We start from the raw sequence: 64,923 nt of genomic DNA on the forward strand, positions 1-64,923 counted from the left end.
TATAAGGGGTTACAATAGCGCATCTAAAACGCACGGCCAAACGGGGACTGAGTGCACCGTTCTGTATCAGCCTGTGAAAGGCTAAGATCTTTCTACTGAATGAAGATGCAAATTGACCTGCATTCAAAATTCCCTGAAGTTGTAAATATCTAAATATTGGGATATCAATCACCTCCCTGCCAATTTAGCCTTAATAAGTTCATGGCTGGAGAGAAATTGAAAGCCAAGTCCATACAGGCATTGGAAATTGCTTTTAGGAAGATGCTGTTGTTATGCCCAGAACTGGGATCTGATGGGCTGGGAAACCTGAAACTGGAACAAAATAAGCATCACAAGGTCTCCAAAACCCAAATGGCTTTAAGCACTCCGCAGTGTTTTACAAATTAAAATAAGATTTCTACATTAATGCCCTTCTCCATCAACATATGTAACACAGGCAACTCAACTCCATCTCCTTGTATATTATTTTAGCCTTTACTAATCTTGTCTATTTTTTCCCTCTTCTCCCAGTTCATCTTCTGCATGATAGTTCCAGTTATTGTTATATATATTGCACTCCTGTTTAAATGCAAACCAGCATGATGTGATTGTCTCATGAATGCCGGTATAGAAAAACCCTAAATAAATAAATAAATACATATCACTGAGCCTTTAAATCTCCAAGAGGCTCATCCTACATAAATATCTTAATTCTTTCTTAACAAACTACTGAAAATTCTACTGAATTGTTTGACTGGAGATGTTGTGGACATCAGCAGAGCGGGCAAACATGATGAAGGGTAAAGTTACAGCCTCCGCTGACCATTTTATTTAGCCTGATAAACGTCCACGTAACCCAGCTGGGCTCCTGTGCTGCAGGGCCGTGCTCCTGAATACGCCCGGCTATGGAAACGTTATCCGGATAGGTTTATCTCCAGCAGTGCTAATGTTATCTAATTATGTTTAGGGTGGTCAGCTTAATGGGATATTTAAATTCTGCTGATGGTCTGGCTAAGTGCCAAAGCTAGCCAGATAAATGCACTGAGTACTGGCCTCAAAGAGATCCTGAAGTCATTGGCCCTAACCCACCCTGAACTCTTCACCAGCCGTGAACTTTCACAATTCATCAGAGGCTGGACCTGTGTTGCAGGTTCTGCGTTTTTTCTAGCTATCATCATTTTGGGTTTCACCTTCAAAGAGAACCTCCCTGCGTGTTTATCTTTGTAAGGTAATTATGCAGAAAGCACCCTCATACTTTCTACCTGCTGGGGGTGGAGGGGGCAGTTATTTACCTGTACAAATGGTTTGGAAATGACCCCTCCCTCTCTGTGCTCCAGCACCATCCTCCGAGCCAAGCAGTGCTAGCCCAGATTATTCCGAGCTAGCCCAGGCTGTGCAGGGATTCACGCTGCTAAATGAGGAATAAAACGTACATAACAAATCAATTCAGAATGGATTCTAAGTGAATACAGCTCCTGGTATCCAGATATCGCTACATTTATTTTATTACTGGACCTAAAATCCTGATCCTCTACCCAGATATTTCCTGGTTTATTTAGTACAACCTCCCCCTGGCAGGTCTCCCTCTGTCTCTCCTCATTCACCTAACCTCTGCACGCTCCTGCCAGAATGACCTCAGGTTTCAGACGCTTCACCTCTGCTTCCTCCCCTGGATCCCAATCTCTGCCTGAGTTAATTTCCAACTTCTCACACCCCCTTCAAAGCCCCGCACTCATCCTTCTGCTTAATCCTTCTGTGCTCATCTATTCCTGGTCTTCTGCTCACAGCACAGTCACCACAATATCTTCCCTCTCTGACTCCTCAATGCTCTCTCCTTGCTCCTCGATCGCTTGCTCCCTCTCTCCTCACCAATAACCTCTCCCTCCACCTCCAGATCCTGTCTCACTTACCTACCTGCTTTGGAAATGTTATCAAGTAAAACCCCCGATTCCTCTTCTCTGCATCCATCACTCATTGCTTCTCTTCTCAGGTGACTCCCCCTTAGTCGCTGGTATCTTCCATCCACTTGTAAGCTCTTAGGGGTAGGGACCCCCAGACTCATTCTGCTGCTGCTCTTTCCTCACTTCTTGCTGCCTTTGTGTAACTCCTGAGTCCTGCTTTGCTCTCTCTCTCTCTCTTGGATACTGACAGTGCATCACATGCGATGCTAACAATACTAAGGTTTATAATAATGGCACACTCAGGAGTCCTTACCTTCAGGGCACGGGGTGGGAGTGCACTTCCTCTGATCTGCTGATCCTCAGCTCTCAGAAGTGTTTATAGTCACTGCAGAGCCATCTGGGACAGGATCCCTGAGGCAGACGATGAGAAATCACAGCTCACACCGCAGAGATTCAAGGAAACTTTGGTTTGGAACTTCAGCTGCCCAAAGTGTGTGTTACCCACTCCACCCCTGGTACTGCCTCATGGTGTCACCTTGGTCTTATTATTCACACATGTTTATGTCTTTTACATTATACCCGTCTCCAGTTAATGTCATTTGTCCCTTTACAACCACCTCGCCTGTAAGTGGCAGCTTTCAGTGGGGAGAAATGATAAACTCTAAATCCTGCCACAGAGGCTCCCCATGAGTTTCCCAGTAATGCATCCCCAACTCCACTACAGGCGACCTTCATAGAGCAGCAAGGTCAGCAAGCAGGCGTTGAATCTGGATAGGGTTAAGATAGTTTCATTGTATAGATTCATTTTGCATCTATATAAAAGAAGGCTGCACATATTTATCATCATTAAAATTCAGTTCATCTGTTCATTTTCCTTCAGAATTATCTAAGAACGAACATTCACACACATAATCTGCAGGTTAAAGCGCAGTTTTCTGTTTCAGAGAAGTTTTCAACACGGTGCGGACTTTCCACATTTGAGAATCAGATGGGATTAAATCCTCCTGAAGCAGGCTGGTTCAAAGTCGATGGACATAAGCTAAGTATCGCTTCTTTCTTTGCTTCTACTCACCATCATTTGTTTAGGATGACGTCAATGTGGGTCCTATCTGGATTATTACATAGTATTAGAGATAACAATTTTATATGCATCTATATTAAAACTACTAAAACATGTTTAACTTTAGCCGGATAACTTGTCCACTTACTGCTCCACTGAACAAGACCCCCAATCGAACCAAAATGTACTCACTCAGTCCTAGTACATTTTCAAAATGGCCAATTTAGGAGCCTAACTCCAAAATAAACCCTTTGAAAATTGACTCCATTTTAAATAATGGCACATAAAGACAAAAATGGCCCATCTGCTCTGGGCAGCTGAGATTCATCCTTATGATAGATGTGAATATAGAAACCCTAAATGCCTCCCAACATCAACACCCCTGCTTGGGTTTTCCAGCCTATCTCTCAACCCAGAGTTCACAAATGCAAGCCAATATCAACGTCTTCTTAGGGTCTTCCACCCAATCTCTCCATCCTCCTCTCACATCTGTCCCAAGCATGGTCAAGTCCATGATAATCAATGATCATGACATTGCTGGGCTCCCCATGCCTTCTTTGATCCCTGATGAAGTCCAATCACTGCTGTCTTGGGTAATAACTGCTGCTCCTGCAGTTTATTCCCCTTGCAACTCTACCAATAATACATCAACTCTCCACTGCAAGGCGACCTTCATAGAACAGCAAAGTTAGGAAGCAGATTCTGAGTCAGGGCAGTGTTAAGATACTTTATTCATATTGCCTTTCTATATTGGAAGGTTAAATGGAATTATTATTAAAAAATCTCAGTTCATCTTTTCATTGGCATGCAGAATTAACAAGGAAGGGACATTGACACTACACAATCTTCACGCTAAAGCACAGAAAATGTTCTCTTTACTTTGGTGTATATCACACTAGGATTCAGAAGAAAGTAATCTGGGAATGATCTAGCAACTTGAGGTCCAAGGGGAGATGAGTATGTACAAGGAGGGTCATACCCATAAGGGGTAGGCAGTAGCCCGGTGTTACATTGAGGAGAGCCTGCAGGAGATTCCATGAGAAGAGCGGTGAGGAGTAGCTGTGGTCTGTGCTTTGGTTGGGCTCCCAGGAGAGAGTGGGTTGGTTACCTCTCTCTTCCATTGTCAAAGTGGAGCTCTGTTCTGTGGGAATCCAGTAGTGTCCAGACCTGAGAAGAGGTCCTGATTCGGTTGTTCTCTGGAATGTTTTCTATATTTTAGTTCAGTCTTTCAGTAAAATAATTTCTGTTTTGGGACACACAAGTTCTGTATGGATTGTTTTCATTTTTGAGAGTGATCTTCTTTCAGATCCTGCAGGTTAAGCCTCTCCCCATCACAGAACCCATGTACCAGATGCAGCATCGAATTGCCAGTGCACTGAGGTGTGACCCCCTCTGGAGAGGAAGGTGTTATATTAGAAAAAATGTTTTCTATTAAAATTAAAAACTCTTCTCAGGGCTTTTTTTACCTCTTGGTTTTTCAGGCTATAAATCATGGGGTTAAACATGGGGATTAAAACACTATTCAACATAGCAAAATACTTGTTTTGATTCACTGACATCATGGACGCTGGTCTCATATACAAACAGATCAGAGTCCCATAGAAGAGAATAACGACTGTGAGGTGGGAGGAGCAGGTGGAGAAAGCTTTGCGTCTCCCCTCTGCAGATCGTATCCTCAGGATAGCAGAGATGATATAGATATAAGATGCAAGGGTTAAGATAAAGCAAGGTAGGTCTATTAGTGCACCCCAAAAATAAGTCATACTATCAATTGCAAATGTGCTGGAGCAGATGAGCTGCAACAATGCCGAGGAGTCACAGAAGAAATGCTTAATCTCATTGGATCCACAATAAGATGCATGATAGAAAAGGACAGTGTGTGCCACAGGGATCAGAAACCCAAAGATGAAAATCCCTGTGGTACTCAGCACACAAAATCTCCAATTCATAATCACAGTGTAGCGCAGGGGGTGACAGACGGCCACATAGCGGTCATAGCCCATGACTGTGAGCAGAAGAAATTCTACAAGTGCCCAATATATGAAAAAATACACCTGAGCAAAGCACCCAACTGCAGAAATATGTTGCCTCTTTCTTAAGAGGATGTCCAGCAGTTTGGGGAGGGTGATAGAGGTGGAAGAGATATCGAGGAAGGACAAGTTACAGAGGAAAAAGTACATGGGGGTGTGCAGGTGAGGGTCCAGGCACGTCAGGGCTATAATAGTGAGGTTCCCCATCAGGATGATCAGGTAACTCAGTAAGAATAGAAGGAAAAGGGGGATTTGGAGATCTGGATATTCAGGAAACCCCAGAATGATGAATTCTGTCACTGAGGTGAGATTTTCCTCTTCCATGGCTACACCCTCCAAGGACACTGACTTCCTCCTTCCTCTGCTGAATAAATTTAATCAGAAAAGCTGGCCAGCGGCACCCGTAGCTGAATCATCACAGATTGACCCTTATTGTGCCCTCATCTGATGCTAGCAATGAAGTTCACAGCTGAAATGGGACATTGTGCTCAGATGTTATTGAGATGGACGGCTCTGTGGAAGGAGAAAGATGCGGCATTAGAATGAGAATCCCCTTCCGGATGAGGTGGTGAGGAGTAAATCAGTGAAATATTTCAAAGGGGCATGGGATAAACACTGTCAATCCCTAAAGCTTAGAGGATGGATATGAAGAAAAGAGTGCATGGGGGTAACTTGCTGATGCAGCTGTTTCTACCCTTAACCAGTAAGTCTTCATACTGTTGATACAACTCCAGCATTGCTCTCTGCTTCAATGTCAAGAGGGAATGGGAAATTGGACTCAGACAATAACCAGCAAGAGCCTTGATTTTGAAGGTTTTAGAAACTAAATATGGGGGTGACCTGTAAATATGGGGGTGACCTGAAAATATGGGGGTGACCTGTAAATATGGGGGTGACCTGAAAATATGGGGGTGACCTTTATGGCACGGCAGATGCTACCATAAGCTTGCTGGGCAGACTGGATGGACAGGTTGGTCATTTTCTGCTTCATTGTCTATGTTTCTATATTTCTAAATTGTAATAGATCTGAGGAGATGGGAGGAGGAGCATTTTCAATGTCCTAATGATCTAAGTCCCTAAGTGCCTGATATCTCTGGGAAGACCAGAGATATCAGGCACTTAGGGGCTAATATTCAGTAAACGATGAGCTCTCACTGGTTTAAGACTAACTTGGACTCCTAAATTGATCCCTGCGCTTCAGATGCCACGACGTCGGCCCCTATGTTAGGAGTCTGTTGCTGAAAATCAGAGCTAAGCTGCTATCTTTCCCCACAGTTGGACTAACAATTTCTCAATTTCTCAATTTCTCAAGAAAATAATTTTGTGTGCACCACTAAGACTCTTAGTGGTGCACACAAAATTATTTCCTTGAGAGGAGCATAGAAGGCCCAATGTTTTGCTTAGTGTCAAAATTATGCCTTGGACAAAACATGCACAATTTCAACATTTTGCAAGAGAACAATATTTGCCAGCAATCCTCAGGTTACAATGAGATGAAACCTGATTTCTGAGATTTCAGATTCTTATTATGCCCAAAACAGTAATCTGATGGGCTGGGACTCCTGAAAAGAAACCAAAATAAGAATAAAACAATGTTTTAATGCCTTAGCAATCAGGTCATGAGTCCGTACTTCAGATCTCTGACATCCTTTAGCCTTGGTTCAATGTAAGCACCACAAGGTTTTCAAATTCAAGTTTTCTCCAGAAAAAAATGGCTTTGAGAACCCCAGGGTGTTTTTACAAATTAAAATAAGATTTCTACATATCACTGAGCCTTTAAATCTCCAAGAGGCTCATCCTACATAAATATCTTAATTCATTTTATTTTTAGTTTTAAACAGGCTTTTTTGTAATAATGAAAGGCAATGCAGTAAGAAGTTAAACAGGAGCAAAAACATACCAGCGAAAATGTGAATGATATTGTTCAGCAAAGAAAGGCAGAATATACATAACTTATTATGCTATCACAATCCCTCGCCACCCTGATTTTTTCTTTACCTGCAAGTTTCAAAAATGGATTCCAGTTTGTAATGTAAAAGCTAATAAACAAACAAATAAATAAATAAATAAATGTATCACATACAAAATCTATTAATTCCATAGAAAATACAGACCAACATGCTTGGATCTACTTTTAAAAAAAGGGTTAACTGGTGACTTCCAAAATCTATGAACCGCACAGCTCACCGCATCAATCAGATGTATCAGTAAAGGAATGTCCCCAGTGATGGAAGAGCTAATAATATTATTCCTGGATCACTCGGCAATTGTATGCTCGTTGCCTCCCGAATCCATGTAGGACTTCCTCCCAAAATACAGAGATCCAGCACGTATGAAAAAAGGATCTCACTTCTCCACAATCCCTCCAGCACCTGCCTGAGTCACTCAGATTCATTCTGTGCAACTGCACCAGATTTAAGTAGCGATGATAAAACATTTAGCCTTTCTCCTTTTTCCCCCACTGACTCTCCATACTCCTCATCAACCTCCCTCCCTAAATCTTTCATCCAAAGATCTTACATCTCACTATTGGGCAGACGCGGCTGTCAGTGGGACCAACACCCGACGCTCAGTTTTGCTGGCAACTGTTTTTCTAACCCGTGGTTGTCAGCAGGTGCCTGTCACGTAATATGGCTGGGATAGTAAGTCAGAAGGCGTACAGTAGTACAGTATTTTCTGCTTTGCTGTACACTTCTCAGGGTCGCTTAGAATTTAACGCCTGCCCTTGGCCGCACATTTTACTTTCAGTATTCTGGGGGAATAAGTAATAGGCTCATCAACCTGCATTTGCATGTGAGGAGCGCTATTAGTTTCTGGGGGGGGCTGAGCATTTTCCACGTACTATCACCCCTTACAGTATAAGGGGTTACAATAGCGCATCTAAAATGCACATCCAAACAGAGACTGTAACTGTATCAGCCTGTCAAAGACTAAGATCTTTCTACTGAATGAAGATGCAAATTGACCTGCATTCAAAATTCCCTGAAGTTGTAAATATCTAAATATTGGGCTATCAATCACCTCCCCGCCAATTTAGCCCTAAGTTCTTGGCTGGAGAGAAATTGAAAGCCAAGTCCATACAGGCATTGGAAATTGCTTTCAGGAAGATGCTGTTATTATGCCCAGAACTGGGATCTGATGGGCTGGGACCCCTGAAACTGGAACAAAATAAGCATCACAAGGTCTCCAAAACCCAAATGCCTGTAAGCACTCCGCAGTGTTTTACAAATTAAAATAAGATTTCTACATATCACTGAGCCTTTAAATCTCCAAGAGGCTCATCCTACATAAATATCTTAATTCTTTCTTAAGAAACCATTGAAAATTCTACTGAATTGTTTGACTGGAGATGTTGTGGACATCAGCACAGCAGGCAAACATGATGAAGGGTAAAGTTACAGCCACCGCTGACCATTATATTTAGCCTGATAAACGTCCAGGTAACACAGCTGGGCTCCTGTGCTGCAGGGCCGTGCCCCTGAATACGCCTGGCGATGGAAACGTTATCCGGATAGGTTTATCTCCAGCAGTCCTAAACGTATCTAGTTATGTTAAGGGTGGTCAGCTTAGTGGGATATTTAAATTCTGCTGATGGTCTGGCTAAGTGCCAAAGCTAGCCGGACAAATGCACTGAGTACTGGCCTCAAAGAGATCCTGAAGTCATTAGCCCTAACCCACCCTGAACTCTTCACCAGCCATAAACTTTCACAATTCATCAGAGGCTGGACCTGTGTTGCAGGTTCTGCGTTTTTTCTAGCTAACATTATTTTGGGTTTCACCTTCAAAGAGAACCTCCCTGCGTGTTTATCTTTGTAAGGTAATTATGCAGAAAGCACCCTCATACTTTCTACCTGCTGGGGGTGGAGGGGGCAGTTATTTACCTGTACAAATGGTTTGGAAATGACCCCTCCCTCTCTGTGCTCCAGCACCATCCTCCGAGCCAAGCAGTGCTAGCCCAGATTATTCCGAGCTAGCCCAGGGTGTGCAGGGATTCACGTTGCTAAATTAGGAATAAAACGTACATAACAAATCAATTCAGAATGGATTCTAAGTGAATACAGCTCCTGGTATCCAGATATCGCTATATTTATTTATTACTGGACCTAAAATCCTGATCCTCTACCCAGATATTTCCTGGTTTATTTAGTACAACCTCCCCCTGGCAGGTCTTCCTCTGTCTCTCCTCATTCACCTAACCTCTGCACGCTGCTGCCAGAATGACCTCAGATTTCAGACGCTTCACCTCTGCTTCCTCCCCTGGATCCCAATCTCTGCCTGAGTTAATTTCCAACTTCTCACACCCCCTTCAAAGCCCCGCACTCATCTTCCTGATTAATCCTTCTGTGCTCATCTATTCCTGGTCTTCTGCTCACAGCACAGTCACCATAATATCTTCCCTCTCTGACTCCTCAATGCTCTCTCCTTGCCCTGGATCTCTTGCTCCCTCTCTCCTTACCAATAACCTCTCCCCCCACCTCCAGATCCTGTCTCACTTACCTACCTGCTTTGGAAATGTTATCAAGTAAAACCCCCGATTCCTCTTCTCTGCATCCATCACTCATTGCTTCTCTTCTCAGGTGACTCCCCCTTAGCCGCTGGTATCTTCCATCCACTTGTAAGCTCTTAGGGGTAGGGACCCCCAGACTCATTCTGCTGCTGCTCTTTCCTCACTTCTTGCTGCCTTTGTGTAACTCCTGAGTCCTGCTTTGCTCTCTCTCTCTCTCTCTTGGATACTGACAGTGCATCACATGCGATGCTAACAATACTAAGGTTTATAATAATGGCACACTCAGGAGTCCTTACCTTCAGGGTATGGGGTGGGAGTGCACTTCCTCTGATCTGGTGATCCTCAGCTCTCAGAAGTGTTTATAGTCACTGCAGAGCCATCTGGGACAGGATCCCTGAGGCAGACGATGAGAAATCACAGCTCACACCGCAGAGATTCAGGTAAACGATGTTTGTGCATTTGCTACATGTTGTCATGGGATTAGCTGGAGTGATGGGTGTAAATTATGCACAGCACATGAGAGAGTGCCCCAAATCTCCACACTGTGGAGAAAGTGGAGGAATCCTCTGCCTGGTCTCCGGGACAGATCCTGAGCAGACCGGATGGATCAGGGTCTTTATCTGCCATCAACTGCTCTGTTACTAGGATGAGGAGGAGAGCAAATCAATACTTCTCACACCACAGTACCCTGGTCTGATCACCAATTAATAAAGGCAGAAATCACCCTCCTCAAACAAACTCATAATACTACAAATGTAATCATACTTTTACTTTCAGAAAAAAGATAGAACTGGATGTACTTGTAGAATCAATAGAAAATAAGCTTCTCAAACCAAATCAAGCCAATGCCTCCGCAGCATTTGACTCCTGCGATCGTATTATCAATGACATAGCTGAAAGCCTTAGTCCTGTCCAGACAAAAACTATTAACAAACAAAGGGATACCTCTAAACTTAAGAAGCCCTGGTGCAGTGATGATTTGAGACGCACTAAACAGAACCCTGGAAAATTAGAGAAAAAATGGGGAATTCCCTAGGAAAATATAAATCTCTCCTAACAAAATACCACGCACTAACCAATAAAGCAAAAAAGGATTACTATGCTAAACAGATTCATGGGCTGATATTCAATTCTAAATTGCTCCATGATGCTGTTAAACTTCTAATTAAGGACCTGTCTTCCTCCATCCCGAGAAGCTATAACGTCTCCAAGACTGCTTGCAAGATCCTTCTTAAGTCAAAATCAATAGATTAAAAGCTCAGTTCCCTATCTGTTCCTCCATAAAAGCACCTGGAGATACACACAGCCTGATGAAGTGGTTCATATTCAACAGAGTCAAATCCTTGCTAAAATTAATCCTGCTATTCACCCAAGTGACCCAATCCCAGCCAGTTCCTTGAAATAAGTGCACAGGGTTATCACTCCAGCAATCGCATCCTTAATTAATCTCTCTCTCTCTCTCTGAAGGAATCGTACCACCCAGATTAAAGCAAGATGTGATAAATTCAGTTCTGAAAAACAAACCAGCAGAACTGATGACTGGGATAACTACAGACCCATATCCAACATCTTTTCTTTCAAAAGTTCTGGAAAAAGCTGTATTATCTCAACTTCAAACAAGCCTTCCCAGACCACATCTGAATCACAACCATCTATTCAAGGAATGTAGCCACTCCGGTTCTGTAAATAAGTATTAATTTATGAGGTTTATGTATTAATAAGTATTAATACATAAACCTGTTTTTTCTCGTTTTTTCTCGTGTCCCAGTTCCAGTACCCCTGTTTCATTGTAACTGCAACTCCTCTGCACTAAATTCAGTTTTGTATTTTTTGCACACCTTGTTCGAATGTAAACCGGCATGATGTGATTTTTTCACGAATGCCGGTATTTAAGAAACGTAAATAAATAAATAAATAAATAAATAAATAAATAAAATTGAGATTCATTTGGAAGACCAAGATATTCTTTTCCCCAATCAATTTGGATGTAGGAAACATCGCTCAACTGAGACTTTACTCCTTTCCTTAATGGACTCTGATCTTCGAGGGTTTGATTCTGATGAATCCTATTTCCTTGTGCTAATCGATTTTACAGCCACCTTTGACACAGTGGACCACTGCGTGCTGTGCCATCAGCTGAGCAATATTGGGATCAACGGTAGTGTTTACAGATGGTTCTCTTCCCTCTTATCCAACGTAATCACATAGCTGATACTTTCCAGATTGATACAGGTGTCCCTCAAGGCTCAACCCTCTCGGCAACACTATTCAATATTTATATGCTCCCAATATGCAAATTACTGACAAATCTAGGAATAACTTTCTTATATGCTGATGACATACAGATCTACATTCCATTCTCCAAATCATTGGAAAATACAGTATCAACACTTTCAACCTAGATGAAAGCAATACAGCAGGAGCTATTGCAACTCAAACTAACATTAAACCCAAAAAAGACTGAAGTCATCTGGTTAAGTTGAAACTCTTCAACAGTTAAACCACTGGCTCTAGACCTGGGTAATTTTCTAATTACTCCCTCAAATCAAATAATGGATTGTTATGCCCGTCGGTCGCAGACGGCTGCGACCTGTCATGCTCAACCTCTTTCTTCAGTTCTCTGACTCCATTGGGGAGAGTTACAGCCTCTGCCAGCTACCGCCATGCCTCCTGGCATTCCCAGGTTGGCGTGGGCACTGCCGACCGCCATCTTGCCTCCGGAATCACATAGGCATGCGTGCGCGCATGCACAGGACAGTCTTAAGCCTTGCCTGGTGGGAATCTGGAGAGCATTCCCGTGATGACATCTACAACCCCGAATACTTAAGCTGAGTGCACCTGACCACTGACAACTTGGTAACGAGTTCCCTCATTGGTGATTCTGCACCGTATTCCATGGACTACCATTCCAGACACCTTGGACTTCTCCTCACTGGGTGCCCACTCCTCAGGAGCCCTTACTTGCTTTTAGCTATCCGCTCCTCGGAGGGCCTTCATCCTGGGATCTACGCTTCTCCTAGTTCCCTGGTGCATTGCTGGAACGCTTCCTCTGCGAGTACCTTGCTTCTCCAAGTCTCCATTGCATTCTGGTGTACCCCATGCTGCAGGCCACTACCGAGTTCTACTTCTGGATCTCCACAGTCTACACCTCACACTGAGGACCCACTCTACCAATCTCCATGGGAATCAGGCCACTACCATCTCTGCTTCAACTGAGGACCTTGCTGGCGTACCCTGTGTTACAGGCCACTACCAGACCTTCACTACGTGAGTACCCTGCGCTGCAGGCCACTACCATCTCATCTCTAAGGAAGGATCCTGTCGGTGTACCCGGTGCTACAGGCCACTACTGCTCCATCTCCTAGTGAGGATTCTCTCTACCAGATACCTGCGCTGCAGGCCATTGTCAAGCTGCTGCTTCCAGAGCCCTCTGCGGTGTACTCCACTCTGCGGACCACTACCGGATTGCTACTGCTGGGTGTACCCCATCATTCAGACTCTCTGTCTTTTCTGCATTATCCACTCCTTGGGTAACTTTCTCTCTCTCCATAATAAAGACTCTGTTCCACAGCTGTGTCTGACATCAGCCTAGACCTTGCCTCCCGATGGTGAGTCTCACAGGGCTCCTCCCTTGGGCGGTTCCACCTCTCCCGTCGGCCGAGGGGTTCACAAGCTTACAAACCATAACAGGGATTTAGAGATCCAGCTAGATGAGAACCTGAATATGAGAAAGCATCAATAAATTAATTAATTCAGATTACACCAAGCTGCGAATATTACATTGGTTAAAACCTTTATTAACCTTTGAGGACTTCTATACTGTATTGCAAACCTTAATTTTCTGAAACCTAGATTACTGTAACTCCTTATTACTTGGTCTTCCTGGAAGTTTCCTAAAACCATTACAATTATTACAAAATGCCTCCGCAAGACTTCTGCTAGGAACAAAGAAATTTGATCACATTCTACCCTTGCTGATTTCTCTGCACTGGTTATTAGTACAATCCCAAATGTATTATAAAGTATTACGTTAATATTCAAAACCAGTCATTCCAGTAACGCAGGCCTGATAAGCGTGACACTACAATGTATACACACCTCAGCGAACACTAAGATCTGAAAACAAAGGACTATTGGCTGTGCATACTATACAGAGTAAGAGATCATGCATTTTCCATTGCGGGTCCTAAACTTTGGAATGCTCTACCCAAGACGTTACGTTTGGTACCAGATAGAAAGAGATTTAAGTGCGAGCTAAAATCATGGCTATTCAAAAATGCATATAACCTAACTTAAAAATATCAGAATGTAGAGAATTTCAATAATAAGAAATATAAGTGATATTAATTGAAGCACGAGGAATACATGTAACAAGCGAATGTAAGAACCTCAACACAACATACTGACTAACATGCAAAATTTGTTATATTATTATAAGTTCTATACTTCTCACCTTATGTCCTAGATCTTTAGTTAATATGTAATGAAATATTTTGATTAATAGATGCTAAAGCCTAATTATGAATACTACCTCTGTTACCCATCTTTATTTGTTGATTTATAGCTATGAATGTTACTTTTGCAAACCATTGCGATCTTTACATGGATCAATGGTATATAAAATGTCTAAATAAATAAATAATGACAGGTGACCCATTTTTAAACTGTTGCATTTTAATTGTTCTTCCTCAAAGCAAATTGGCCAGTAAATTGAGTCCATTGCATCATTTTAATTCAGAATTATCTCAGAAGGGAACATTCACACATATAATCTGCAGATTAAAGCACAGAAAGTTTTTTTTCACTTCAGAAAAATTGTTTTCGATTTAAATTAAAAACTCTTCTCATAGCTTCTTTCACCTCTCTGTTTTTCAGGCTATAAATCATTGGATTAACCATAGGAATTAAAACATTATAGAGCAGAGCAAAGAGCTTGTTCTGATCCAGTGACTGCATGGATGCTGGTCTCATATACAAACACATCAGAGTCCCATAGTAGAGAATAACGACTGTGAGATGGGAGGAGCAGGTGGAGAAGGCTTTGTGTCTCCCCTCCGTGGATCGGATCCTCAGGATGGTGGAGATGATGTAGACATAAGATGTCAGGATTAAGAAGAAGCAGGGCAGGCCAATGAATGCACCAAATATGTAAGTCAAATGATCAATGGTGGAGGTGCTGGTGCAAGAGAGTTTCAGCACTGCTGAGAGGTCGCAGAAAAAATGGTTAATCTCATTAAACCTACAATAAGAGAGATGAGAGAGAAGGACAGTATGCGTCATGGGTTCCAGAAATCCAAAGATCCAGGATCCTAAGGCCATGAGAACACAGAGTTTCTGATTCATAATCTCAGGGTAGCGCAGGGGGTGACATATTGCAATATAGCGATCATAAGCCATGACCGTAAGCAGAAGAAATTCTTCACATGCTAAAAATATGAAAAAATATGCCTGTGTAAAACACCCAACTGCAGAAATATGTTGCCCCTTCCTTAAGAAGATGTCCAGGAGTTTGGGAAGAGTGACTGAGGTGTAAGAGATATCGAGGAAGGACAAGTTACAGATGAAAAAGTACATGGGGGTGTGCAGGTGAGGGTCCAGGCACGTCAGGGCTATAATAGTGAGGTTCCCCATCAGGATGATCAGGTAAATCAGTAAGAACAGAAGGAAAAGGGGGATTTGCAGGTCTGGATATTCAGGAAAGCCCAGAATGATGAATTCTGTCACTGTGGTGAGATTTTCAGCTTCCATTGGATTCTGGGAGAAGAAAAGATGGAAAGAATGAATTTATGAGACACTGTGCTCAGTCTATGAACATATATGTTATTGGTATCAAATATGCTACGCAGTGAGGCATCTTTGTTACATAATTGGTTACACTGAAAGGATACATTGGGCCTTGAAGTTAAGCCTCCTTCATACAACCCACATGATATAATTATTTGCTTAGTGCATGGTTTACATGGAGACATGTTCACCAAAGCGTACCAACTCACCCAATGAACAAACTCAACGCCAATATCCTCTGGTCTATCCTGAAGAAAACTGAAACTCAACACAAGTATGGATTATAACAAAGAAGAGAAACGTAAAAAACTGATCAGCAACTGACTTGTATATGATATCCCTATGTTAACAATCTTTTGAACCTTTTTGAAACCCTTGTTATCCTCCTTAACCTTATAACCTTTGTATTTTTGTAAACCGTTATGATGGTGAAACCTAATGACAGCATATAAAACTCAGTAAATAAAATAAATAAATAAAATAAGACATCCCAGAAGCTACACCATGCTAGGACTGATAACAATGCCCATGGTTGCTGAATTAATAGAATTAATGAAAGATCTGTAGAGTTGGCCACTGGCCTCGAAAGTTGAAGCTTTACAACTTGTACCTCAGGTTGACCATCTTTTTCTTCTCTAAGTTCTCTTCCGATACTAAAGATGAAATACAGACGTGTGAGAGGCTGTTATGTGTTTTGACGTTATTGAATGTTTCTGGATTGAGATGGTTAGCTCTATGGAAGGAGAGAGATGTTTGGTTAGGAATTGTTATAGATTTGAAGATATAGGAGGAAAAACATTGTGTAAGTGTTTGTAGGTCCCTAAAATCTCATCTGTTTCTAACTACTTTGTTCTTGTTCCTTTAACAGAGTTTGGGCCAGATTTATGGACTGGATAAAAATCTGGCAGTACTATTTGTGCATCTTTTACTGGGAACTATTGGGTTTGCCCAAGCTTTTCCTCACAATCAAATTTATGCCTTGGGCAAAGCATGCAGTGTTTCAAAACATTTGTAACAGAATGATATCTGTCATTTACTAAAATGTATTTATTTATTTATTTATATTTTGATTGCCAGCAAATCTCAGATTACAATGAAATGAAACCTGATTTTTTGAGGTTTCAAACTCTTATTATGCCAAGCACAGGAATCTGATGGGCTGGGACACCTGAAATCATTGAGCCTTTAAAAGTGCAAAAGTAAAAAACAGGAGTGTTCATTGTACATAAATTGTTGTATTTATGGCGTTTGTAATTCACCCAGAAGTTAAGATGGAGTGAGAAATATTTTTGAATTTTACTTATCTAGTTCTTTGTGAAGGATCTGACCCTAATGAATGACCTAGGATACTGTTCTTATTCCCCTTATGTATGTATGAATGTATGTATGCATGTATGTATGTATGCATGTATGTATATATGTATGAATGTATGTATGCATGTATGTATGAATGTATTTATGCATGTATGTATGTATGCATGTATGTATGAATGTATGTATGCATGTATGTATGTATGAATGTATGTATGCATGTATGTATGAATGTATTTATGCATGTATGTATGTATGTATGCATGTATGTATGTATGAATGTATTTATGCATGTATGTATGTATGTATGCATGTATGTATGTTCCTAAGGTACCATCATCTGACCCTGTCCTGATTCTGAATTATGTACCTTCTTTCCATACCTTCATCTATTTCTATTCATATTGTACCCGCTCTGAACGTAGGAAGAGCGGGTAATAAATCCTTTTTAAATAAATAAAACGTGATTACATTACTTGACTAAAGTATAAAATTTGGATGAAGGAAAACGAGATGGAGAGATGAGGAAGATCTCGGTCCTCTTTAGCAGCCATCAACTCTCACAAGTTACTAAGATGCAGGAGTTGAATCTTCTCTGGCTCCTCGTGTTGGAGTCCTCTATCCTTTCCTGAGGTTTGTGAGAAGTGGGACGGAGAGGAGAGGAACAAGATCTCTCTCTCTGCTCGGAGAGGAGCCACCTTCTAACCCCGCTGGTGCTGACCGAGCCCACTTTGTGCTGTTGGACCTGGCTGGGGGGAGTCTGATTCCCGGGACCTGTGTGGCCTTTTCTCCGGACTATGAGAATGAATGCGACAGGTCTCGCCTCTCTTCTGGCATAGTTCATAGTTTAATTTATTCGTAATCACCGCCTGGTAAAAGATGAGGGGGAAGGTTCAGTGGTGACTTTTTCTAAATGTTTTCTGCAGCTCCTTTCTGAGGTAGTGGGGTAATCTCGGTGCATATCTGCAGAAACGTTTACTTTGCTGGAATGCCCCCGGTTTTTCTGACTTTCCCGGGTGGGTGGCGAGAGAGATTTATTTTGCCCGGTCCTTGAATCTGGCTCTAGTGCTGCCATCTGCAAATAACTGCATTACTGGAAAGCACTCGGGGACTGGTAAGCTGGGCACGTCAAAGAGGACCTGGCTGCATGGTCTATCTTAGAAAAATACATTGGACGAGCCAGAAACAGCCTCCTGCTTTGCACCCGCTGAGGGTGGGAGTTTGTTTTTATGCGCGCAAATGGTTTTTGAATCGACTCCCTCCCTCTGGGCGCTGAGTTCAGGAAAAGCAGGGAGTGCTCTGCTCTCTCCCATCCTCCCAGCTCAGCGGTGCTCGTCCTGCCCTGCATCCCAATCTCTTTCACACTTCTCACACTCATCCCCCTGCCTTATCCTTCTGTTCCTGGGTCTTCTGCTTTCTCTCCTTTCTCCATACCCCTGCATCTCTTTCTCCCTCTCTCCTCACTAATCTCCTCTCCCACCTCCAGATCCTCTCTCATTTGCCACTTTATTTCGGAAATTCTTTACCACGTAAAGCCCCCGATCCCTATTCCCTGCATCTGTCACACGCTGCTCCTCTCCCTATGTGACCTCCTTCTGTCACTGGCATCTTCCATCCATTTGTAAGCTCTTAGGAGTAGGGACCCACAGACTCATTCTTCAGCTGCTCTTTCCTCACTTCTTGCTGCTTTGTGTAACTCCTGAGTTCAGTTTTACTCTCTCTCTCTCTTGTGTACAGCATAATGTATACAGATAGTACAGCAAAAATGCTAACACTAGTAAGGCAGCTTGTAATTAATGGTTTATTTAAAGTCCTTACCTTCAGCATACGGGATGGTTCTGGTCTGGCTCTGATCTGGTAATCCTCAGCTCTTAGAAATATTTAAAATCCCTGCAGGTTCCTCTGGGAAGGGATCCCTGAGCTGGATATTGTCAAATCACAGATCACACCAGCTTTGCCTTGTGCATTTGGTTAGACTACGTGATTATCATGTGATCAAGACTAATGAGTTTAAATTATTCACAGAACCTGCGCCACCCATCCCATTAGTGCTGAAGCAGATTACCCCAAGGTGATAAGTGTCCATGATAAAAGCAGTCCAGAGCTGCTGATATTCTCTGGTTTCCTGATTAATTAATAAATATTGTGAACCTTTGTGTCCCCCGAAATACATTGCACTTTCTTAATTGAATTTCAATTTCCCCTTTATGAGCATCTCTCTCAACTTATTCAGCACTCCCCACAACCCTTCAAAATATTTGTCCAACACTGATCTAAGGGCATCTGTGAAAATATCTTTGTAACCTGTTAATATCTTTGTAATTTTATTATAATGCATGTATTTTATCAATGCTTAACTTTATTAATATGACTTAATATTGTATGTGTGCTAAGTATGTTGTAATGCGGAGAATCTTTCAGCAGTTCACTAAGTGTTCAGAGGGATCCTAAAGCCTGTTGTCTGTTTACATTCCCATGGCCCCCACAGACTTTACTCCAGTGAATCCAGTGCTTCTCATTGACATTCAGCATTTATCAAAGAAGGAACATTCATACACAATCTACAGATTCCACACTGAAAATGTTCTTCTGAATTTAGGAAAATTGTTTCCTTTGAAAACTAAACATTTCTCCCAAGGCTCCTTTCACTTCTCGGTTTTTCAAGCTGTAGATCATGGGGTTAAGCATGGGAATTAAAACATTATAAAGCAAAGCCAAAAACTTGTTTTGATCCACTGACATCATGGATGTTGGTCTGAGATACAAACATATCAGAGTCCCATAGAAGAGAATAACGACCGTGAGGTGGGAGGAGCAGGTGGAGAAGGCTTTGCGTCTTCCCTCTCTGGAACGGATCCTCAGGATGGCGGAGATGATGTAGACGTAAGATGTGAGAGTTAAGACAAAGCATGGCAGGTCTATAAAGGCACCTAAAATATAAGTCATATGATCAATGATGGAGGTGCTGGAGCAGGTGAGTTTTAGCAATGCTGAGGGGTCACAGAAGAAATGATTAATCTCATTGGATCCACAATAGGAGAGATAGGAGAGCAGGACAGAGTGTGTCAGAGGGCCCAAAGACCCAGATATCCAGGCCCCTGTGACCATGAGTACACAGAGCCTCTGATTTATAATTACAATATAATTCAGAGGGTGACAGATCGCAACATAGCGGTCAAATGCCATGAACGTAAGCAGGAGAAATTCTACACATACTGAAAACATGAAAAAATATGCCTGTGTGAAACAGCCAACTGCAGAAATACGCTGCCTCTTTCTTAATAAAATATCCAGCAGTCTGGGAAGAGTGACGGAGGTGTAAGAGACATCGAGGAAGGACAAGTTACAGAGGAAAAAGTACATGGGGGTGTGCAGGTGAGGGTCCAGGCACGTCAGGGCTATAATAGTGAGGTTCCCCATCAGGATGATCAGGTAAATCAGTAAGAACAGAAGGAAAAGGGGGATTTGGAGATCTGGATATTCAGGAAACCCCAGAATGATGAATTCTGTCACTGTGGTGAGATTTGACGTTTCCATGGGTTCTAGGCAAAGAAGGGATGCAAAGTTATAAGACAGAGAACTAAGTCAATAAATATTTTATCCACCAAGACATAGAGAGCATCTTTGTTAGATTATTAGTTTTGCTGAAAGAACACATTGAGCTAGGAAGCTTAGCCTTTCTCAGACAATGCACAGTTGTTTAATGCATGAATTGCACAGATCTTGGGACGTCTTCGCAAATGTCCACATTATCCTGAGACTAGTGACACTTGTCTTCCTGCCGAATACAGATTTAGTGCATCAGCGCAATAAAGCTCACTATTTGTCTGTAAGTTTGGCCAGTGGTGCTCAATGATGAATCCTTCCAACTTGCAGTGCAGCTTGATCTTCTCCTCTAGGCTCTCTTCATCATTCTAGAAATGTAGAGAGATGGATGGGTCTTAGATTTAGTTTAATGTAATTAACATATTTACATTCCACCTTTTGAGCTCTGGATCACCCCTTCAAAGTGACTCACAGCAAACAGCTCAATAAAGACATGAAACAGAAATAAAAACACATTCACTCTTCTCTAGAGATGGGAGGATGAACATTGCAGAACAATTGTTAGACCTCCTGTAGGTCCAATCTCTATCCAGCTGCTTTGTTCTCTTTCTGTTAACAGATTTTGGGCAGATTTAAGGACTAGGTAAGAATCTCGCACTGCTTATTGTGCTCCTGTCACAGGGTACAGTTGTTTTTCCCTACGTTTTTGCTTAACTTGAAATATATACAGCTACAAACTCTGCAGTGTGTTCACCCAGCATAATAATATCTGTAAATATTGTGGCATCTTTCAATTTACAACAAAAAAAGAGGAGATCCTATCCAATGTAAATACCTAGTTCTCCATGAACAAACTTTCCGTGGCGCGACTAAATTATTTGACTAAACCAGACAGTTCTTGAGACATAATTTGTCAGGGATGATGGAAATTAACATGACGTGGCCATTAAGTCATGGGTCCTAACCAACACAAACTCTGTAACTCAGTTCTTTACTAGCCATAAACATCCACACGCTCTCTTGGCATTTTCAATGTAAACATTATGAATGGAACGAGCAAATTCAAAAAAAGGATTCAAAATTGCCAAGCAGAGTTGAAGCTTGTTCTGTTTCTGCTTTTCCACAATTAGAGAATTTGAATTCAATGAGCTCAGAGTCAGGGATAATACTGAAGGTCTCAGATGCTGGGCAGGCTGTTTCTCCCTTTAGAAGAGCAGCTAAGTGAGCTGGGTCAAAAGCCAAATCCTCCCAAGAATCTACGTTAATCCAACATTTACACAGTTTCAGTGGCTGGCGCCCTCCTCTAATCCTTCTTGTTCAGGAATCCTTTCTAACTCTTCTGTGCGAATTCCATCGCTCCTTTGGGGAAGGATCCTGAAGTCAATTTTACTCTGCAGATCTTAAAAACCCCTTTGGAGAGTGCTGGAGTAAGAGAATTTTAAGTGCAGTGAGCTCTTTACCAAAGGGCACTTAAACGCTACAGATAAGATCTTTCACATAATTTGTTCTGACTTTCCCGGGTTTCTTTTCTGACTGAGCTGCGCTGGGCCAGGCTGTTCTGGGTCTAACAGTGCTACACCTCAATGGAATATGCATGGAAATAAAACTACAACTTACATTTATTAGTCTGAATGAGCAGTTCATAATTTCCAAAGTATCCCTAAAATTCATTCTTTTATGAATATCACCAGCCCTTAAATTCTCAACCATTAGTCCAGGTATCTCCTGTTTTAAAGCTGTTTTACATCTCCCTCTTGTGCACGGCACTGTGGATGCTGAAGGTTGAAGGTGCATCAGATCTGATGCTAACATTAGGAATTCAGTCCTAGCGGTAAATGGTGCACCCGGAGTCCTTACCTTCAGGATAAAGGGATGGGACTGCACAAGCTCTGATGTGATAACCCTCAGCTCTAAGAAGTGTTTATAATCATTGCAGGGTCCTCTGGGAAAGGATCCCTGAGGCTGATGATGAACAATCGCAGGTCAGACGGTAGAGATTCAAGTGAAGTTTCGTGCACGCTGCTAGAATGTGTGATAACATTTTATGATGGATCTAAATTATCTGCAGAGTGCGCCAAACCTCCAAAATGTGCAGAAACAGTCTGCCATGGGTGATAACACACACAAAGTGTCCATTATAAAAACACGGAGTTCCCCAAAGTGTGCGTTACCCTTCTGCTCTCCTAAAGTTCTCGGGTGGAGTCACATTATTTTTAGGATGTTGGGTAATTGTTTTGAAACTTTAAATAGGAGAGCAACCGTGCAGCCTTCATAAGAGCACTGAATGAAATAGCTCAGTCCGGTCCATGCGTTCCCAGGGGAAATGGTTTTTAAGGTTCCCCCTATAAAGAATTATAAGTTAAAATGAACACGATCAAGCTCATTGTCTTATGCAGCCGTCACAGCAAGGAACAAGTTGCCAGATGAGACAGGAGAGGTACAGGAGCAGAAGGTATTCAGAATACTCCTTAATACATTATTTTTAAAGGTATGGTTTTATTATTTTATTGCAAATGTTTTATTATAATTGTTTAAAATTAGGAAGCTGAATGTATATTAATATTTTATGTGAAATGTGTTTACATTGCTTTGAATGTATGTAATACGCGCTGGACGATATTACTGGAAGCAGTGGATCACTACATCTCTTCCTGAATTATTAATAAATATTGTGGCCTCCAAGTACTTTACAGTTGTCTTCATTTAATCTCATCTGCCTGTTTACAACCACCTCCCTCAATTTATCCAAATCTCTGTTTCTCATCTCCCCCAGGCTGCCTTTCAAAATCCGATGGAATATTTGTCTACTGCTAATCTGGTTATCTGTGAAAATGACTACGTTACTTATTACAGGCCTCCTCCTTGGCCTCCCTTTCAGGCTAACAGAGGGTTCAGGCGATGCACAATTTCTCAGAAAAACTGATTTGAGGGTGTCCTCTGATTTGTACAATTCTTCTATACTTTTGTACAGAAACATGTTTCTATCACTACGGTGTACATAATAACTAAAACCAAACAAAAACATAAAAGTAACAGTAGAATAAAATTACATAAAACATCATAATATAAATAAATAGGACTAAAATAAAATTACGCTCATTACTAAAAATCAGTAAGAAAATAAAACAGAGAGAAAATAGTGAGTCAACAACCTCTTAGTCATTGCCTTGTGGATTAACCTTAAACGCCTGCTGGAAACACCATGTTTTTAACCCCTTCCTGAATTTTTTCAAGTCAGGTTGTAATCTTAAATTTTGCGGTAGAGTATTCCAGAGTTTGGGACCTGTGATTGATATGGCTCGGTCCCTCACCTCACCATTTGCCACGTCTTTTGCATTGCTTCCCTATAATTTGCAGAGCTCAGTTTAAAATGCTCTCCTTTTGCATGCTGAGAGGCATTGGTCCATATTACCTGAAAGACACATCTCTCTGGCATGCAGTGACCAGACTGCTACATTCCTCCCAGACTTCCAACTTGTAAGACTGCCAGAAAAGCAAAGTTGAGATGCAGGGTATTTTCAGGGGGGGGGGGGGCACCTTAACTTTGCAATAAACTTCCTTTGGACATTGGAATAGTAACATAGTAATGATGGCAGAAAAAGACCAAAATGCTCCATCAAGTCTGCCCAGCAAGCTTCCCAAGGTAGAATGAAGTGTGTGACTTTTAGGACACGATTCAAAACCTGGCTTTATCCACTGCATGGCTAATAGGGACGGTTTATGAATTTACCCAGTTCCTGTCTCGGTATATTCATTTTGTTGGTTTTAATTTAATAGATAATTGTAATTTAATGGTTTTTGTCTTGGTATATTTGTATTGGTTTTAATTTAACAGTACTTTCCACCTCTTTGGGCGTCGTTTGTTAACTGGTGGCCAGTAAAGAGATATTTTAAATGTGAGTTGAAAAGTGCTCTCTATACGTTTAAAGACTCCTCAGCCGAAGAATAGGGTGTCTGGGGGTTCGTCCGGGATATGAACCCGGGACCTCTTGGTTTCAAACATATCACAAGGTTTCGGGCCTTTTCTCTGGAAAATTAGGAGAACTGAAAGGAAACTCTCCCGGTCCCTTGCTTTTATGCAAGCAGGAACAAAGCAATGCAACAGAACAGCCTCTAGTGGGGGCGCTGTGGGTGGGGCAATTCTCTACTCCATACTGCCCTGACCCTAACAACTAGGCCATTAGTAGGGATTCCAATGGGGCCCTGCACTCAGGGGCGCTTCTATAATGAGGCAGGGTGAGGCGGCCCCTTCAGGCGGCAGAATTTCCAAGCGGCAAAATGTACCCCTTCAAAATTCTGCCCAGGTCCTGTCTCAACCTGCCTCCCTCCCATTGCACCACCTTCCTGAACCCCCCCCCCCCCCCGCCCAGGACTTACCAAAACCCCTGGTCCTCCAGCCGGAGGCCCAGGACTGATCTGCTGCTCCCGGGCCATTGGGTGCCATTAACCCAAATTGATTCTGGTGGCCTTTAGCTCTTACCATGTGACAGGAGCTACCGGTGCCATCAGCCGACCTGAAGAATAATGTGGTATATCATAAAGGAATGGGGCTGGTATAATCAGTTAATTCTCATTATCTTTCTCTAATAACATTTTAATAGAAGTTACTGGCTAGAAAGTTCCTACACACTGAGCTGCTGATTATGAAACTGTTGGTGGTCACTTGTTTCCAACTCAGCTGTCAGTGCCCCGGCTGTGTAAATCAGTGGTGTCCTTATTGTAAGGGGGAAGAATGACCTCTGAATGTAATGAGTTCCACAGTCCTGCAGGAGAGAGGCCCAGTGTTTGTCTATGGGATAAAACATAGTACGTCAGGCCCTGAGAATGTGCAGGGTTGCAATAGTTTATTCATTATGACCCGGATTTTTAAAAGGCCCGGCCACGCGCGATTGTCCCAGGGCTTCGGAAAAGGGGTGGGGGAGGGGCGGGATCAGAGTCTCCCGGCACAGCAGCCATTTGCCTCTGTGCCGAGGGATCGCGTGCCGGCAGGCTGCCGGTGCATGCAACCTGCTCCTGCCCAGAGGCAGGCACAAAGGGTAAGATAAAGGTCAGGGGGGTTTTAGGATTGGGCTAGGGGGCGGGAAGGGGTAGGAAAGTTAGATTAGGGGGTTGGGAACAGGGGAAGACCACAGGCGTTGGCGCGTGCAAGTTGCACTATTGTGCACCCCCTTGTGCACGCTGACCCCCGATTTTATACATGCGCGCACTGGCGTGCACATGTTATAAAATTGGGCATCCATGTGTGCATGCCAGGTAGCGCACGCACATGGACACCCGCACATACCTTTTGAAATCCACCCCTATGCCTCTAACCGTTAACAAGGTCACATTTTTATTGGACTAACTCAAAACATCTGTGATGAACCTTCCAGAGCTCTGCTTCATCTATCAGGTCAGTAACAGACTAATACACACAATCAGCAGATTAAAGCAAAGGAAATTTGCATCTGACTTTAATGACGACAATAAGGTAACAATATTTATTTCTTAGATATGACATAAATAAAAATAAATCACTCTATACCCATTCATTATGTTCCTATTAAAGAGATGTCCTTAATATACAGGGCTTTTTTTCTTACATGTATGTGCAACAGAAAATCTTTAAGAATTGGGCCAAGGAATGCGCTATAACGTTTCAGTTTATTTCTTGGTTGAACACCATGTTTAACTTTCATTAACGTAGAATGTTTCCTTCTGAAAGACATGGAAACATAGACACGTGATTGCAGAATAATACCGTATGGACTATCTAGTCTTCCCATCCATTCCCTCAGAGATCCCCTGTGCTTGCCCCATACTTTCTTGAGTTCAGATAATGTCCTTGTCTCCACCATCTCCATGGGGATGCTCTTCCATGCATCCACCACCTTCTCCATTAAGAACTATTTCTTTAGATTACTCCTGAGTCTACCCCCTTCCATCATCCCATGACCTCTCATTCTAGAATCTCCTTTCCATTTAAAGATGCCTGCCTCCTATGCATGGAAACCATGGAGATATTTAAATCTATCTATCTATTATATCTCCAGTTTCTCGCCTTTCCTCTAGGGTATACATGTTTAGATCTTTATATCTGAACCCATATGTTTTTAAGGAAGACCATTGACCACTTTAGTAGCCTCCCACTGGACCATCTCCATCCTGTTTATATCTTTTGAAGGTGGGGTCTCCAGAATTGTACTCAGTAATATCACCTCCCTTTTTCTGCTGACCAGCCCTCTCCCTATGCAGCTAGGCATCTTTCTGGCTTTTACTGTTATTTCATCCACCTGTTTGGCCACCTTGAGGTCATCAACCTTCTCCTCTGCGTCTCACAATGCCACTTGTGTACCTCCTCCTATCACAAACATATAAAAACCCTCTTTTACCATATTTGCGCTTTTTCTTCCATTTGACTGTTTGCATTCTTGACTACTTCCCAAGCTTCTCTTAACCTTTTCTGTATTCCTCTATCTGCGATCCCTTGTAGTTTATGAATGCGAACCTTTTCTCCCTTATGTTTTCCGCTGCTTCTTTAGAAAACCATAGCGGCCTCTTTTTCCTTTTCCCTTTATTTACTTTCCTAACAAAAAGATAAATTGCCCTTATGATATTTCCTTTTAGTTTTGCCCACTGCCCTTCTGTTTGCCCACTGCCCTAGATATTTCCATCCCTTGTCGTGCTTCCCCATTTTAACACAATTAAAATGTCTATAACCCTCACCTTTGAATATCCTATGTTGTAATACTGAACCACACCATCCGGTGATGATCACTGTATCAGTACTACAGCAGAAACACTCTCTTCCTTGCTAAGCACCAGGTCCGGTATCGCCCACACCCATGTAAGTTCTGTTTCCGGTTGACAGAGCAGTTCTCCTTGCAGAGAACATAAGAACATGTCATACTAGGTCAGACCAAGGTCCATCAAGCCCAGCATCCTGTTTCCAACAGTGGCCAATCCAGGCCATAAGAACCTGGCAAGAACCCAAAAACTACGTCTATCCCATGCTACTGATGCAATTAATAGCAGAGGCTATTTTCTATGTCAACTTAATTAATAGCAGGTAATGGACTTCTCTTCCAAGCACTTATCCAATCATCTTTTAAACCCAGCTACACTAACTGCACTAACCACATCCTCTGGCAACAAATTCCAGAGTTTAATTGTGCACTGGGTGAAAAAGAACTTTCTCTGATTAGTTTTAAATATGCTACTTGCTAACTTCATGGAGTGCCCCCTAGTCTTTCTACTATCCGAAAGAGTAAATAACCGATTCACATCTACCCGTTCTAGACCTCTCATGATCTTAAAGACCTCTATCGTATCCCCCCTCAGATGTCTCTTCTCTAAGCTGAAAAGTCCTAACCTCTTCAGTCTTTCCTCATAGGGGAGATGTTCCATTCCCTTTATCATTTTGGTCGCCCTTCTCTGTACCTTCTCCACTGCAACTATATCTTTTTTGAGATACAGCGACCAGAATCCAGGATCTTCCTGCTTTTAGAAGACCCCACAGCCGGAATGTCCCAATAACATCTGTCAGATTGAAATCCCATAGCAACAGCACCTCCCCTTTCAGAGCAGCCTTGTGAATATTCTCCATTAATTCTCTATCCATTTCTTCTGCCTGTGAAGTGGTTCTGCGTTTCACACCAGTATAGATGGATGTTCCATTCCCTCTTTCCAGATTAATCCACAGTCCCTCTCACTTATAATCCCTTCAGGTCCGTTGCTTTAATATTATTTTTATTTAGAATAGTGCCACAGGTTGTCCCATCCTTCCTGAATAGATTACAGCTTGGTATAAATATATTCCAGAAGTGGTTTTCCATGTACCTTGTCTGTGTTAAAGCCACTACATCCAAGTCAGCTTGTTTAATGACTGCTTCTAGATCTGGCACTTTATTTTCCTTACTATTCTATACACAGCTTTCCAGAAGTTGCCCTTTTTCCCATTTCTGTACAAGGGTTTAATGTTTTACATATGTGAGGGTTTATACTTCTCTGAGGGATTTTTTCATCTCTCTGGCTATCCTAGGTAATTGCTTTCTTATGGCTTCTTTTACCTGCTTATTTTTCAGGGTGTAAATGATTGGGTTAAACAGGGGGATTATAACATTATACATCAGAGCAAAAAGCTTGTTTTGTTCCATTGACTGCATGGATATTGGTCTCACATATAAAAATGTCAGAGTCCCATAGAGGAGGAGAACGACTATGAGGTGGGAGGAGCAGGTGGAGAAAGCTTTGCGTCTTCCCTCTGCAGAACGGATCTTCAGGATGGTGGAGATGATGTAGACATAAGATGTCAGAGTGAACAGAAAGGTGGGCACCATGACAAGCCCAGACATAATGTAATTCAGATGATCCATGTTGGAGGTGCTGGTGCAGGAGAGTTTTAGCAGTGCTGAGGTGTCACAAAAGAAATGGTTAATCTCATTGGACCCACAGTAAGAGAAATGAGAGAGAAGGATAGTGTGTGTCACAGGCTCCAAAAATCCCAACATCCATGACCCTATGGCCAGGAGTAGGCAGAGTCTCTGGTTCATAATCACATTATAGTGCAGGGGATGACATACTGCCACGTAGCGGTCATAACCCATGACTGAAATAATAAAAAATTCTTCAACTGTTAAACACACAAAAAAATACACCTGTGTAAAACATCCACCAGCAGAAATACGTTGCCCATTCCTTAAGAGGATGTCCAGCAGTTTGGGGAGGGTGACTGAGGTGGAGGAGATATCAAGGAAGGACAAGTTACAGAGGAAAAAGTACATGGGGGTGTGCAGGTGAGGGTCCAGGCACGTCAGGGCTATAATAGTGAGGTTCCCCATCAAAACAATTAGGTAAATAAGTAAAATCAGAAGAAAAAGAGGAATTTGCAGGTCTGGATATTCAGGAAACCCCAGAATGATGAATTCTGTCACTGTGGTGAGATTTTCCTCTTCCATTGGATTCTGGGGAGAGAAAGGCTGCAAAGACTGAATGAATGTTACGAGACACAGGACTCATTCTAACACAAGTGACATCGGTATGAAATATTTGCTCCACCTAGACAGACAGAAGATCTTTCTTATACAGTAAAGTTAACCTGATTGCCAATTGTGCAGGAGGTAAATATGGTCTAAAGCGATGATGAGAGGTGGCTCAGGGCATTTCAGTTCTTGGAGTGGAAGGGGTGGGTGGGTTTTCCATGTAGAGATGGGGCAGGTGGGGATAGAATGATGGGGAGTGGAGAACAAGTATTGAAGGCAATTTCCTAAATAGACTGTGAGGACAAAATTATTTATTTATTTATTTTAAATATCACAAATAATCGAGGCTGAATGGCTGTCATAAAGTGGATCAGGTAACCCTATTCCTAGCAAGTCCTCATTGGTTACCTCCTTATCTCATTCCATACTTCAGAACGCTCACCTCTGTCTTTCATGCCCTTCACAATCTATCACTGTTGTCCAGGAAGGAGCTGATCTGTCCTTACATTCTGGCTAGGGAATGAAGATTGCCTAATGATGTCCTTCTTGCTTTACCATCTCGCAGAGATTAGATTAGTTGGAGAGAGGCAAAGAGATTTTTTTGTATGCGGGTCCTGATGCTTGGAATCATTTACTGGTTTCCTTGCATAAAAATGATGACTCTCTGGTCTTTAGGATACTGATTAAAGCTGATTGCCTTAATTTAGCCTTTGTGACTGGTTCTGCTTAGTGACTGGAAGTTACAATGCTATGCTAGTGATTTCTGATGTAGACTTTTATTACATTATTTATTTTATGCAATCATTATAATCTTATATTTGTATTTATCCTATGATGTTATGTTACTGATTTATTATGCATACTTTTATTACATTTTTTGATTTAGGTATTTATATATTCTTATACTTGTATTTTATCTTATGCATGTTGTTCTTGCTTCTCCGCTGTGCGACATGATATTCCAACCCTAAGCTGAATTCCCACTCTGGCACACTAGTAAAAGTGAGGTCCCTGGAAGACTTCAGGAAATCTTGCTGTGACTAAGGTCCTCTTGCCAGCCTGTGAGTTAGCTGCCCAATAAGCAAGCAGAGGGCTGTAGCCTAAAATTGTTCTTATTTGCATTAAAAAGGAACCATGAGTTCTCATACAGGTCAGACATTGAAAATATATCTACAGTTAAAAAAATCAAAATATTAACATCTGAAAAACTAGAAACACCCCACCCTAAATAAGTGATTCTACCTTTTAGAAGTCACAATTACTGCCCAGTCTCCATCTGAGCTGGAAATCAGAGTCATCAATGGAAGTTAATAGTTGGCGTGTCCACTCCAGCCTCAGACGCGCATTATATCCTCTCTCCTCCTCCTGCTGCTCTGGTTTCAGTGGTAGGAAAAGCAGTCTGAAGCTGGGGGATGCCTTTCACCCCAGTACTTCCATCACACATTTATTAAAGATTTTGGCTAGCTCTGATTGATTTCAGGAGAATTAGCAAAACATTTCAGCCTGACATTCCAATAGGATTCTCCTGGTTTTCTCAATGAGCTTTTTACAGGAAACTCTCAAACTGTGAATTTTGGTGCAAACTTTGCATGTACTTTATATCTGTGTATTTAGCCCCAGTTCTCAAGAAAAAGGAGTCCATACTTTAGATACAAACAGGCCAATACAGAAAGAAATGCAGGAGACCGGGTGCTCTGTGTTGGCCGCACATTTTACTTTCAGTATCCCGGGGACTAACTAATAGCCTCATCAATATGCATTTGCATTTGATGAGCGCTATTAGTTTCAGGAGGGTTGGTCGTGCGTTTCTGACATGCTAAACCCCTTATTTTAAAAGGGGTAATTAATGCGCTTAAAAAATGAGCGGCCAATCGCATGCTAAACAGTGCGCTCGACTGAGGCACTGTACTTTATGAACCTGAAAGTATGTGCAGACACTTCACCTGCTTCCCGTGCAAGTAAAATGTTTTCTGCAAAATGACATGGATTGATCCAAAAATACACAATCCACATGTGCTGCTTCTCAGTCCTTCCTAAAATATGACCCACAGAAACAACCCTCCTAAAGGTGGCTGAGAGCACCTGTGCAGTGAGTGTATGTGCGAGCTTTTAGCCATGGTTACAGGGACTCCCAGCTCTCTTTCTGGTTCCCAGGGTTTATTAGGAGTGTTAGGAAAATGGATGAAGCATGGGATCTCCTCTACTTTCTACTCAGTCAAGGCATGGGATCTCCTCTACCTTCTTTTCAGATGAGGCATGGGATCTCCTCTATCACCTTCTCAGACAAGGCATGGGATCTCTGTTACCTTCACCTGAGACGAGGTATGGGAATCTCCTCTACCTTCTTCTCAGATGAGGCATGGGATTTCCTCTAGCACCTTCTCAGACAAGGCATGGGATCTCTGTTACCTTCACCTGAGATGAGGTATGGGAAACTCCTCTACCTTCTTCTCAGATGAGGCATGGGTTCTTCTCTATCACCTTCTCAGACAAGGCATGGGATCTCTGCTACTTTCACCTGAGATGAGGTATGGGAATCTCCTCTACCTTCTTTTCAGTTGAGGCATGGGATCTCCTCTACCTTAGTTTTAGATAAGGCATGGGAATCTCCTCTACCTTCTTCTCAGATGAGTCATGGGATCTCCTCTACCTTAGTTTTAGATAAGGCATGGGAATCTCCTCTACCTTCTTCTCAGATGAGTCATGGGACTTCCTCTACCTTAGTTTTAGATGAGGCATGGGAATCTCCTCTACCTTCTTCTCAGATGAGTCATGGGAATCTCCTCTACCTTCTTCTCAGACGAGGCATGGGATCTCCGCTACCTTCACTTCAGATGAGGGTTGGGATCTCCTGTACCTTAGTCTCTGCTTTGGTCAGTGACACACAGAGAGTCTTCATCACCTTCAATAGGGGATTTACCTTTCAGTAACATGCATGCAGAAATCTTAGCCTGATGGAGTAGATTATATGCTATGGGATCTGAATACAGGTGTCTGATTCCTGAGATCATTTTCTAGAGTGCCTAGGTGTGGGTTTTGGAGAGAGGGAAGGATTTTTAGGAGAACAGGTATTGGTCCCACACCCAGACTATGAGCATCACTGGAATTCCCTGTTGCCTTTTATCTTGTTTTAATCCATTCTTAATTACAAGTTATCTTTATTCTGCCAGGTCAAAATACAGAAGAGAGGAATCACAGCAGATAATTTTGGTGGTGATTTTTGTTTTTTTCTGTAGAAGTACAGAAATGTGTGTGGAGTTTATTACAGGCACATTTAGTTTACAGAAAATATTGCATTTTGTTTTATTTAATTATTTCAGTTTCTGCTTTACCGGGAGCCCAAAGCGGGTACAAAATACTTGGCATAAAATTTATAGCCCAGATCGTTTCAATAAACAAAACAATTCACCACCACGGTACAAACAATTTACAGGAAAACAAATCTATAAACTGTATCGACCTGCAACGCATAAGTCAGCGATAAAAAAATATCTGCTCAGTCTAACTGTAAGCAGTCAGCAATGTATAAAGGAATAATCCAGGACTTCTACGCTGAGCAACCAAGGAGAAGAGTGCACAGGAAATACAACGGCTTATGATCCAACAATCCTGCCAAAGAGAATCCTCTTCTCTTGTTTTCTAAATCAGAGGCAGTGTTTAAGCTGCTGAGCACTGCTTGGGAGTGAATTCCATCATCTCCTCGGGGGGTGGAAGCTGAAGTCAGTACTCTCTGCAGACACTGGAGAGCACTGGAGTGAGAGATTTCTCTCAGCAAGGTGAGCTCTTACCAAAGGGCACTGTCAATGCTACAGACAAGATTTAAAGGCACAATTTGTTCTGATTTTGCAGGGGTTTCTTTTCTGACTGAGCTGCGCTGGGCCAGGCTGTTCTGGGTCTAACAGTTCTACACTTGAATGGAATACGCATGGAAACAAAATCACAACTTACTCTAAATGTAAAAAGCAGCTCCTAATTTCCAAATTAGCAACAATGTTCATTCTCTTATGACCATACCTAGCATGACATACTCACCTGCTAGACCAGAAGTCTCCTGTTTTTATAACTGCAAACGCCCCCAGCAGATCTCCCTCTGTCTCACCTTACTCCGCCATGTCCAGTCCTCAACGCTACAGCCAGAATGACCTCAAATTTAAATGCCTTGCTCTGCTGCTACCGTTGGTTTCAAATCTCTTTCTGAGTAAATTTCAGACTTCTCACAGCCCCTTCAAAGCTCCACACTCATCAATCTACCCTATACCTCTGTTCTCATCTAGTCCTGTGTCTTCTGTTACCTCCTCACACATCACAGGTGTCACAGCACTCCACCCTCTCTAATTCCTAAATACCGGCCTTGCTCCATGCCTTATCCCCACCGCTGGGTCGTTCTCTCTCTCTCCTCACCAAGCACCTCTCCTCCCATTGCCATATCCTGCTTTTGTACCCAGTTCTCTTCTGTAATCCCTTTCCATGTGGATCCCTCTGCTCTGCTTTCTCTCCTTTTATCACACTCTGCACCCCCCACTCCCCCAGCACTGAATTCTCCTCACTATGTAACTCCTCTCTTACTGATATCTTCCACCAGATTGTAAGCCTTTGGGGGTAGGAACCTGTGAGCACCTTCTGCACCAGCTCTTCAGTTCTTACAGCCTCTATGTGACTCTTGTGTCCTGTTTTACATCTCCCTCTTGTGCACAGCCCTGTGGACACTGAAGGTGGATCAGATCTGATACTAACATTAGGAATTCAGTACTAGTGGTAAATAGTGCACTCAGAGTCCTTACCTTTAGGTTAAAAGGATGGGAGTGCACAATCTCTTTGCTCAGCTCTTGCAGTCTCTGTGTGACTCTTGTGTCCTGTTTTACATCTCCATCTTGTGCACGGCACTGTGATCACTGAAACTGCATCAGATCTGATGCTAACATTAGGAATTCAGTACTAGTGATAAACAGTAACCCTCAGCACTCAGAAGTATTTATTATCATTGCAGGGTCCTCTAGGAAAGGATCCCTGAGGCTGATGTTGAGAAATCACAGATCACACAGCAAAGACCGGCTAAAGCCTGTTTGGTTTTGTTATCTCTGGATGTTTATGTTGTCTCCTCATTAATTAATATTCTGCTCCTTTGTGGTCATCCTGCACATTACCATTTTACCTTATTTGCCCCTTTTTCCAATCCTCGGCTCCTGCTCCCTGCCGGCTTTAAAATCTGATGTAATATTTGTCTTGCATGTATCTAATGTCATCGGTGAAAATTGCTTTGAGACCTTTCACCTCTCCTTATAAATGATCAATAAATGTGCTAAAGCCTTCCAGTCCTAACACACATCCCCAAGCTTCTTCACTCTCTACCCCTATATCTGACAACCAATCCATGTCAGAAACACACGACCAACCCTCCTGAAACTAATAGCGCTCATCAAATGCAAATGCATATTGATGAGGCTATTAGTTAGTCCCCGGGATACTGAAAGTAAAATGTGCGGCCAACACAGAGCACCCGGTCTCCTGCATTTCTTTCTGTATTGGCCTGTTTGTATCTAAAGTATGGACTCCTTTTCTTGAGAACTGGGGCTAAATACACAGATATAAAGTACATGCAAAGTTTGCACCAAAATTCACAGTTTGAGAGTTTCCTGTAAAAAGCTCATTGAGAAAACCAGGAGAATCCTATTGGAATGTCAGGCTGAAATGTTTTGCTAATTCTCCTGAAATCAATCAGAGCTAGCCAAAATCTTTAATAAATGTGTGATGGAAGTACTGGGGTGAAAGGCATCCCCCAGCTTCAGACTGCTTTTCCTACCACTGAAACCAGAGCAGCAGGAGGAGGAGAGAGGATATAATGCGCGTCTGAGGCTGGAGTGGACACGCCAACTATTAACTTCCATTGATGACTCTGATTTCCAGCTCAGATGGAGACTGGGCATTAATTGTGACTTCTAAAAGGTAGAATCACTTATTTAGGGTGGGGTGTTTCTAGTTTTTCAGATGTTAATATTTTGATTTTTTTAACTGTAGATATATTTTCAATGTCTGACCTGTATGAGAACTCAGGGTTCCTTTTTAATGCAAATAAGAACAATTTTAGGCTACAGCCCTCTGGTTCCTTGCTGGGCAGCTAACTCACAGGCTGGCAAGAGGACCTTAGTCACAGCAAGATTTCCTGAAGTCTTCCAGGGACCTCACTTTTACTAGTGTGCCAGAGTGGGAATTCAGCTTAGGGTTGGAATATCATGTCGCACAGTGGAGAAGCAAGAACAACATGCATAAGATAAAATACAAATATAAGAATATATAAATACCTAAATGAAAAAAATGTAATAAAAGTATGCATAATAAATCAGTAACATAACATCATAAGATAAATACAAATATAAGATTATAATGAATGCATAAAATAAATAATGTAATAAAAGTCTACATCAGAAATCACTAGCATAGCATTGTAACTTCCAGTCACTAAGCAGAACCAGTCTCAAAGGCTAAATTAAGGCAATCAGCTTTAATCAGTATCCTAAAGACCAGAGAGTCAACATTTTTATGCAAGGAAACCAGTAAATGATTCCAAGCATCAGGACCCGCATACAAAAAAATCTCTTTGCCTCTCTCCAACTAATCTAATCTCTGCGAGATGGTAAAGCAAGAAGGACATCATTAGGCAATCTTCATTCCCTAGCCAGAATGTAAGGACAGATCAGCTCCTTCCTGGACAACAGTGATAGATTGTGAAGGGCATGAAAGACAGAGGTGAGCGTTCTGAAGTATGGAATGAGATAAGGAGGTAACCAATGAGGACTTGCTAGGAATAGGGTTACCTGATCCACTTTATGACAGCCATTCAGCCTCGATTATTTGTGATATATCAAATAAATAAATAAATAATGTTGTCCTCACAGTCTATTTAGGAAATTGCCTTCAATACTTGCTCTCCACTCCCCATCATTCTATCCCCACCTGCCCCATCTCTACATGGAAAACCCACCCACCCCTTCCACTCCAAGAACTGAAATGCCCTGAGCCACCTCTCATCATCACTTTAGACCATATTTACCTCCTGCACAATTGGCAATCAGGTTAACTTTACTGTATAAGAAAGATCTTCTGTCTGTCTAGGTGGAGCAAATATTTCATACCGATGTCACTTGTGTTAGAATGAGTCCTGTGTCTCGTAACATTCATTCAGTCTTTGCAGCCTTTCTCTCCCCAGAATCCAATGGAAGAGGAAAATCTCACCACAGTGACAGAATTCATCATTCTGGGGTTTCCTGAATATCCAGACCTGCAAATTCCCCTTTTCCTTCTGTTCTTACTGATTTACCTGATCATCCTGATGGGGAACCTCACTATTATAGCCCTGACGTGCCTGGACCCTCGCCTGCACACCCCCATGTACTTTTTCCTCTGTAACTTGTCCTTCTTTGATATCTCCTCCACCTCAGTCACCCTCCCCAAACTGCTGGACATCCTCTTAAGGAATGGGCAACGTATTTCTGCTGGTGGATGTTTTACACAGGTGTATTTCTTTATGTGTGTAACAGTTGAAGAATTTTTTATTATTTCAGTCATGGGTTATGACCGCTACGTGGCAGTATGTCATCCCCTGCACTATAATGTGATTATGAACCAGAGACTCTGTCTACTCCTGGCCATAGGGTCATGGATATTAGGACTTTTGGAGCCCGTGACACACACTGTCCTCCTGTCTCATCTCTCCTACTGTGGGTCCAATGAGATTAACCATTTCTTCTGTGACACCTCAGCACTGCTAAAACTCTCATGCACCAGCACCTCCACCATTTATCGTATGACTTACATTATGTCTGGGCTTGTAATGCTGCCCGTATTTCTGTTCACTCTGACATCTTATGTCTACATCATCTCCACCATCCTGAGGATCCGTTCTGCAGAGGTGAGACGCAAAGCCTTCTCCACCAGCTCCTCCCACTTCACTGTTGTTCTCCTCCTCTATGGGACTCTGACATTTTTATATGTGAGACCAATATCCATGCAGTCAATGGAACAAAGCAAGCTTTTTGCTCTGATGTATAATGTTATAAGCCCCCTGTTTAACCCTATCATTTACACCCTGAAAAATAAGCAGGTAAAAGAAGCCATAAGAAAGCTATTACCTAGGATAGCGCACATGGACACCCACACATACCTTTTAAATTCTACCCCTATGCCTCTAACCGTTAACAAGCAGGTTGTGGAGCTCACATTTTTATTGGACTAAATCAAAACATCTGTGATGAACCTTCCAGAGCTCTGCTTCATCTATCAGGTCAGTAACAGGCTAATACACACAATCAGCAGATTAAAGCAAAGGAAATGTGCATTTGACTTTAATGACGACAATAAGGTAACGATATTTATTTCTCAGATTCCAAGTATGACATAAATAAAAATAAATCACTCTATACCCATTCATTATGTTCCTACTAAAGAGATGCCCTTACTATACAGGGCTTTAGTTCTTACATGTATGTGCAAAAGAAAATCTTTAAGAATTGGGCCAAGGAATGTGTTATAACGTTTCAGTTTATTTCTTGGTTGAACACCATGTTTAACTTTCATTGACATAGAACCTTTCCTTCTGAAAGACATGGAAAGATAGACACGTGATTGCAGAATAATACCGTATGGACTATCTAGTCTTCCCATCCATTCCCTCAGAGATCCCCTGTGCTTGCCCCATACTTTCTTGAGTTCAGATAATGTCCTTGTCTCCACCATCTCCATGGGGACGCTCTTCCATGCATCCACCACCTTCTCCATTAAGAACTATTTCTTTAGATTACTCCTGAGTCTACCCCCTTCCATCATCCCATGACCTCTCATTGTAGAATCTCCTTTCCATTTAAAGATGCCTGCCTCCTATGCATGGAAACCATGGAGATATTTAAATGTATCTATCTATTATATCACCAATTTCTTGCCTTTCCTCTAGGGTATACATGTTTAGATCTTTATATCTGAACCCATATGTTTTTAAGGAAGACCAGAGACTATTTTTGTAGCCTCCCTCTGGAGCGACTCCATCCTGTTTATATCCTTTTGAAGGTGGGGTCTCCAGAATTGTACTCAGTATTCCCAGTGAGGTCTCACCAGGGTCTTATACAGGGGCAATATCACCTCCCTTTTTCTGCTGACCAGTCCTCTCTTTATGCAGCCAGGCATCTTTCTGGCTTTTAGTGTTATTTCATCCACCTGTTTGGCCACCTTGAGGTCATCAACCTTCTCCTCTTCGTCTCACAATGCCACTTGTGTACCTCCTTTTATCACAAACATATAAAAACCTTCTTCTTCCCCTCTTTTACCATATTTGCTGTTTTTCTTCCATTTGAATGTTTGCATTCTTGACTACTTCCCAAGCTTCTCTTAACCTTTCCTGTCCTCCTCTATCTGCAGTCCTGTGTAGTTTATGAATACGAACCTTTTCTCCCTTACGTTTTCCACTGCTTCTTTTTCCTCTTCCCTTTATTTACTTTTCTAACAAAAAGATAAATTCTCCTTAAGATATTTCCTTTTAGTTTTGCCCACTGCCCTTCTGCTTACCCCAGATTTTCCCATCCCTTGACGTACTTCCCCATTTTAACACAGTTAAAATGTCTAGAGCCCTCACCTTTGAATGAACCTTCATATCTTATGTTGTAATACTGAACCACACCATCCGGTGATGATCACTGCATCAATACTACAGCAGAAACACTCTCTTCCTTGCTAAGCACCAGCTCCGGTATCGCCCCCACCCATGTAAGTTCTGTTACTGGTTGACAGAGCAGTTCCTCTTGCAGAGAATCCGGGATCTTCCTGCTTCTAGAAGACCCCACAGCCAGAATGTCCCAATAAACATCTGTCAGATTGAAATCCCATAGCAGCAGCTCCTCCCCTTTCACAGCAGCCTTGTGAATATTCTCCATTATCCATTTCTTCTGCCTGTGACGTGGTTCTGCGTGTCACACCAGTATAGATGGGTGTTCCATTCCCTCTTTCCAGATTTATCCACAGTTCCTCCCCCTTATAACCCCTTCAGATCTGTTGCTTTAATATTATTTTTATATACAGAATAGTGCCACGGGTCGTCCCGTTCATAGGGGTCGTCCCGTTCATAGGGGAACAACTCCCCTATGAGGAAAGACTAAAGAGGTTAGGACTTTTCAGCTTGGAGAAGAGACGACTTAGGGGGGATATGATAGAGGTGTTTAAAATCATGAGAGGTCTAGAATGGGTAGACGTGAATCGGTTATTTACTCTTTTGGATAGTAGAAAGACTCGGGGGCACTCCATGAAGTTAGCATGGGGCACATTTAAAACTAATCGGAGAAAGTTCTTTTTTACTCAACGCACAATTAAACTCTGGAATTTGTTGCCAGAGAATGTGGTTAGTGCAGTTAGTATAGCTGTGTTTAAAAAAGGATTGGATAAGTTCTTGGAGGAGAAGTCCATTACCTGCTATTAAGTTCACTTAGAGAATAGCCACTGCCATTAGCAATGGTTACATGGAATAGACTTAGTTTTTGGGTACTTGCCAGGTTTTTATGGCCTGGATTGGCCACTGTTGGAAACAGGATGCTGGGCTTGATGGACCCTTGGTCTGACCCAGTATGGCATTTTCTTATGTTCTTATGCTCTTATCCTTCCTGAATAGATTACAGCTTGGTATAAATATATTCCAGAAGTGGTTTTCCATGTACCTTGGTCTCTGTTAAAGCCACTACATCCAAGTCAGCTTGTTTAATGACTGCTTCTAGATCTGGCACTTTATTTCCCTTACTATTCTACACACAGCTTTCCAGAAGTTGCCCTTTTTCCCATTTCTGTACAAGGGTTTAATGTTTTACGTATCTGAGGGTTTATACTTCTCTGAGGGATTTTTTCATCTCTCTCTGGTTATCCTAGGTAATTGTTTTCTTATGGCTTCTTTTACCTGCTTATTTTTCAGGGTATAAATGATTGGGTTAAACAGGGGGATTATAACATTATACATCAGAGCAAAAAGCTTGTTTTGTTTCATTGACTGCATGGACGCTGGTCTCACATATAAAAAGGTCAGAGTCCCATAGAAGAGAATAACGACCGTGAGGTGGGAGGAGCAGGTGGAGAAGGCTTTGCGTCTCCCCTCGGTGGAACGGATCCTCAGGATGGCAGCGATGATGTAGACGTAAGATGTCAGAGTAAACAGAAAGGCGGGCAACATGACAAGCCCAGACATAATGTAAGTCAAAAGATCAGTGCTGTAGGTGCTGGAGCAGGAGAGTTTTAGCAGAGCTGAGAGTTCACAGAAGAAATGGTCAATCTCATTGGACCCACAGTAGGAGAGATGAGACAGGAGGACAGTGTGTGTCACGGGCTCCAAAAGTCCTAATATCCATGACCCTATGGCCAGGAGTAGGCAGAGTCTCTGGTTCATAATCACATTATAGTGCAGGGGATGACATACTGCCACGTAGCGGTCATAACCCATGACTGCAATAATAAAAAATTCTTCAACTGTTAAACACATAAAGAAATACACCTGTGTAAAACATCCACCAGCAGAAATACGTTGCCCATTCCTTAAGAGGATGTCCAGCAGTTTGGGGAGGGTGACTGAGGTGGAGGAGATATCGAGGAAGGACAAGTTACAGAGGAAAAAGTACATGGGGGTGTGCAGGCGAGGGTCCAGGCACGTCAGGGCTATAATAGTGAGGTTCCCCATCAAAACAATTAGGTAAATCAGTAAAATCAGAAGGAAAAGGGGAATTTGCAGGTCTGGAAATTCAGGAAACCCCAGAATGATGAATTCTGTCACTGTGGTGAGATTTTCCTCTTCCATTGGATTCTGGGGAGAGAAAGGCTGCAAAGACTGAATGAATGTTACGAGACACAGGACTCATTCTAACACAAGTGACATCGGTATGAAATATTTGCTCCACCTAGACAGACAGAAGATCTTTCTTATACAGTAAAGTTAACCTGATTGCCAATTGTGCAGGAGGTAAATATGGTCTAAAGCGATGATGAGAGGTGGCTCAGGGCATTTCAGTTCTTGGAGTGGAAGGGGTGGGTGGGTTTTCCATGTAGAGATGGGGCAGGTGGGGATAGAATGATGGGGAGTGGAGAGCAAGTATTGAAGGCAATTTCCTAAATAGACTGTGAGGACAACATTATTTATTTATTTATTTGATATATCACAAATAATCGAGGCTGAATGGCTGTCATAAAGTGGATCAGGTAACTCTATTCCTAGCAAGTCCTCATTGGTTACCTCCTTATCTCATTCCATACTTCAGAACGCTCACCTCTGTCTTTCATGCCCTTCACAATCTATCACTGTTGTCCAGGAAGGAGCTGATCTGTCCTTACATTCTGGCTAGGGAATGAAGATTGCCTAATGATGTCCTTCTTGCTTTACCATCTCCCAGAGATTAGATTAGTTGGAGAGAGACAAAGAGATTTTTTTGTATGTGGGTCCTGATGCTTGGAATCATTTACTGGTTTCCTTGCATGAAAATGTTGACTCTCTGGTCTTTAGGATACTGATTTAAAGCTGATTGCCTTAATTTAGCCTTTGAGACTGACTCTGCTTAGTGACTGGAAGTTACAATGCTATGCTAGTGATTTCTGATGTAGACTTTTGTTACATTGTTTATTTTATGCATTCATTATAATCTTATATTTGTATTTATCTTATGGTGTTATGTTACTAATTTATTATTCATACTTTTATTACATTTTTTGATTTAGGTATTTATATATTCTTATATTTGTATTTTATCTTATGCATGTTGTTCTTGCTTCTCCGCTGTGCGACATGATATTCCAACCCTAAGCTGAATTCCCACTCTGGCACACTAGTAAAAGTGAGGTCCCTGGAAGACTTCAGGAAATCTTGCTGTTGTGACTAAGGTCCTCTTGCCAGCCTGTGAGTTAGGTGCCCAGCAAACAAGCAGAGGGCTGTAGCCTAAAATTGTTCTTATTTGCATTAAAAAGGAACCATGAGTTCTCATACAGGTCAGACATTGAAAATATATCTACAGTTAAAAAAATCAAAATATTAACATCTGAAAAACTAGAAACACCCCACCCTAAATAAGTGATTCTAACTTTTTGAAGTCTCAATTAATGCCCAGTCTCCATCTGAGCTGGAAATCAGAGTCATCAATGGAAGTTAATAGTTGGCGTGTCCACTCCAGCCTCAGACGCGCATTATATCCTCTCTCCTCCTCCTGCTGCTCTGGTTTCAGTGGTAGGAAAAGCAGTCTGGTGCTGGGCGATGCCTTTCACCCCAGTACTTCCATCACACATTTATTAAAGATTTTGGCTAGCTCTGATTGATTTCAGGAGAATTAGCAAAACATTTCAGCCTGACATTCCAATAGGATTCTCCTGGTTTTCTCAATGAGCTTTTTACAGGAAACTCTCAAACTGTGAATTTTGGTGCAAACTTTGCATGTACTTTATATCTGTGTATTTAGCCCCAGTCCTCAAGAGAAAGGAGTCCATACTTTAGATACAAACAGGCCAATACAGAAAGAAATGCGGGAGAGTGGGTGCTCCGTGTTGAGCGCCTGCTCTCCCGATGTTCGCCCAGCCACCCCTCCTGGGCACGTGATTCAGTATTAGAATGAGGGATCATGCTAATAAGGAGGCGCTAATGACAATAGCACATCCCTAGCATCTCCCTATTAGCGACAGAGCTTGCTCTCAGCACATTTTACTTTCAGTATCCTGGGGACAAACTAATAGACTCATCAATATGCATTTGCATGTGATGAGCGCTATTAGTTTCACACGCTAATCCCCTTACTTTAAAAGGGGTAATAAATGCACTTAGAAAATGAGCAGCAAATTGCATGCTAAACAGTGAGCTCGACTGAGCACACTGTACTCTATCAGCCTGAAAGTATGTGCAGACACTTCACCTGCTTCCCGTGCAAGTAAAATGTTTTCTGCAAAATGACATGGATTGATCCAAAAATACACAATCCACATGTGCTGCTTCTCAGTCCTTCCTAAAATATGACCCACAGAAACAACCCTCCTAAATGTGGCTGGAGCACCTGTGCAGTCAGTGTATGTGCGAGCTTTTAACCATGGTTACAGGGACTCCCAGCTCTCTTTCTGATTCCCAGGGTTTATTAGGAGTGGAAGGAAGATGGATGAGGCATGGAATCTCCTCTACTTTCTTCTCAGTCAAGGCATGGGATCTCCTCTACCTTCTCAGATGAGGCATGGAATCTCCTCTATCACCTTCTCAGACAAGGCATGGGATCTCTGTTACCTTCACCTGAGATGAGGTATGGGAATCTCCTCTACCTTGTTCTCAGATGAGGCATGGAATCTCCTCTATAGCCTTCTCAGACAAGGCATGGGATCTCTGTTACCTTCACCTGAGATGAGGTATGGGAATCTCCTCTACCTTCTTTTCAGATGAGGCATGGGATCTCCTCTACTTTCTTCTCAGATTAGGCACTGGATTTACACTACCTTCACCTCAGATGAGGGTTGGGAATCTCCTCTACCTTAGTTTTAGATGAGACATGGGAATATCCTCTACCTTCTTCTCAGACGAGGCATGGGATCTCTGCTACCTTCACCTCAGATGAGGGTTGGGATCTCCTGTACCTTAGTCTCTGCTTTGGTCAGTGACACACAGAGAGTCTTCATCACCTTCAATAGGGGATTTACCTTTCAGTAACATGCATGCAGAAATCTTAGCCTGATGGAGTAGATTATATGCTATGGGATCTGAATACAGGTGTCTGATTCCTGGGATCATTTTCTAGAGTGCCTAGGTGTGGGTTTTGGAGAGGGGGAAGGATTCTTTAGGAGAACAGGTATTGGTCCCACACCCAGACTATGAGCATCACTGGAATTCCCTGTTGCCTTTTATCTTGTTTTAATCCATTCTTAATTACAAGTTATCTTTATTCTGCCAGGTCAAAATACAGAAGAGAGGAATCACAGCAGATAATTTCGGTGGTGATTTTTGTTTTTTTCTGTAGAAGTGCAGAAATGTGTGTGGGGTTTATTACAGGCACATTTAGTTTACAGAAAATATTGCATGTTGTTTTATTTAATTATTTCAGTTTCTGCTTTACCGGTATCCCAAAGCAGGTACAAAATACTTGGCATAAAATTTACAACCCAGATCATTTCAATAAACAAAACAATTCAGCACCATGGTACAAACAATTTACAGGAAAACAAAAGGACAGAGACTAAAAAATCTATAAACTGTATCGACCTGCAAGGCACAAGTCAGCGATAAAATAAAATCTGCTCAGTCTAACTGTAAGCAGTCAGCAATGTATAAAAGAATAATCCAGGACTTCTACGCTGAGCAACCAAGGAGAAGAGTGCACAGGAAATACAACGGCTTATGATCCAACAATCCTGCCAAAGAGAATCCTCTTCTCTTGTTTTCTAAATCAGAGGCAGTGTTTAAGCTGCTGAGCACTGCTTGGGAGTGAATTCCATCATCTCCTCGGGGGGTGGAAGCTGAAGTCAGTACTCTCTGCAGACACTGGAGAGCACTGGAGTGAGAGATTTCTCTCAGCAAGGTGAGCTCTTACCAAAGGGCACTGTCAATGCTACAGACAAGATTTAAAGGCACAATTTGTTCTGATTTTGCCGGGGTTTCTTTTCTGACTGAGCTGCGCTGGGCCAGGATGTTCTGGGTCTAACAGTTCTACACTTGAATGGAATATGCATGGAAAGAAAATACAATTTACTCTAAATGTAAAAAGCAGCTCCTAATTTCCAAATTAGTAACAATGTTCATTCTCTTATGACCATACCTAGCATGACATACTCACCTGCTAGACCAGAAGTCTCCTGTTTTTATAACTGCAAACGCCCCCAGCAGATCTCCCTCTGTCTCACCTTACTCTGCCATGTCCAGTCCTCAACACTTCAGCCAGAATGACCTCAAATTTAAATGCCTTGCTCTGCTGCTACCTTTGGTTTCAAATCTCTTTCTGAGTAAATTTCAGACTTCTCACAGCCCCTTCAAAGCTCCACACTCATCAATCTACCCTATACCTCTGTTCTCATCTAGTCCTGTGTCTTCTGTTACCTCCTCACACATCACAGGTGTCACAGCACTCCACCCTCTCTAATTCCTAAATACCGGCCTTGCTCCATGCCTTATCCCCACCGCTGGGTCGTTCTCTCTCTCTCCTCACCAAGCACCTCTCCTCCCATTGCCATATCCTGCTTTTGTACCCAGTTCTCTTCTGTAATCCCTTTCCATGTGGATCCCTCTGCTCTGCTTTCTCTCCTTTTATCACACTCTGCACCCCCCACTCCCCCAGCACTGAATTCTCCTCACTATGTAACTCCTCTCTTACTGATATCTTCCACCAGATTGTAAGCCTTTGGGGGTAGGAACCTGTGAGCACCTTCTGCACCAGCTCTTCAGTTCTTACAGCCTCTATGTGACTCTTGTGTCCTGTTTTACATCTCCCTCTTGTGCACAGCCCTGTGGACACTGAAGGTGGATCAGATCTGATACTAACATTAGGAATTCAGTACTAGTGGTAAATAGTGCACTCAGAGTCCTTACCTTTAGGTTAAAAGGATGGGAGTGCACAATCTCTTTGCTCAGCTCTTGCAGTCTCTGTGTGACTCTTGTGTCCTGTTTTACATCTCCATCTTGTGCACGGCACTGTGATCACTGAAACTGCATCAGATCTGATGCTAACATTAGGAATTCAGTACTAGTGATAAACAGTAACCCTCAGCACTCAGAAGTATTTATTATCATTGCAGGGTCCTCTAGGAAAGGATCCCTGAGGCTGATGTTGAGAAATCACAGATCACACAGCAAAGACCGGCTAAAGCCTGTTTGGTTTTGTTATCTCTGGATGTTTATGTTGTCTCCTCATTAGTTAATATTCTGCTCCTTTGTGGTCATCCTGCACATTACCATTTTACCTTATTTGCCCCTTTTTCCAATCCTCGGCTCCTGCTCCCTGCCGGCTTTAAAATCTGATGTAATATTTGTCTTGCATGTATCTAATGTCATCGGTGAAAATTGCTTTGAGACCTTTCACCTCTCCTTATAAATGATCAATAAATGTGCTAAAGCCTTCCAGTCCTAACACAAATCCCTGAGCTTCTTCACTCTCCGCCCCCTACATCTGACAATCAATCCTAACAGATATAAGCTGCCTCTTCCCCAGTCTTCATTACCCTTACTTCTGGCAGTATAATATAGAAATGTATCACATAGTGAAGGGTGACTGTTATATAATAAGTAGAGTAGAGGAAGGTAGGTGATGTTCAATCCTAACCTAGTCAGATATATGCTGCCTCTTCCTCAGTCTTCATTAGCCTCATGTCTGGCAGTATAATATAGATATGTGTCACATAGTGAAGGGTGACTGTTATATAATATGTAGAGTAGAGGATGGTAGGTGATATTCAATCTTAACCTAGTCAGATATATGCTGCCTCTTCCCATCCCCAGTCTTCATTAGCCTCATGTCTGGCAGTATAATATAGAAATGTATCACATAGTGAAGGGTGACTGTTATATAATATGTAGAGTAGAGGATGGTAGGTGATATTCAGTCTTAACATAGTGTTCATTAGTCTGGCAGTATAATATAGAAATGTATCACATAGTGAAGGGTGACTGTTATATAATAAGTAGAGTAGAGGATGGTAGGTGATGTTCAATCCTAACCTAGTCAGATATATGCTGCCTCTTCCTCAGTCTTCATTAGCCTCATGTCTGGCAGTATAATATAGAAATGTATCACATAGTGAAGGGTGACTGTTATATAATATGTAGAGTAGAGGAAGGTAGGTGATATTCAATCTTAACCTAGTTAGATATAAGCTGCCTCTTCCCCAGTCTTCATTAGCCTCACGTCTGGCAGTATAATATAGATATGTATCACATAGTGAAGTGTGACTGTTATATAATATGTAGAGTAGAGGAAGGTAGGTGATATTCAATCCTAACCTAGTTAGATATAAGCTGCCTCTTCCCCAGTCTTCATTAGCCTCACGTCTGGCAGTATAATATAGAAATGTATCACAAAGTGAAGGGTGACTGTTATATAATATGTAGAGTAGAGGAAGGTAGGTGATATTCAATCCTAACCTAGTCAGATATATATGCTGCCTCTTCCCCAGTCTTCATTAGCCTCATGTCTGGCAGTATAATATAGAAATGTATCACAAAGTGAAGGGTGACTGTTATATAATATGTAGAGTAGAGGAAGGTAGGTGATGTTCAATCCTAACCTAGTCAGATATATGCTGCCTCTTCCTCAGTCTTCATTAGCCTCATGTCTGGCAGTATAATATAGAAATGTATCACATAGTGAAGGGTGACTGTTATATAATATGTAGAGTAGAGGAAGGTAGGTGATATTCAATCCTAACCTAGTCAGATATATGCTGCCTCTTCCCCAGTCTTCATTACCCTTACTTCTGGCAGTATAATATAGAAATGTATCACATAGTGAAAGGTGACTGTTATATAATATGTAGAGTAGAGGAAGGTAGGTGATATTCAATCTTAACCTAGTTAGATATAAGCTGCCTCTTCCCCAGTCTTCATTAGCCTCATGTCTGGCAGTATAATATAGAAATGTATCACATAGTGAAGGGTGACTGTTATATAATAAGTAGAGTAGAGGATGGTAGGTGATATTCAATCTTAACCTAGTCAGATATATGCTGCCTCTTCCTCAGTCTTCATTAGCCTCATGTCTGGCAGTATAATATAGATATGTATCACATAGTGAAGTGTGACTGTTATATAATATGTAGAGTAGAGGAAGGTAGGTGATATTCAATCCTAACCTAGTTAGATATAAGCTGCCTCTTCCCCAGTCTTCATTAGCCTCACGTCTGGCAGTATAATATAGAAATGTATCACATAGTGAAGTGTGACTATTATATAATATGTAGAGTAGAGGATGGTAGGTGACATACAATTGGTCTAGTCAGTCAGTTCAGTTGTTGATGTCCATGGTACTAACCCGGCTGCCCACTGTGGGTTAATACTTATCCAAGTCAGTTTTTGTCATCTTCTTCCTTGGCTTTTTTCCATCCTACGCATGTAGATTGGCTTTTGAAAATTGTTACGATATATGATACTTATATGCACCTAGTTCCTTTGGAAATTACTCCTAAGTGCTGGATTTTTAAAAGCATTTACCCCATTAGAATTGATTTGTGCCACTTAGGATAAATGTTGATTTCTCTGGGTTAGTGGCAGCTTTGCTATCTCCTAGCTGGATAAGTTTGAAAATCTGCTATTTATCCAGCTAAGTAAGAGCAGCACTTAAGTGTTTAATGCTACTTATCCGCCTATGACTAACATTGCATACCGCATATCTTTTATATATGCAAATATGTTGTTGAGTAGATTTACACACATTTTATATTGTGTGCATAATATAAAACACATGTGGACATGCTCTCGTGCTTGTTCAAAAGTTATCCTCCCTTCCTCTATCCCTAGAAGCAAGCATCAACAAGCAGGCCATAGGTGATATAACTCAAAGCATCTGTGACCAGCTTTCCAGAGCTCAGGAAATGTTCATTTGATTGTAATGAGAGAAATAAAGATAACATGACATTTACTTCTCAGAGTCCAGGTATGACAGAAACAAAAAGAAATCATCCTATATTCATCTATTCTGCTCCTAATGTCCTTAATATAGAGAGCTTTAGGTGCTTACATTTATGCTCAACAGATTATCCTTGAAAGTTCAGCCCCAGAATGTGATCTCACATTTCAGTTTATTTTGTGATTGAACACCATGTTTAAACTTCACTAACATATAAAAGAAGTATGGAAACAGAAACACGATGGCAGAAATTACCACATGGCCTATCTAGTCTTCCCATTTCTGCAATTCCTACTTCTCCCTCAGAGATCCCCTGTATTTACCCCATGCTTTCTTGAATTCAGATATTGTTCTTGTCTCCAACACCTCCACTGGGAGACCGAGCCATGCATCCACTGCTCTCTCCACAAAGAAATGTTTTTTTAGATTGCTTCCGAGTCTATTACCTTTAACCCTCATCCCACGCATTAAAAAGACCTGCCTCCTGTGACTGGAAAGCTTAGTGATTTTTGAATGTCTCTATCATATCTCCTCTATCTTGCCATTCCTCCAAGGAATACATGTTAAGATCTTTAAATTTAAACCCATACGCTTTAGAAGGAAGACCCCTGATCATGTTAGCAGCCTCCCTCTGCCTGACTCCATCCTGTTTCTATCCTTTTGAAGGTGCGGCCTCCAGAATTGTCTCAGTATTCCCAGTGAGGTCTCACAGGGACCTAAACAGGGGCAATATCACCTCCCTTTTTCTGCTGACCAGTCCTCTCCCTATGTAGCCGAGCATCTTTCTGGCTTTCACCATTGCCTTGTCCATCCGTTTGGCCACCATGAGATCATCAGCTCCTACATATTCTTTGCATCTCACAATGCCACTTTTCAACCTCCTCCTATCACAAACATATTTATAAAAAGGTCTTGTTCCCCTGTTTTACCGTTTTTGCTATTTTATCTTCCGTTTGTATAATTGCATTCCTGACTCCTTTCCCAGCTTCTCTTAGCTTTTCCAGGTATTGCCACCTGTCTTCCTCTTTCTGCGATCTGTTGTAGTTTATGAATGCGAACCTTTTCTCCCTTACCTTGTCAGCTACTTTACAAAATCATAATGGCCTCTTTTCCCTTTAACAAAATGTTTCATTGCCTTTATAATATCTACTTTGCTTACTGCTCTTTTACTTTTCCTATATTGTAACTGTATCTCTTCATCACGTTTATTTATGTTCTTGGTTGTTTCTTCACACCCCTGTTTCATGTAAACCGGCATGATGTGAACGCTTTCATGAATGCCGGTATAGAAAAACCTTAAATAAATAATAAATAAAAATAAATATATATTCCCATTCAGCTAATGAATCCTTATGGTATTTCCCCATTTTAAGAAACTTAGTTTTCCTGATATCTAGGAGCCTTGCCTTTGAATGCCGCATCACTGCCTCACAGCATCTGGTGATCACTGGATACCAGGTGATCCCTCACTATGATGTCGGAAGCACCAGGTCCAGTATCACCCCCTCCTGGGTGGGCTCCATTGACAGAACAGTTCTCCCTGCACAGAATCCAGGATCTCCCTGCTTCTAGAAGATACTGCAGCCAGGATGACCCAATCAAAATCCAGCAGATTGAAATCCCCTAGCAACAGCAACTCCTCTTTCATTACAATTTTGTGATTATCCTCCATTCCTTCTCTATCCATTTCTTCTGCCTGCGTGTCTCACCAGCATAGGTAGATGTTCCATTCCCTCTTTCTGGATTAACACACAGTGCTCCCCCCTCATAAGCCCTGCAGGTCTGTTTCTTTAATATTCCTTTTATATACAGAATAGTGCCCATTGTGCTTGAGTAGGCTGGAGCTTGGAATAACTATAGTCCAGTCGTGGTTTTCCATGCAGCTCGACTCCGTGAGAGCCACTACATCCAAGTCAGCTTGTTTTATGACTCTTGCTAGATCTGGCACTTTATTTCTCGTTCTGGGGCAGATTTTCAAAGGGGTACGTGCGTAAGATACGCGCGTACCTCCCGAAAACCTGCCCCAAGTTCCCCCTGCGCACGCCGAGCCTATGTTGAATAGGCTCGGCGGCGCGCACAAGCCCCGGGACGCGTGTCGGGGACGTGTCGCAGTGGCGAATCATCCGGGAGTGGGGCGTTTCAGTGGCGTGGCTGAGGCCTCAGAAACTTCTCCTGTGCTGGGGAATCGCGCAGCCGGCGCGTATCGCGCAGCCTTGGGCAGGCGTAACTCTTCAAACAAAGGTAGGGGGGTTTAGACAGGGCTGGGGGGGTGGTTTAGGTAGGGGAAGGGAGGGGAAGGTGTGGGGGGGTGGAAGAAAAGTTCCCTCCGAGGCCGCTCTGATTTCAGAGCGGCCTCGGAGGGAACGGGGGCAGGCTGCGCGGCTCGGTGCGCGCAGGCTGCTGATTTTGCACAGCCTTGCGCGCGCTGACCCCGGATTTTAAAGGATATGCGCAGCTACGCGTACTATTGTTTGCGTGGGCGTACTTTATTAAAATCTACCCCACTATGTATACATACTGTTCCCTTTTTCATTTCATTTCAATGTAAGTGTTTAATGTTTTACGTATCTGAGGGTTTATACTTATGTGAGGGATTTTTTTTTATCTCTCTCTGGTTATCCTAGGTAATTGCTTTCTTATGGCTTCTTTTACCTGCTTATTTTTCAAGGTGTAAATGATTGGGTTAAACAGGGGGATTATAACATTATACATCAGAGCAAAAAGCTTGTTTTGTTTCATTGACTGCATGGACGCTGGTCTCACATATAAAAAGGTCAGAGTCCCATAGAAGAGAATAACGACCGTGAGGTGGGAGGAGCAGGTGGAGAAGGCTTTGCGTCTCCCCTCGGTGGAACGGATCCTCAGGATGGCAGCGATGATGTAGACATAAGATGTCAGAGTGAACAGAAAGGCGGGCAACATGACAAGCATAGCCATAATGTAAGTCATACGATCAATGGTGGAGGTGCTGGTGCAGGAGAGTTTTAGCAGAGCTGAGAGTTCACAGAAGAAATGGTTAATCTCATTGGACCCACAGTAGGAGAGATGAGACAGGAGGACAGTGTGTGTCACGGGCTGCAAAAATCCCAACATCCATGGCCCTATGGCCAGGAGTAGACAGAGTCTCTGGTTCATAATCACATTATAGTGCAGGGGATGACATACTGCCACGTAGCGGTCATAACCCATGACTGCAATAATAAAAAATTCTTCAACTATTAAACCCATAAAAAAATACGCCTGTGTAAAACATCCACCAGCAGAAATATGATGGCCCTTCCTTAAGAAGATGTCCATCAGTTTGGGGAGGGTGACTGAGATAGAAGAGATATCAAGGAAGGACAAGTTACAGAGGAAAAAGTACATGGGGGTGTGCAGACGAGGGTCCAGGCACGTCACAGCTATAATAGTGAAGTTCCCCATCAGGATGATCAGGTAAATCAGTAAGAACAGAAGGAAAAGAGGGATTTGTAGCTCTGGGAATTCAGGAAACCCCAGAATGATGAATTCTGTCAGTGTGGTGAGATTTTCCTCTTCCATTGGATTCTGGTGGGATGCAAATAATGAATGAAAGATAAGAGAGACAGGACGCAGTCTAATAACACAGATGCCATCGTTATGAATCATGTGGTCAACTATGACAGACAGTTCTTTCATATACAGTTACCCTGGTTGCTAATCTGGAATAATGGATAGGATGGATGGTCTGGGGGGTGGTGGTGGGTGATGGTTCAGGGCATTTTGGCACTTGGGAGGAAGGAGAGGTGTGGGTTTTCCATAAAGAGCTGTGGAAGGGGAGGAACTGAATTTCCTGAATAGGCCAAGTGGCCTACATTATTATTATTTATTTATTTGATATATCACAAGTTATCTAGGCTGAATGGTTGTCATAAAGGGGATCATTCCTAGCCCATCCTCACTGCTTACCTTCTTATCGCATTCCATACTTCAGAACGCTTACTGTTGACCTTCATGCCCTTCATAAATTGATCACTGTTGTCCAGGAAAGAGCTGATCCAGGGACTTAAGATTACCAAGTGAGGCCCTTCATGCTTTAACCTCTTTCAGAGATTCCATTAGTTGGAGCTTGCAGGTCCAGATGTTTGGAATTATTTATCTGTTTCCTTGCATAAAATTAATGATTATCTGGCATTCAGGAAACATATTAAAGTTGATTGCTTTAATTTAGCCTTTGAGACTAGCTCTGCTATGTGACTGGGGGGGGGGGGGGGGGTGTCACAATGCTCTGCTAGGTACTTTTCATGTAGACTTTTATTATTTTATTTATTTTATGCATTCATTGTACTCTGCATATGATTTACTATGATGTTATGTTAGTGATTTTTTAATGTACATTTTTATTATGTTTGATTTATGTATTTGTTGTAGTCTTATGTTTGCATTTTATTTTCAGCTATCTCTTGCCTGCATGCTATCCCCACCTATGAGCTGTGCCACATGTTATCCCCAGCAGTGAGCTGTGTCCATGTAACCCTTTGCTGTGAGTTCCCACTCTGGCACACTAGTAAAAGTGAGGTCCCTTGAAGACTTCCAGAAATCTTGCAGTCATCACTACAGTCCTCTTGCCTGCCTGAGAGTTAGTTGTGCAGCAGAGCTCATCCAATTCTAAATAAAAGGCTCTGAAGGAGCCCTACATTTGAAAAAGGTTCCCTGATTTCACATACAGTTAAAACATTGAAAATATATCTACAGTTAGAAAAATCAGATGCTTCTTGATATTTGAAAAGCTAGAGCCATTCCCTGCTTTTCGATTAAGTGATTCTGTCCCTTATAAATCACCCTTAATACTCGGTCTCTGCTCTAGAAATCAGAGTCAAAATGGAGGTTAATAGTGGGATGGTTTGTACCAGCATCAAGGCCCCATTATACCCTCTCTCCTCCTGCTGCTCTGGTTCCAGTGGTAGGAAGAGCAGTCCGGTACGTGGAGATTATCTCCACCCCAGTACTTCCATCTCAAATTTCTTTAAGGTTTTGCTGAATTCTGGTTGATTTCATAAGAATTAACAAAATATTTCAGCCTGGTATTTCAGTAGGATTCTCCAGGTTTTCTCATTTTCTTTTCAGGCTTCTAAAGAGCTTTATGCAGGAAGCTCTTAAACTGAATTTTGGTGGAAAGTTTGCATATTCTTTATATTTATGTACTAGGCTCAAATTGTCAAGCAAAATAAATCCATACTATAGGTACAATGTATGTGCGGACACCTGCTTCCCGTGCAAGTAAAACATTTCCTGCAAAATGAAATGCATAGATCTGAAAATGTGCTACTTCTCAAGCCTTCCTAAAATATGGCACCCAGATGAGGCATCAGATGTACTCTACCTTTGTCTCATTCAAGGCATGGGATCTACTCTACCATCGTCTCAGGTGAGGCATAGAATCTACTCTACAATCATCTCATATGAGGCATGGGATTTACTGTATCATCATCGCAAACAAGGCATGGGATCTACTCTACCATTGTCTCAGATGAGGCATAGAATCTACTCTACAATCATCTCATATGAGGCATGGGATTTACTGTATCATCATCTCAAACAAGGCATGGGATCTACTCTACCATTGTCTCAGATGAGGCATAGAATCTACTCTACAATCATCTTAGATGAGGCATGGGATTTACTGTATCATCATCTCAAACAAGGCATGGGATCTACTCTACCATTGTCTCAGATGAGGCATAGAATCTACTCTACAATCATCTCAGATGAGGCATGGGATTTACTGTATCATCATCTCAAACAAGGCATGGAATCTACTCTACCATCGTCTCAAGTGAGGCATAGAATCTACTCTACAATCATCTCAGCTGAGGCATGGGATTTACTGTATCATCATCTCAAACAAGGCATGGGATCTACTCTACCATTGTCTCAGATGAGGCATGAGATGTAATGTGTCTTCATCTCAGCAAGGCATGGGATCTACTGTACCATCATCTCAGATGAGGCATGGGATTTAATGTATCATCATCTCAGACAAGGCATTGGATCTACTCTACCATTATCTCAGTTGAGGCATAGGATTTACTGTTCCATCATCTCAGACAAATAATTGGATTTAGTCTACCATCGTCTCAAATGAAGCATGGGGTTTACTGTACCATCGTCTCTGACAAGACATGGGTTCTACTCTAACTTAGTAGTGCCACACAGGGGATCTTCATCATGTTGAAGAGGATTTACCTTTTAATAACATCCATGCAGTAGTGTTATGCTATGGGATCTGAATACAGGTGTCTGATTCCTGGGATCATTTTCTAGAGTGCCTAGGTGTGGGTTTTGGAGAGGGGGAAGGTTTCTTTAGGAGAACAGGTATTGGTCCCACACCCAGACTATGAGCATCACTGGAATTCCCTGTTGCCTTTTATCTTGTTTTAATCCATTCTTAATTACAAGTTATCTTTATTCTGCCAGGTCAAAATACAGAAGAGAAGAATCACAGGAGATAATTTCGGTGGTGATTTTTGTTTTTTTCTGTAGAAGTGCAGAAATGTGTGTGGGGTTTATTAAGGCACTTTTAGTTTACAGAAAATATTGCATGTTGTTTTATTTAATTATTTCAGTTTCTGCTTTACCGGGAGCCCAAAGCGGGTACAAAATACTTGGCATAAAATTTACAACCCAGATCGTTTCAATAAACAAAACAATTCACCACCATGGTACAAACAGGTTACAGGAAAACAAATCTATAAACTGTATCGACCTGCAAGGCACAAGTCAGCGATAAAATAAAATCTGCTCAGTCTAACTGTAAGCAGTCAGCAATGTATAAAAGAATAATCCAGGGCTTCTACGCTGAGCAACCAAGGAGAAGAGTGCACAGGAAATACAACGGCTTATGATCCAACAATCCTGCCAAAGAGAATCCTCTTCTCTTGTTTTCTAAATCAGAGGCAGTGTTCAAGCTGCTGAGCACTGCTTGGGAGTGAATTCCATCATCTCCTCGGGGGGTGGAAGCTGAAGTCAGTACTCTCTGCAGACACTGGAGAGCACTGGAGTGAGAGATTTCTCTCAGCAAGGTGAGCTCTTACCAAAGGGCACTGTCAGTGCCACAGACAAGATTTAAAGGCACAATTTGTTCTGATTTTGCCGGGGTTTCTTTTCTGACTGAGCTGCGCTGGGCCAGGCTGTTCTGGGTCTAACAGTTCTACACTTGAATGGAATATGCATGGAAACAAAATCACAACTTACTCTAAATGTAAAAAGCAGCTCCTAATTTCCAAAATAGCAACAATGTTCATTCTCTTATGACTATACCTAGCATGAAATACTCACCTGCTAGACCAGAAGTCTCCTGTCTCTGTAACTGCAAATGCCCCCAGCAGGTCTCCCTCTGTCTCACCTTACTCTGCCATGTCCAGTCCTCAACGCTTCTTCCGGAATGACCTCAAATTTAAAATGCCTTGCTCTGTTGCTACCGTTGGTTTCAAATCTCTTTCTGAGTTAATTTCAGACTTCTCACAGCCCCTTCAAAGCTCCACACTCATCAATCTACCCTATACCTCTGTTCTCATCTAGTCCTGTGTCTTCTGTTACCTCCTCACACATCACAGGTGTCACAGCACTCCACCCTCTCTAATTCCTAAATACCGGCCTTGCTCCATGCCTTATCCTCACTCTCCTCACCAAGCACCTCTCCTCCCATTGCCATATCCTTCTTCCATACCCAGTTTTCTTCTGTAATCTCTTTCCATGTGGATCCCTCTGCTCTGCTTTCTCTCCTTCTATCACACTCTGCACCCCCCAATCCCCAGCACTGAATTCTCCTCACTATGTAACTCCTCTCTTACTGATATCTTCCTCCAGATTGTAAGCTTTTGGGGGTAGGAACCTGTGAGCACCTTCTGCACCAGCTCTTCAGTTCTTACAGCCCCTGTGTGACTCTTGTGTCCTGTTTTACATCTTCCTCTTGTGCAGAGCACTGTGGACGCTGAAGATGGATCAGATCTGATACTAACATTAGGAATTCAGTACTAGTGGTAAATTCTCACCCATTAACCCAGATATCTCCCGTTTTTAAAGCTGTTTTACATCTCCCGCTTGTGCACAGCCCTGTGGATGCTGAAGGTGCATCTGATCTGTTGCTAACATTAGGAATTCAATACTAGTGGTAAATAGTGCACTCACAGTCCTTACCTTCAGGATAAAGGGATGGGACTGCACACGCTCTGATGTGGTATCCCTCAGCACTCAGAAGTGTTTATAATCATTGCAGGGTCCTCTAGGAAAGGATCCCTGAGGCTGATGTTGAGAAATCACAGATCACACAGCAAAGACCAGATAATGCCTGTTTGGTTTTATTATCTCTGGATGTTTATGTCTTTTCCTGATTAATTAATATCCTGCTCCTTTGTGGTCATCCTGCACATTACACTTGTCTTCATTTCACCTTTTAAAATCTACCCCTAAGTATAGAAGCCAATTTCCTAAATAAACTGAATGGCCTTCATTATTATTGTTTATTTATTTCATAAACCATAAGTACTCTAAGCTGAATGGTTGTCAGAAAGGGAATAAGCTAACTCCATTCCTAGCCGATCTTTATTGGTTACCTCTTATTCCGTATTTACTTAGGAACACTTACCTTTGTCTTTAATGTCCTTAGATTAGTTGGAGCATTGAAAAAATTTTTTTCCTAAGCGGGTCTAAATACCTGAAATCATTTACTAGTTTTCTTGCATAAATTGATGACTATCTAGTCTTCAGGAAACTGATTAAAGCTGATTGCTTTAATTTATCCTTTGAGACTAGTTCTGCTAAGGGACTGGGAGTTTTGATGCTCTGTTTGTAATTTGTAGTGCAGACTCTTATTACATTGTTTATTTTATGCATTCATTGTACTTTTATATTTGTATTTATCTTATGATATTATGTTACTATTTGTTATGCAGATTTTGATTACATTATTTGATTTATGTAGTTATTATAGTCTTATATGGGTATTTTATCTTATGCCTGTGTGGTGTCCCTACTTCTGAGCCTGTGTGACTCTTGCTGATTTGGTGTTAATTAATCAATTAGGGGTAGAAGGTTATAATATTTTTATAAAAAAATAGGAGTGGGGGGGGGGGGGTGTTTAACGATACCTGGGAAAAAGTTCCTGAAGTTAACAAAAGAAGATACATTTTAATTATGAAATGTTAGGTAAAGCTAAGGATCTAAATATATATATTTGCTTGTTTTTCTGCTCCACACGTTTAGTATTGAATAATGGATCCCCTTTAGTTGAGGTTCTTGTTAATTTAGATGAGGATTTAACCACAACAATAGTTTTAGGTAATTTTAATGCACAAGTTGATGCTGTTCCACTAATACTTATAGCTATCACTTTATTGGACTGTATGGGGGCTTTGGGTTGGCAACAGATTATTAGGGGTTTAATGCATGGAGCAGGTCATGCCATAGATATAGTTTTTATTAGTAATGAGGTGATTAAGTGTGATCAAGAGAATATTGAGAAATGAATCCCTGGTCAGATCATAAATTGATAAAAATGAAAGAAGGAGGAATTACAAGGAAGTCAAGCATTTCTATGTAGGGATATGATGAATACAGAAGAATTGAGGAGTAGGGTAATGGATGTTCTTGAGCAGGTTGAGTTTTTTACATCCACTATCACTTTTGAGGAGTGGGATGAAATGATTTTGTTGTTGGCAGATGAATTAATGATAAAAAAAAGCACTCATATAAGAAGAAACCATGGTATTCCCCAAGTACTCGATGAGGAAAAACAAAAGCTCTGTCGTTTAGAAAGGAAGTGGAGAAAGAACACAAGTAGTGGGAATTTGTAAAGTTATAGGATACAATTGGAAAAATATAGAGGTGCTATTGAAAGGGCTAAAAAGGCACTCTTTATGAAAAAAATTTTCATGATGTGAAATTTAATAGCCAATTTCTGTTTGCTACAGTCAGGTATCTAACATCAGCATCTTGGTTGGAGGGAGGAGATCGAATTCAGGAAAACACTAAACTGTCTCCAGATGTGTTTGCCAAAGCTTTCCTAAAGAAAACGGAACACATTTGTGCCAAATGTCCAACTTGTACTGATGTACAGTTAGTCAGCCAATAATAGCATCACAATGGAATGTTTTTGATTCAGTATCATCAAAAAATGAATCTGGCATGTTGCTAGTTGAATCTGATTCAAGTCAATTCTCTAAAGGTAATTGGTGAAGTGATTTCGCCATGTATTACAAGGCTGGTGAATATTTCATTGACAGCAGGCATTGTCCCTGATCAACTGAAGGGGGCAGAAGTGTGCCTTCTGTTAAAAAAAAAAAGGGGGAACCTAGATCCAGCAAATTTAATGAATTATTGACCCATATCCTCACTGACTATTTTGGCAAAGGTTATTGAGAAAGTAGTGTACAGACAATTGGATAGGTATCTCGAAGAAAACTCCATCTTGAATTCCAATCAGTATGGATTTAGGAGAGATAACAACATGGAGTTGCTACAGTTATCTTTTTCAGATACATTTTTGAGGGGTTTTTAGCAGAGTCAAAGGTTACCTATTGGTGCTGCTCGATTTATTGGCAGCATTTGTTACAGTTGATCATACTCTGCCGCTACATCGTTTGTCTGAATTTGGAATATCTGGAGTTGTGAAAGACTGGTTTTCCTCATTTCTTTCAAAAAGAAGCTTTCAGGTAATCTCTGGTATGGGAACTTGGTTCAATATTAAAATGGAGGTTCCACAGGGATCTTCCATGTCTGCTACCCTACTTAATATTTATATTGCACCGTTATGCCAGGTACTGGGAAAATTGGGGATAGAATGTCGGATGTTCACAGACGATATTCAATTTTGGGTTCCAAGTAAGGATTCCCTGAACGAAGCATTTGAGATGGTGACATCATATTTGTCAACAATAAAAATATGGTTAACCCAAAATCAGTTAGCATTGAACACCAGTAAGACTGAAATTATATTGTTGGCAAAAAAGTGTTCAGATGATGCCAGTGTGTCGAAGATGTCATTTGTAGGAATTGACCTTGTACTATTGTGTTCGGTCAGCTAAAAATGTTTCCCATCAAAATAAAATAATAAAAAGCTTCTCTAGCCAGGGCTGGAAGTTCCTGATACTTCCCAAAGGCATTACCATATCCTCATCAGGAATCTTGACCTGTGGGAATACAAATATTTCTCCAAGTCGGGGTTGGCGCTTCCTGCTGACCCGCAGAGTAAGCTCAATTTTTTAGAGTCACTGTCAACACTCCGCTTACAAGGGTACGTAAAAATCTTAGTTTTCCACCGAAGCACAGATTCTTCACCCTACACAGGTTCAAATTTTGTCTCTCCCACACTCTTACAACCTCCCTTAAGGATTGTCTTCATTTCTGAGCTTTAGGATATTGTACAGCCCTGATGCGAAACATGGCCATGCCGGGGTTCTCAGTTCTGTATTGCGCAAGCATCTTGCAGTAATTAATGTACCTTTTTGTGACTTTGTAAATAAAATAATTCTCCTAGGGATCTATTAACTGCTGATTAATGTCCAACCACACATTATTTACATTGCACTAAATAATATTGACTATTGTAACTCAATTCTTCTAGAGTTACCAAAAAACATGATTAAGTTGGTACAGTTGTTACAAAATTCCATGGCCATTGTCGAGTGGGGATGTATGACCATATCATGCCTGTATTTAAGGATCTTCATTGGTTGCCAGTATCTTTTAGAATTCGTTTTAAAGTGTTAGTAATAATACATAAGGTACTCTTTAAACTGGAAAATGGATGTTTGAGATCCAGATTACAGTGGTATGTGCCACAAAAGGAATTACGGTCTGTGAATAAAAGTCTTTTAGCGGCCGCCTTAGTGAAGGAAGCTAACTTAAACATGATGCATGAACGAGTGATTACAGTGGCGGGACCAGTACTCTGGAATTCAATGTCAGAGAAGTTATGGATAATAAGGGGCGGATTTTAAGAGCCCTGCTCGCCGGTGCGCCTATTTTACATAGGCCTACCAGCGCGCGCAGAGCCCCGGGACTCGCGTAAGTCCTGGGGTTCTCCGAGGGGGGGCGTGTCGGGGGCGGTCCCGGTCGTCGTGGTGTTTTCGGGGCGTGTCGGCAGTGTTTTGGGGGTGGGTACGGGGGCGTGGCTATGGCCCGGGACGGTCCGGGGACGTGGCCGCGCCCTCCGTACCCGCCCCCAGGTCGCGGCCCGGCGTGCAAGAGGCCCGCTGGCGCGCGGGGATTTACGCCTCCCTCTGGGAGGCGTAAATCACCCGACAAAGGTAAGGTGGGGGCTTAGACAGGGCCGGGTGGGTGGGTTAGGTAGGGGAAGGGAGGGGAAGGTGAGGGGAGGGCAAAAGGAAGTTCCCTCCGAGGCCGCTCCGATTTCGGAGCGGCCTTGGAGGGAACGGAGGTAAGCTGCGCGGCTCGGCGCGCGCCGGCTATACAAAATCGATAGCCTTGCGCGCGCCGATCCAGGTTTTTAGCAGATACGCACGGCTCCGCGCGTATCTACTAAAATCCAGCGTACTTTTGTTTGCGCCTGAGCGCAAACAAAAGTAGGCCTATTTGCGGAGTCTGAAAATCCGCCCCATAGTGAGCATAAGCTATTTAGGGAAATGCTAAAAACCTGGCTTTTTAAGGAGGCTTCTAATATCTAAAGGTAAAGAGACAGGGCTGAAGAGTTAAGCAGCAAGAGGGTTTAGAGGGGAAGGTCAAGAATTGCTGATTCATGTTGTATGTTTTATATAATTTTGTATTGGTATTGTTATTTATTTATTTTAAAATGTTATATATGTAAAATTTGTAAACTGCCTGGATTGATGATAGTCGGTATAGAAAAAAAGAGAAAATAAATAAAATCACAGTAGTTTGCCACCTTTCTGTATGAAATCTTCTATTTTTCCTGTGCACTGCAGGATGCCACCGTGCAGGTTAGTACATGTGTTGTACAGTTTTGGGGCAATTTACAATCAAGCCCTTACTCTGTGCAGGGGTTTGATAGTTTGTTAATTTAAGAGCATAACAGATACCATGCTAGGTTCAAGGTCCATCAGTCTCAGCACCCTGTCTCCCTCAGTGACCAGTGCAGGTCACAAATACCCAGCAGATGCCATGAAATAGATCTAATTCCTGTTACTCACTCACAGCAATAGCTTTCATTAGTCTGGCCAATAATATGATTTGGACTTTTCCTCCAGAAGCTTGTCCAAACCTCTTTTAAAACCTGCTATGACATTTGTCTTCACCATGTCCTCTGGAATGGAAATAAGAAAAAGAAATGCATAGATGGGAGGGGTCAACCAAAAGGCTGCAGGTGAGACACTTTTATTGGACCAACTCAAACCCAATCATTGGTGATGAGTTTTCCAGAGCTTTGCTCCCTTCACCAGATCAATGAAAAGACAGAGCAGTAACTGCCGAATATGAAATCAACAGAATAAATTCAGGAAAAGTTCCCATGATTTTGGTGAGGTCAATAAAGTACAAGACATTTATTTCTCAGATTCCAGATAGCAGAGAAACGAAAAAATAGAATATGTGACAGCACGTAAAGATTTCTAGAGCTACTCCTTCTCTACCTAATAACGAAATGTCCTTAGTATGCAGGATGTGAGGTGCATATGTTTATATGCAACATAAATCCTTTGTAAATTGAGCCCAAGGAGCTATAGAATACTTTCCATTTTATCTTTTGGTCGGTTGCATGGTTTAACTCTTGCTAATTTGAAAAATATTCTCATGAGCCTTTGGAAATTGTGTTCTGCTAAAAAGTTTCCTTAAGGCTTCTTTTACCTCTCTGTTTTTCAGGGTATAAATGATGGGGTTAATCAGAGGGATTAAAACATTATACAGCAGAGCAATGAGCTTGTTCTGATCCAGTGACTGCATGGATGTTGGTCTGATATACAAACACATCAGAGTCCCATAGAAGAGAATAACGACCGTGAGGTGGGAGGAGCAGGTGGAGAAAGCTTTGCGTCTCCCCTTTGTGGAACGGATCCTCAGGATGGCAGAGATGATGTAGACGTAAGATGTTAGAGTTGCACTAAAGCAGGGCACTACTACAAATCCACCCAAAATATAAGTCACAAGATCAATGGTGGAGGTGCTGGTGCAGGAGAGCTTTAGCAGTGCTGAAAGGTCACAGAAGAAATGGTTAATCTCATTGGACCCACAGTAAGAGAAGTGAGAAAAAATGACAGTGTGTGCCACTGGTTCCAGAAATGAAAACATACAGGTGCCCATGGCCATCAGCACACAGAGTCTCTTATTCATGATCACAGCATAGCGCAGGGGGTGACAGACTGCGACATAGCGGTCATAAGCCATGACTGTAAGAAGAAGAAATTCTTCACATACTGAAAATATGAAAAAATATGCCTGTGTAAAACACCCTGCTGCAGAAATACTCTGAACCTTCCTTACACAGATATCCAGCAGCTTGGGGAGGGTGACTGAGGTGTAAGAGATATCGAGGAAGGACAAGTTACAGAGGAAAAAGTACATGGGGGTGTGCAGGTGAGGGTCCAGGCACGTCAGGGCTATAATAGTGAGGTTCCCCATCAGGATGATCAGGTAAATCAGTAAGAACAGAAGAAAAAAGGGGATTTGTAGCTGTGGAACTTCAGGAAACCCCAGAATGATGAATTCTGTCACTGAGGTGAGATTTTCCTCTTCCATTGATTTCTGGGAGGAGAAGAGCTGGAAAGAATGATGAGAACATATGAGACACAGAGCTCAGACTTTGAACATAGTTGCTGTAGGTAAGTAAGTACCATATTGCCTGGGAAAACATACAGAATATACTTGTTACATAATTAATTAGTTCACTGCATGAACACTTTCAGACATGAATTTCAACTTTCTTTACACAACCCACAGTTGTGGAATTATTTGATGCAATATTCTTTTATTGAATAAAATTGATCGTAAGAAGTCTTCCAAATAGACTCATTATCCTAGGACCAATAACATTGACCCTCCTGATGAATTAATATCATCCAATTGTGCAAAAGAACTTACTGTTTGTTACTAATATTGACCAGTGGCATCCAATGTTGAATCCTTTGAACTTGCACCAAATCTTGACATAAGAACATAAGAAAATGCCATACTGGGTCAGACCAAGGGTCCATCAAGCCCAGCATCCTGTTTCCAACAGTGGCCAATCCAGGCCATAAGAACCTGGCAAGTACCCAAAAACTAAGTCTATTCCATGTTACATTTGCTAATGGCAGTGGCTATTCTCTAAGGGGTAGATTTTTAAAAACAGCGCAATCGCGTACTTTTGTTTGCGCAGCAGGCGCAAACAAAAGTATGCTGGATTTTATAAGATACGCACGTAGTCGCGCGTATCTTCTAAAATCCTGGATCGGAGCGCGCAAAGCTGCCGATTTTGGGCAGCCAGCACGCGCCGAGCCGCGCAGCCTGTCTCCGTTCCCTCCGAGGCCGCTCCGAAATTGGAGCGGCCTCGGAGGGAACTTTCTTTCGCCCTCCCCTCACCTTCCCCTCCCTTCCCCTACCTAACCCACCCCCCCGGCCCTATCTATTTATTTATTTTATTTATTTATCTAAGTTTTTTATATACCGGCATTCAAGACTAGTAGTCCCATCATGCTGGTTCACATAGAACAGGAGTGCAAATTAAACTAAAACTTAAACCATTGTGCAGAAAAAGCACAATGGTTTACCCCCCCCCCCCCCACACCTTTATCCACGGATTAACGCCTCCCGGAGGGAGACGTAAATCCAAGCGCGCCAGCGGGCTGCTGGCGCGCCGAGACTCGACCCGGGGGCAGTTCCGGAGGGCGCGGCCACGCCCCGAAACGCCCCGGGCCGAAACCACGCCCCTAGTCCCGCCTCCGAAACGCTGCATCATCGGGTCCCGCCCCCGACACGCTCCCTTCCAAAACCCCGGGACCTTCGCGCTTCCCAGGGCTCTGCACGCGCTGGCGGCCTATGGAAAATAGGCGCGCAAGGCCCTGCTCGCGTAAATCCGGGCAGATTTACGCGAGCAGGGCTTTTATAATCCGCCCGTAAATGAACTTAATAGCAGGTAATGGACTTCTCCTCCAAGAACTTATCCAATCCTTTTTTAAACCCAGCTACACTAATTGCACGAACCACATCCTCTGGCAACAAATTCCAGAGTTTAATTGTGCGTTGAGTAAAAAAGAACTTTCTCCGATTAGTTTTAAATGTGCCCCATGCTAACTTCATGGAGTGCCCCCTAGTCTTTCTACTATCCGAAAGAGTAAATAACCGATTCACATCTACTCGTTCTA

General features: G+C 42.1%; 4 protein-coding genes across 4 annotated transcripts; all 4 read right to left on the reverse strand.

Annotated features, from left to right (window-relative positions):
• Positions 1-14,283: 14,283 nt before the first annotated feature.
• LOC115078412 (olfactory receptor-like protein COR4) lies at positions 14,284-15,225 on the reverse strand. Its single transcript, XM_029581326.1, has one exon. It carries the CDS (start codon positions 15,223-15,225, stop codon positions 14,284-14,286), a length of 942 nt encoding a protein of 313 aa, XP_029437186.1.
• A 3,942-nt stretch (positions 15,226-19,167) lies between these two features.
• On the reverse strand, positions 19,168-20,109 carry LOC115078413 (olfactory receptor 1009-like). Its single transcript, XM_029581327.1, has one exon. The coding sequence runs from the start codon at positions 20,107-20,109 to the stop codon at positions 19,168-19,170; it is 942 nt and encodes a 313-aa protein (XP_029437187.1).
• A 7,985-nt stretch (positions 20,110-28,094) lies between these two features.
• Positions 28,095-28,937, reverse strand: LOC115078414 (olfactory receptor 6M1-like). Its single transcript, XM_029581329.1, has one exon. The coding sequence runs from the start codon at positions 28,935-28,937 to the stop codon at positions 28,095-28,097; it is 843 nt and encodes a 280-aa protein (XP_029437189.1).
• An 11,014-nt stretch (positions 28,938-39,951) lies between these two features.
• LOC115078415 (olfactory receptor 1019-like) lies at positions 39,952-40,890 on the reverse strand. Its single transcript, XM_029581330.1, has one exon. It carries the CDS (start codon positions 40,888-40,890, stop codon positions 39,952-39,954), a length of 939 nt encoding a protein of 312 aa, XP_029437190.1.
• Positions 40,891-64,923: the final 24,033 nt, after the last annotated feature.

Source organism: Rhinatrema bivittatum, chromosome 16 (assembly GCF_901001135.1).
Source record: "Rhinatrema bivittatum chromosome 16, aRhiBiv1.1, whole genome shotgun sequence".
NCBI lineage: Eukaryota > Metazoa > Chordata > Amphibia > Gymnophiona > Rhinatrematidae > Rhinatrema > Rhinatrema bivittatum.

Excerpts from the sequence above, each read along its gene's own strand:
- LOC115078412 (XM_029581326.1), bottom strand. The coding sequence starts at position 15,225 with ATGGAAGCTGAAAATCTCACCACAGTGACAGAATTCATCATTCTGGGC.
- LOC115078413 (XM_029581327.1), bottom strand. The coding sequence starts at position 20,109 with ATGGAAACGTCAAATCTCACCACAGTGACAGAATTCATCATTCTGGGG.
- LOC115078414 (XM_029581329.1), bottom strand. The coding sequence starts at position 28,937 with ATGGGGAACCTCACTATTATAGCCCTGACGTGCCTGGACCCTCACCTG.
- LOC115078415 (XM_029581330.1), bottom strand. The coding sequence starts at position 40,890 with ATGGAAGAGGAAAATCTCACCACAGTGACAGAATTCATCATTCTGGGG.